This window comes from Rhopalosiphum maidis, chromosome 3 (genome assembly GCF_003676215.2).
Source record: "Rhopalosiphum maidis isolate BTI-1 chromosome 3, ASM367621v3, whole genome shotgun sequence".
Lineage (NCBI taxonomy): Eukaryota > Metazoa > Arthropoda > Insecta > Hemiptera > Aphididae > Rhopalosiphum > Rhopalosiphum maidis.
Genome location: NC_040879.1, coordinates 1,754,651 through 1,814,765, shown reverse-complemented (window position 1 = coordinate 1,814,765; position 60,115 = coordinate 1,754,651). Strand labels below are relative to the sequence as shown.

General features: G+C 26.8%; 2 protein-coding genes and 2 pseudogenes across 2 annotated transcripts; 3 read left to right on the top strand and 1 right to left on the bottom strand.

Annotated features, from left to right (window-relative positions):
- The first annotated feature begins 410 nt into the window (after positions 1–410).
- Positions 411–1,430, top strand: LOC113559995 (protein FAM200B-like). The gene is made up of 2 exons (XM_026965784.1): positions 411–965; positions 1,056–1,430. Exons 1-2 carry the CDS (start codon positions 411–413, stop codon positions 1,428–1,430), a joined length of 930 nt encoding a protein of 309 aa, XP_026821585.1.
- Positions 1,431–17,000: 15,570 nt separating this feature from the next.
- LOC113559994 lies at positions 17,001–20,884 on the top strand (annotated as a pseudogene).
- Positions 20,885–25,789: 4,905 nt separating this feature from the next.
- Positions 25,790–26,323, top strand: LOC113559993. Its single transcript, XM_026965783.1, has 2 exons — positions 25,790–26,219; positions 26,298–26,323. The coding sequence occupies exons 1-2, from the start codon at positions 25,820–25,822 to the stop codon at positions 26,321–26,323; spliced, it is 426 nt and encodes a 141-aa protein (XP_026821584.1). The 5' UTR covers positions 25,790–25,819.
- Positions 26,324–28,520: 2,197 nt separating this feature from the next.
- LOC113559992 lies at positions 28,521–29,591 on the bottom strand (annotated as a pseudogene).
- Between the last annotated feature and the right edge of the window lie 30,524 nt (positions 29,592–60,115).

Here is a 60,115-nt window from a genome sequence, read left to right as displayed (position 1 = left end):
GTTTAAGTCTGGCTGTGAAAGTTCGATATTGCATTAGTAGTTAATACAGTAGTCATGACTTTTATTGACTTATGGCGGTAAAAACTACAATTCTATTGTCTTGACTCTTGGCCGCATAGTGCGTGGGACGCGGGGCTCCGGGGTAACAACCAGAGTACCAGACTTCAGCCAGAAATTCTCACAAAAGAAACGCTGGTAAGTTGGATCCAACTTACCATGGACCTATTAATAGATCTATGGGTCAAACGATAATGCAGGTGTACCTATATTTAAAAAATCATTTGGAAAATATTTCCTCTTGAGACACTTACATAGGAAAGAATATTCAGAATGATCTCTTGGACTGCATCGGAAGTATTATTAAATCTCAAATTCTTAAAAACGTTCAGAATGCTGGTGTCGATTCAATCATGTTTGATGAAACAACAGATGTATCTTGTATTGAACAACTTAGCTTGACTTTGAGATATGTCATTAATAATGAAGTATATGAAGATTTTGTGTGTTTTGTAGATGCTTATAGATCCATAAGGTCAACAGATATATCAGGTTTTGGAGAAATCAAACTTACTGGACAGGCTCTTGGTCACATTGTTTTAGATATTTTAACTAAAGATTTGGCACTTGATTTAAAATGTTGTGTTGGAGTGGCCACGGATGGTTGTGCTGTAATGATGTCTGAAGATTATGGAGCAGTTACTACAGTAAAAAAAGAGTGTTCTATTGCAGTTTACTGTCCTTGCTTTAACCATGCATTGAATAATTCATTGGCACAGACCTCTAAAATTGTACCTATAAGAAATACAATAGGAACTCTAAAAGAAATAATTGCATTTTTTAATGCATCGGCAAAAAGGCATTTGGTATTAGAGAATATTTCTGCAAAACAACTGACTGGACTGTGTCAAACAAGATGGATAGAGATACAGGATGGTGTTCTACAGTTTAAATCTGCTCTTCCAAAGGTAAATATTTTCTTATGAAGTTTAGTTTTATATAATATATAGCATTTAGCATATTTTAATAATTATATTTAAAATTTTAATTTTTTATAGGTTATTGAAGCGCTTACAGTAATTTCCAAGTGGGCTGATCGAAACTCATCTTCAAAAGCATCTATATTATTAGCAGCTTTAAGCGACAGTGATTTTATAATTTCTCTTTTATCAACTACTGATATTTTAAAATTAATGCTACCTGTATCTAGACTTCTAAAATCAACATCTTTAGATTTAGTTAGTGCTTCTTCTGCAATAGAAGGAATAAAGGAAATATTTCAAGAAAAACGAACAATGTGTGCTAGTGAATTTCACACAATTTTCTTGAACGCTAGTAGTTTAGCAGAAGAAATTGGATGTGATATCAAAATGCCAAGAATAGCAAAAACTCAAATACATCGTGATAATTACCCTGCAACGGATGCTGAATAATTTTACTTGCGTAGCATTTATGTTCCATTATTGGATGCTATAAAATCAGATATAACCAATAGGTTATCAACAGAGACATTGGAAGCATTTGATTTGCGTTTGTTTATACCAAGTATTATTGTTGAATTAAATGACACTGATGGTTGGGACCGACAAAAAATATTTAAGAGAATCATTGCAGTAGCAAAAAAGTTTTCACCTCTTTTCACTGTTTCCGAACATGTAATGGTTGATATGTTAGAAGGTACCATTATTATTTTTTAATAATACAATTTAATTATAATTGTTAATAGTAAGTAGCATCGCCATGACAACTTCTATTATATATTTTAGGTGAAATTTGTCTGTGGCTTCACAAATGGAAACAACAACCGATTACAGAACGTCCATATATAGCTTTGGAATCGTACATGAACTGCGATGAAGATGTGTTTTTAACTATTAAAAAAATATTGCAAGTATTAGCAACTTTACCAATTAGTATTGCTTCTGCTGAAAGGAGTTTCTCCACACTTCGGAGACTGAAAACCTGGCTTCGCTCAAGGATGAGCGAAGATAGACTATCAGCATTATGCCTACTTAATGTTTATAATAAAATAAATATTCTAGATCAAATAGATGATATTATTGATATTTTCGCTAATTTAAAAAATAGACGTCTTAAATTTGTGTTGTAAAAATTGTTGTTTTCTTTTTGTTATAAGATTTTGTGAAATTATAACTTGTCCCCCCCCCTAACATAGGCTCTGGAGCCGCCCCTGCACACGATACGCACACACTTACGCCACGCGCCGATTAATCCGTCCCGTATAGACCAAATGTTTGGACGCTCAGTATTATAAAATAATTATTTTGTATGTGGTCTGTAATAAAACGTAATCTTTTATATTTAATATTTTTTTTTATTTATTCGGCACTCGCACGACAGTTGTTGGTTTTGTTACAACGACTAACTTTAATTAATAATCTAATCAAAATCAAAAACATTACAAATATATACAGAAAAAATCAGTGTTGCCACCATACTCATAAAACATATAGACAAATTGTGTCACCGACACCGAACATCATCATATAATCATATAATCTGCGTAATCTTGTACCTACGAAAATTGTGATTTGTATAAATAATGTAAGGAATCGTAATTATTGTTGGTAGGGAGTGGCGCAACTAGCACTAAATCTTAGAGAGGGCTACACCTTCACTTCAATATTAAATTAAAGGTAACCTGTATACACCACCATATATCATAAGATTTAAATACCACAAAAATATCAACATTTATTTTAATTTATAGTATACTTTAGTTGCTGGTATGTTATTTGAGATTCATTTTTTTTTATTTACGGTTGTAAATTGTTATAAAATTTGCTCAGAATCAATGTTTACATCTTTTTCAACACTTAGTAAGAATAATTACTGAAACGATCTCGATCTATTATAGATCTCAAGTAGTAATTATTCGCCTCATAGCAGACAATGCACGCTCAGATGTTGCAGAAAAAATACAGAGAAAACTTGAAACATCTTATATGAGTTTGGAAAAATTGTTGTTAATAAATGTTATTGTATGAGATTAAAATGTAGCTGAGCGGAGCGAATTGAGCGATGTCAAAAATATTTGTTATTAGCTTATTACGTTGATATAAACGAATTAATAATTATAGCATATTGAATTCAAGAATGCACAAAATTAGATCCAACTATTTAATGTAATATATTACTTGGAACTATAGTAATACCACTGGTTAATATGTGATATAATGTATGTAATATTTATTCGTGCATTATAATTTACTAAAATATGTACATGTCTTGTCAAGAGAGGGCCCAAATTAAGAAAAGGGCCCGAAAAATTGTTGGCACCCCCAAAATTCAGGTCTGAACACGCCTATAACCTAACCTAAGGAACTACGAGTTTGGTAACTGGTAAAATGCAGTGGCGGCTCGTGGCTTGGATGACGGGACGATTGCACCCCCTACTAAAATTAATTAAAAGAAGAAAATTAATTTATATTCTTAGTTTTATATTTTTAAAAAAATAGTTTTTATTAAAACTGCAATTTTCAAATTTCTAGTACCTATATTTTGTCGTATACGAAAATTAAATTTGTTTTCCTCAGGACTCAGATACTAGGTGCATATGGGTACGCATGCACACACGAGCAGTGTCTATGGTCTGGACAACCAGCAGCTTCGTCCATACAGTAAAATATCAGTATATTATTATAATGGGTAATTTATTTTTAAAATTAACTATATATATGTACGCTTGTCGTTGTCGGTTGCTAATCGCTATTGTTATTGTTAATTATTATTTTTAAACATTTTTATTATTTTGAAAATATTAATAACATAATGATATATTATTATCCATATTATAATAAACAATAAACGAAGATTTATAAATAATAATCGTGTCATTGTGCATACGTGTACATTTCAATTGTGGTCTTACATACGCGTTTTTGACGACTGGTAACGTCGTCCATGACATTATATATATTATTTCATTTTATTGTTTTCATTATAATTAATTTGAAAATTTGTTATATCTAGAACTAGGGGTATTAAATTTAAAGTCGCACCCCCACCACCAGCACTCACGAGCCGTCACTGGACTAAAATGTTATTATTTTAAAATAAAAATTAATGATTTTATATAATTTGTTATGTTATATTCAGCCCATAGTATACGCTGTATCTAAATAGGTAAATAATAAATATAACCTCGTTTAGTTTAGGTAAAATACAAATTAATTTTTATACATTCCTAATTACATTCTACTATTTTATTATTTTTGTTTTATAAATATAATACATTAGAATATCATACGATTTATGTATGGAGAATGGTGATTTTGACATAATATTATAATATTAATTATTTTAATAACAAAAACGCCAGGGGTGGATAATTGCCAGTAGGCCTATAGGGAAAAAAATATTTTTCGTGTGGGCCACCGTCTGTGTATGTTAGGGCCCCACTAGGGTATACATATGGTGACCAGACGTACTCTTTTTCGTAGGACAGTACTCTTTTTAGACGCGTGTTCTAGTGTCCTTAACAATAGTGTTAAGTACATGATATTGTACTCTTTTTTTAAAATTATTATGGGCCAACTTGCGTGTTAATGTGTTTTTTATAATTTGATTATTAGTTTATATTTTATGGTTCGACCTAAAGCATTATTATTGGTTGATAGCACGACTTAAGATATACTAAATCATATATATTTAAATTTTACACTCGGTATTTTTACCTTTAAAAAATAATTTATACTTTAGTTTAAGTTTACTTTAAATTCTTCAATATCAAAATATATTCATCATAAAGACACACACTAAATGAGTTGACATTATAATTTCAAATAATTGGTTTATATAATCGATAATAATAATAAAATAAATAGAGTAATCAGATGAAAAAAAAAAACAATTTTTATAGAAGGAGATGGAAATATGAGTAAAATGGGTAGAATAGTATACGCATTGGGCAATTACGACCGAGAAGAAGCTAAGTTTTAAAATGTACTTTTTTTAAAATTTTTATATCTGGTCACCATAGATATATACTATACACATTGGTTTTTTGCAGAATAAAATATTCACCAAATAGAAATAATTTAAATTTAAAACTATAAATTATTATTACTATTATTCTTAACAATATGATAATACCAAGACAAGTCGACAATTTACTTGAGGATCTTTAACATAATATTTTAAATTGTTATTGTTAATCGAAGACCTAAATATCCGTCTGCGAACACCACCCGTTCTATCACGATACTAAATATACATTTGTCGAAAATGATAAGGTATTTAATATTTCAATTAATAATAAAGAATCTAGTTAACAAGTAGTGAGCTAGACCTCCAACTTTGGGTGTAAAATTATTATAAAACATTAAAATATCTTATGTAGGAACTAAGTATATAGTATAATATGTGTAATTATTATATTATATTATAATTATAATTTATAATTGTTATTGTATAATATATCTGCTGGTGTGTTATTTTTTTTCCACGGACATGGTGTTGCATGTTTTATTTGGTGGTTTCCTGTAAAAAGTGAGGTTCAAATAAATCCATTTAATTATTGTTATGAAATATGAATAATAAAAACATTAGGCTAATTATAGCACATATTTTTCACAGTATACATTATAATATTATGCGTTTTACTCAGTACTACGAAAACAATGTTATTGGTGATATAATGTGGATACAATTGCAATGGGCAGACGAGTAGAGTGTACGGGACGTTGGACATATTATTATAAATAATTATTCATAAATTTACACTAAGTACAACATGTTTCATCGTCCCATGGTTATAGCTGACAATATTATTGTTCGACTATAATACTATACTATACTATAGCTGTACTTGTACACTTCGTTGCCCCTACAAAATGCATCCATCTTAAATTTGATTGCCTAATGCAAACATTAAGCCAGAGGATAAAAACTATTTTTGGTTTTCTGATTTATATTAATATATAAATTATATTTCCGACATATCAACTTTACGTTAATGCCCAGCGTTGCATTTTTTCAATTTATTAACCGATTATGTATCATTCGTTAAAAATAATCTGTTATTCAAATAATCGATTAAATAATCGCACAGCCCTAAAATACTCCAAAATAATAAAGAGGTAATATATTGAGGTCATTAATCTGGATAAAAACTATCATATGATATCTATCAAAATCGGTTGAATAGTTTCAGAATGCATCAAGAACATCAAGTCATCATACCCGTCGTATACTAAATTGTTCTAAATAAGATAATATATTAGTTAGGTTATCAAACACAATATAATTTGACGAACAAAACGTCAGGTTGCCGGTAGCTGGAAACATGCGAGTCATCGTGTCGCACAATATGTATATAGGTATACAATTTACACATTTTAATTATTAATTAGTAATTACTTTTATTGGATTAAATTTATGTCATAAACCCTCTCTGTGATGTCCTCTTTAATTTTAAAAAGAACTGCACGACGATTAAATGAGTAGTTTTGGAGTTTATCCCGAACAAAAAAAAAGCGACTTAATTTTACATAGCGAGGGGCTATATTTCAGCTGACTGTATTTTAACCGATAACTAAAATTAGGCTTGAAATTTGACAGTCAGTAACATTGATAATAAACAATGGTTGGTAAAACCTTCGATCATTCGAAATTTTTTGTTGATTATTGATTTGTACATTTAATTGCCTATATTAGCCTCCTTCAAAAATATTTAGAATTAAATATTAGAATATTATATTGAATATTGATGTAAAACTAATAACAATAACAATAAATAATATAATTTATGTGTGATATAAAGCAAAATCGATGTATATACAGTTTTTTAATTTTATTTATTTATTATAATTATAATAACCTATTAGTATACAAATAATAAGTATAAAATAATCTATATAAAATCAATCAAACAAAATTCCTAATACATAATATTACATAATATCTACAGTAGGTATAAAAATTAAAAAAATAACTCTTTTTATAATTAGATGGCAATATTATTAAAATAAAATGTAAAAATAATTATGTACTAATGTATTGACAAAAACCTCGATATGCAATTAGATATTTATATGCAACATTTTATTTCGGGCTTAAATCTGTTGGTTAAATTGGAGGGACGCAAGGGGACTATGTCTTAGTCTCTTAGTCTGTCTATGCTTGTTAAAATGCAACCCCCTTTATAACTGATTCTTCAAAAAGTAAGCTAGTAGGTACGGAAAATCATTGAAATATAGTATTTATTATAGTATATATTTTTTAGTTTGATTAACAAATCGATAAAAGAAAGTATAAGCAATTTAAGTTTTTGATTATATTTGTATCGTTAATATTAAATAAAGCAACTTATTATTCAAGCAAATCGAAAAAAAATATGCTGGTTTCTTAAAATAAATTTAATAACCTTTTCCTTGATGATTTGTTGTACGAATTTGACAAACGCTAGAATTAAAAAATTAGTACACCGACAGTAGGTACCCTTTTTCATTTTAAGCAACTTTAAACCTTGGTAATAGACAACCTATGTGTCAGGCCTTTCACCAGGGTATGTAGTACGTATATGGTATATATCATATTAGTTGTATATGTCTATGTTTGTTCATCAATAAACTGATAATAATGAAATAATAAACAATAAAAAATGGGGGAAATAACATAATTTAACATTGAATTCAAATTTAACACATCTATTACAATGACTACATGGAAGAACGTGTACCCCGAATTTTAAATAGTTTGACATTAATATTATGTTTACCTACTATTAATACTATATTTAAAGGGGTAAGTTCCTACATGAGTAGTGGGTAAAAATGTATATATTTAATTCCAACAAATGATTTATTTAATAAAAAATTATTATTGTAACTTTCTATGCAGCAAAAATGACATATGTTAATTTCCACACATAAGCATCTGTTTAACTATATTTTATGGGTACCCTAGACGCTTATGTAATGCTATACAATTTATAATAATACATATTATAAAATATCATTTTTACATCCTATTATTTTTCAGGACCCTCCCCTCCCACAAAAAAAATAAATTTTGAAAATTCACCGCTGCTTATATAAAATATAATATTATCTATAGGTACTTTATTATAAAAATAATAATTTTAATAATTTAATAAATAAAAATTAATAATTTCTATTTACCTATTACTTATTATAAAAATAATACTTATAAACACCTATACTAGGGTGGCCCTCCGTCAGATAGGTGATTTTTTTTTGTAATTTTTTTTCCAGTCTTACCGCCTAATTTAGTTCCAATATATATAAAAATTATGTGTACACAATTTCAAGTCAATTGGTTAAGTTTAATCCGTGCCCCCTATTCCTTAAAGTTCGATATCACGATTTTATTCAAATAACTACGTTTTTTTTAAATGTTTTATTGATATCTCGTTTCAACTCTTTCATATATAAATATTTATATGACATTATTTATAGTAAATTAAATTTTCTATAACTCTTGTTCTGTATAGTTTTTTGATTAACGTAATATTTTTATAAGTAAATAAATAATAATGAAGTATACAAGTTTATAAAATGTATAAAACGTTATTTAATAACGTAACAATATCACAAAATTACAAAATATCTAACATCATTATATTATTACATTTGTAACTGATTTGATTTATTATCTGAAATAAACAAACAGCACTCTATAATAATTAAATTATATGATTTGATTATCTATCTTTCAATGATTCGAGAAACAGTTAAAAATAGATTACTATATAAAACTGATAGTATAAATGTTGACATATTTGTATGTAATGTGATGGTCGATCGTCGATCGTCGATTAGTACACTGCGGACCGCGATAGATAGCAAAACAAAATATTGTACATTTTTTTTCATCATGGCTTCAACATCTACTTCAAATATTATTCTTCGTGAGCAAGATAAAATATTTTTAATCGGTAGTACTTGCAATCAAATTATTGGTAGTAAATTACCGTCAAAGAGACAGGCGTTACGTGTACTTTTTTTTAATATGCGTAAAGTAAAACTCAACCTACACGAAAGTGCAAAACTCGTTATCCAAGAAATAGTTGTATTTTGGCAAAAAGCTCGCATTCCAGTAAGACAAGAATACAATAACATTAAGAAGCTAGAATCATTATATGAAGAATGGAGAACTTTACAAAAACATGCGACGAGAAAAACCGAAATAAATAAGAAAAAACAAGAATGTTTTGTGAATGAGTTGGATGACCTTTTTGATATTGCACATATGAATGCATTGGATATTATTAAAATAGAAATAGATCGATAATTCTTAATATCTCAAAAACAAAAAGGCAGGATTGGTTGTATGCTTGGAAAAGATAAGAACTTACAAAAAACTGAAGAAAGAGTAATTACTCGGTTAGAAGCAGTTACAAAGCGGAAAAAGAGAGCTTATGGAGAAATTGAACAAGCAAGTAAGACTACAGTCTATAAAGTTCTATCAAACCGTATTAAATTATTCTATAAATTTAATTTATTTTAGGACGTACTGTTGACAGCGAAATAATTTGTTCTACAAGTTCTGATAATGATTCTGATGCTACTGAAAATATTTCTAACAAATCGTTAGATATTGATAACACGTCCGAATTCCCAGACCTTCATACATTTCAAAGTAGAGGTAAGAAAAATTTTATAACACCGAAACTTGCAATCGCATTGGACAAGTGTAAAATAAGTGATCGCGATGCAGTTCATATATTAACAGCTACTGTAGAAGCGTTTGGTATACACGTAAATGATTTAATTTTAAATCGGACATCTATTAACCGAATACGCCAGCGCTTACGTAAGGATAGAGCAGATCAACTTCGAAATGAATTCAATACATCAGAAGTAGGTCCAGTTGTTGTTCATTGGGATGGTAAGCTACTCCCAGATTTAACAGGTAAAGAGCTTGTCGATCGATTACCAGTAATTGTTTCATATAAAAATTCTGAAAAGCTTTTAAGTGTGCCTAAGCTCATATCTGGAACTGGTCAAAATCAAGCGGAAGCCGTGTTTCAAGCACTTGAAGAATGGGGCCTTATCGATCATGTACAAGCTCTATGTTGCGATTCAACAGCTTCGAACACGGGCCGTCTAAAAGGAGCATGTATAATCTTGGAACAACTATTAGAACGTGATATTTTATACTTTCCTTGCAGGCATCACATTTACGAAATTATACTTAGATCTGCATTTGAAGTAAACTTTGTGGTCACGTCTGGTCCAGATATTCAAATTTTTAAACGTTTTCAACAATTTTGGCCAAAAGTTAATATCAATAATTATAATACTGGATTAGAAGATATCATTGTCAGTGAAAAATTAAATGATGTAACTAATGTTATGTTACTTTTTTATATGGACCAATTACGCAAACCTCACAACAGAGATGACTACAAAGAATTGTTGGAATTAGCTGTAATATTTCTAGGTGGCACCCCTACTCGTGGAATATTTTTTCAGTATCCTGGTGCAATGCACCACGCTCGTTGGATGTCTAAGGCTATTTATTCTCTAAAAATATTTATATTTCGTAAACAATTTAAATTAAAAAAAAATGAAGAAGATTCAATTCGTTCAATTTGTATATTTCTTATTCGATTGTATATTAAGGCATGGTTTTGTGCACCTATTGCCTCATTAGCTCCATTCCAAGACTTACAATTTTTAAAAAGTCTCGTCAATTATGAAAATATACATAAAAACATTTCTCAATCAACTTTAAAAAAACTATGTGGACACTTGTGGTATTTAGCACCTGAAACAGCAGCATTGGCATTTTTTGATACTAATTTAACAATTCAAACAAAAATTAAAATGGTAGATTCTATAAAACTAAATAACTTAACTTCTGAAATCAATAAACGAATCATTATTTCGCCAAATGAAGTAACTCAAATCATGAAGAAAGAAATTTATGATTTTATTTACATTGAATCTACATCATTTTTTTCACGATTTGGAATACCAACATCATTCTTGGAGCAACATCTATCAATGTGGGATGAAAATGAAGACTATCAAAAAGGTCTTGAAATTGTAAATACATTTCGTGTTACAAATGATACAGCAGAAAGAGGGGTAAAGCTCATGGAGGAGTATAATAAGGTCTTAACAAAAAATGAAGATCAAAAACAATACGTGCTTCAAGTTGTCGAAGATTATCGCCATAAATACCCAAACAGTTTGAAAACTACGGTTTTAAAACCATTATAATTATATTTCTTTAGACTATAAATATAAATGTATAAAAAATAAAATAACTGGTTACCTTATTGTTCCATCAAACCAATTATGCTCTTTTTTAAATAACAATTAAATGTACCTACCTATATTGTATTATGTAATACCCTACGTTTTGTAATAATATTGTTTAATTGTTACGTTATTTATAAACTTGTATATTTCATAATTAATTATATATAAAAATATTACGTTAATCAAAAAACTGTATAGAACAAAAGCTATAGAAAATTTAATTTACAATAAATAATTTCATTTACGTATTTTTATATATAAGAGAGTTAAAATGATATATCAATAAAATATTTAAAAAACTGTGGTTATTTGAATAAAATAGACTTTCGAATTTTGAGGACTATGGGGCACGGGTTAAACTTAACCAATCGACATGAAATTTTATACACATCATTTTTATATACATTGGAACCAAATTAGGGGGTAAGACTAAAAAAAATTCAATATCGTAAAATAAGGGCCACCCTAATATATATATATATGTAATATGTATAGTTTTTTATTAACTCTAAACAGCGATTGAAAACAAAATATATTTTTCAATTAATTGTTTTCATACTGACTATTGATTTAAAAAAAACCTCATTTACTATACTATAGTGCGATATTGTCACTAATACTCATTGTACACTGATGGTATAGTCTTAACAACATACGTCATACAGTATAACAGAAAGATCTGACAAATGAAATAACTTTTGTTCTAATCAATATTTTTTTTTTTTTTTTTGTTTTTATATCACTTAGCATATGCTTATTGCGCACATATATACTATAATATTTTTTTGATATTGAATTTTTTTTAGTCTTACCCCCTAATTTGGTTCCAATGTATATAAAAATGATGTGTATAAAATTTCATGTCGATTGGTTAAGTTTAACCCGTGCCCCATAGTCCTCAAAATTCGAAAGTCTATTTTATTCAAATAACCACAGTTTTTTAAATATTTTATTGATATATCATTTTAACTCTCTTATATATAAAAATACGTAAATGAAATTATTTATTGTAAATTAAATTTTCTATAGCTTTTGTTCTATACAGTTTTTTGATTAACGTAATATTTTTATATATAATTAATTATGAAATATACAAGTTTATAAATAACGTAACAATTAAACAATATTATTACAAAACGTAGGGTATTACATAATACAATATAGGTAGGTACATTTAATTGTTATTTAAAAAAGAGCATAATTGGTTTGATGGAACAATAAGGTAACCAGTTATTTTATTTTTTATACATTTATATTTATAGTCTAAAGAAATATAATTATAATGGTTTTAAAACCGTAGTTTTCAAACTGTTTGGGTATTTATGGCGATAATCTTCGACAACTTGAAGCACGTATTGTTTTTGATCTTCATTTTTTGTTAAGACCTTATTATACTCCTCCATGAGCTTTACCCCTCTTTCTGCTGTATCATTTGTAACACGAAATGTATTTACAATTTCAAGACCTTTTTGATAGTCTTCATTTTCATCCCACATTGATAGATGTTGCTCCAAGAATGATGTTGGTATTCCAAATCGTGAAAAAAATGATGTAGATTCAATGTAAATAAAATCATAAATTTCTTTCTTCATGATTTGAGTTACTTCATTTGGCGAAATAATGATTCGTTTATTGATTTCAGAAGTTAAGTTATTTAGTTTTATAGAATCTACCATTTTAATTTTTGTTTGAATTGTTAAATTAGTATCAAAAAATGCCAATGCTGCTGTTTCAGGTGCTAAATACCACAAGTGTCCACATAGTTTTTTTAAAGTTGATTGAGAAATGTTTTTATGTATATTTTCATAATTGACGAGACTTTTTAAAAATTGTAAGTCTTGGAATGGAGCTAATGAGGCAATAGGTGCACAAAACCATGCCTTAATATACAATCGAATAAGAAATATACAAATTGAACGAATTGAATCTTCTTCATTTTTTTTTAATTTAAATTGTTTACGAAATATAAATATTTTTAGAGAATAAATAGCCTTAGACATCCAACGAGCGTGGTGCATTGCACCAGGATACTGAAAAAATATTCCACGAGTAGGGGTGCCACCTAGAAATATTACAGCTAATTCCAACAATTCTTTGTAGTCATCTCTGTTGTGAGGTTTGCGTAATTGGTCCATATAAAAAAGTAACATAACATTAGTTACATCATTTAATTTTTCACTGACAATGATATCTTCTAATCCAGTATTATAATTATTGATATTAACTTTTGGCCAAAATTGTTGAAAACGTTTAAAAATTTGAATATCTGGACCAGACGTGACCACAAAGTTTACTTCAAATGCAGATCTAAGTATAATTTCGTAAATGTGATGCCTGCAAGGAAAGTATAAAATATCACGTTCTAATAGTTGTTCCAAGATTATACATGCTCCTTTTAGACGGCCCGTGTTCGAAGCTGTTGAATCGCAACATAGAGCTTGTACATGATCGATAAGGCCCCATTCTTCAAGTGCTTGAAACACGGCTTCCGCTTGATTTTGACCAGTTCCAGATATGAGCTTAGGCACACTTAAAAGCTTTTCAGAATTTTTATATGAAACAATTACTGGTAATCGATCGACAAGCTCTTTACCTGTTAAATCTGGGAGTAGCTTACCATCCCAATGAACAACAACTGGACCTACTTCTGATGTATTGAATTCATTTCGAAGTTGATCTGCTCTATCCTTACGTAAGCGCTGGCGTATTCGGTTAATAGATGTCCGATTTAAAATTAAATCATTTACGTGTATACCAAACGCTTCTACAGTAGCTGTTAATATATGAACTGCATCGCGATCACTTATTTTACACTTGTCCAATGCGATTGCAAGTTTCGGTGTTATAAAATTTTTCTTACCTCTACTTTGAAATGTATGAAGGTCTGGGAATTCGGACGTGTTATCAATATCTAACGATTTGTTAGAAATATTTTCAGTAGCATCAGAATCATTATCAGAACTTGTAGAACAAATTATTTCGCTGTCAACAGTACGTCCTAAAATAAATTAAATTTATAGAATAATTTAATACGGTTTGATAGAACTTTATAGACTGTAGTCTTACTTGCTTGTTCAATTTCTCCATAAGCTCTCTTTTTCCGCTTTGTAACTGCTTCTAACCGAGTAATTACTCTTTCTTCAGTTTTTTGTAAGTTCTTATCTTTTCCAAGCATACAACCAATCCTGCCTTTTTGTTTTTGAGATATTAAGAATTATCGATCTATTTCTATTTTAATAATATCCAATGCATTCATATGTGCAATATCAAAAAGGTCATCCAACTCATTCACAAAACATTCTTGTTTTTTCTTATTTATTTCGGTTTTTCTCGTCGCATGTTTTTGTAAAGTTCTCCATTCTTCATATAATGATTCTAGCTTCTTAATGTTATTGTATTCTTGTCTTACTGGAATGCGAGCTTTTTGCCAAAATACAACTATTTCTTGGATAACGAGTTTTGCACTTTCGTGTAGGTTGAGTTTTACTTTACGCATATTAAAAAAAAGTACACGTAACGCCTGTCTCTTTGACGGTAATTTACTACCAATAATTTGATTGCAAGTACTACCGATTAAAAATATTTTATCTTGCTCACGAAGAATAATATTTGAAGTAGATGTTGAAGCCATGATGAAAAAAAATGTACAATATTTTGTTTTGCTATCTATCGCGGTCCGCAGTGTACTAATCGACGATCGACGATCGACCATCACATTACATACAAATATGTCAACATTTATACTATCAGTTTTATATAGTAATCTATTTTTAACTGTTTCTCGAATCATTGAAAGATAGATAATCAAATCATATAATTTAATTATTATAGAGTGCTGTTTGTTTATTTCAGATAATAAATCAAATCAGTTACAAATGTAATAATATAATGATGTTAGATATTTTGTAATTTTGTGATATTGTTACGTTATTAAATAACGTTTTATACATTTTATAAACTTGTATACTTCATTATTATTTATTTACTTATAAAAATATTACGTTAATCAAAAAACTATACAGAACAAGAGTTATAGAAAATTTAATTTACTATAAATAATGTCATATAAATATTTATATATGAAAGAGTTGAAACGAGATATCAATAAAACATTTAAAAAAAACGTAGTTATTTGAATAAAATCGTGATATCGAACTTTAAGGAATAGGGGGCACGGATTAAACTTAACCAATTGACTTGAAATTGTGTACACATAATTTTTATATATATTGGAACTAAATTAGGCGGTAAGACTGGAAAAAAAATTACAAAAAAAAATCACCTATCTGACGGAGGGCCACCCTAGTATAGGTGTTTATAAGTATTATTTTTATAATAAGTAATAGGTAAATAGAAATTATTAATTTTTATTTATTAAATTATTAAAATTATTATTTTTATAATAAAGTACCTATAGATAATATTATATTTTATATAAGCAGCGGTGAATTTTCAAAATTTATTTTTTTTGTGGGAGGGGAGGGTCCTGAAAAATAATAGGATGTAAAAATGATATTTTATAATATGTATTATTATAAATTGTATAGCATTACATAAGCGTCTAGGGTACCCATAAAATATAGTTAAACAGATGCTTATGTGTGGAAATTAACATATGTCATTTTTGCTGCATAGAAAGTTACAATAATAATTTTTTATTAAATAAATCATTTGTTGGAATTAAATATATACATTTTTACCCACTACTCATGTAGGAACTTACCCCTTTAAATATAGTATTAATAGTAGGTAAACATAATATTAATGTCAAACTATTTAAAATTCGGGGTACACGTTCTTCCATGTAGTCATTGTAATAGATGTGTTAAATTTGAATTCAATGTTAAATTATGTTATTTCCCCCATTTTTTATTGTTTATTATTTCATTATTATCAGTTTATTGATGAACAAACATAGACATATACAACTAATATGATATATACCATATACGTACTACATACCCTGGTGAAAGGCCTGACACATAGGTTGTCTATTACCAAGGTTTAAAGTTGCTTAAAATGAAAAAGGGTACCTACTGTCGGTGTACTAATTTTTTAATTCTAGCGTTTGTCAAATTCGTACAACAAATCATCAAGGAAAAGGTTATTAAATTTATTTTAAGAAACCAGCATATTTTTTTTCGATTTGCTTGAATAATAAGTTGCTTTATTTAATATTAACGATACAAATATAATCAAAAACTTAAATTGCTTATACTTTCTTTTATCGATTTGTTAATCAAACTAAAAAATATATACTATAATAAATACTATATTTCAATGAAAAAAAATTACAAAAAAAAATCACCTATCTGACGAAGGGCCACCCTAATATATATATATATATATATATATGTTGTTATAAATATATTGATATGCTGACTTTCGACTGACAATTCAATGCACAAAGTATATCAAATCACGAGTTATTTGTATAGTAATAATTAATATTAATATTATAAGCTTAAAGCATCCCCAACATGCATATATACAATGTGCCAATATATAACAAAATATTAGGTACTTTTATAAAATGGTATACCATTCAAGTTGTACGACTGTGTCTAAAATCAGTGCCAGTTTAAGAGTTGATATATGTAGTACACGTATTCTAGTCTTTGGGGCGTCGAAGTTATTTGGTCATTAAAACGCAGTCCTATTTAATTTGATCAGTTTTTGTTAAATATTTTTATTCCGTAAAAAATATTTTACCATTACTTGCTCGGTTCAGTTATTTTTTTTAAAAAAATGGAACATGAAGGATTTTATTATAAAATTAACAAAACTCGTTGTGGTAAACGGTAAGTCACACTCAATTTTTTATTATTATAAAATTATAGAAATACATATAAAATGGTTGAAATTAACATAATTATTACTGTTACTATGTCTGTGCAACACCTAATATATATTGTAAAGGCACAGTAATCCAGCTAGAAAATGGCACCATAATAAAAAATAAAGATCATACACTTAGCTTATGATCCAATATTTAACATGCAACAATTAGTAAAACGTTTTAGGAAAACTTTAATTGAAAGGGCAAAAACAGAGACTACAGCTCTTAAAATTATATATGACGAGGAATCTGTTAGGTAAGGGTAACTAATAATGCACTTTAAAATTGTTAAATATAAACAATATTTTTATGAAATGCAAATTTGATAGAAATCAGGAAGCCACTTTAAATTATAGATGGCTTACAGCAGTCTTCTATACGGTAGTCACGACGTAGTGTTTGTCAAGCATTACCATCCACATTACGGAAATTGAGTGAATATTTAAATTTAAATGCTAACAGGTAAGATTATAAACCCAGTTAATAAAATTTCAAACTATTGATTGTTGTAATTATCTTATTTATAGGTATCAATGTAATAATTCTACATTCTACCAAGAAATTATTAGTTCTGTAGTTCATCAGGGTGCCACAGAACTACACACTGATGCTACTTTCAAAGTAGTAGACCACTGTAAACAATTATTTATGTTGCATTTGATCCTGCAAAATCACGTAAAATATAACTATGAACCAATCATTTCAATTAATTATACGAATAAAACTATATACGAGGCGTGTCCAGAAAGTAAGTGTACTCAATTTTTGTAGGTTTCAAAAAAATTTATTAAAAAAAAAAAAAATAACGTGGTTACATTAATATATTTGTGTGCTATTTTTCTACATAGTCACCATTTCTTTCAATGCAGGTTGTGAGACAGCAGATTAATTTTTTTATGCCTGCCTCGTAGAACTCTGCCGCCATCTCCTTTGTCCACTTGTCGACCGCCCCTTCACTTCCTCGTCAGCTGAAAATTTTTTTCCACCCATGTGCTTCTTCAGGGAAGTGAACAAATGGTAATCTGAAGGCGCCAGGTCGGGGGAATACGGAGGGGTGGTTCAAAACATCCCATCCAAATGAGTCCAACAATTGTTTCGTGACATTGGCCGTGTGGGGTCTGGCGTTGTCGTGCAGCAGGCAGACTCCGCTCGTTAACAGACCCCTTTTATTTTGAATAGCTCTCCTCAATTTTTTTAGGGTCTCACAATAACTTGCTGCGTTGATGGTCTCTCCCTGAGGTAAATATTCAATCAAAATGATGCCATTGTGGTCCCAAAACACTGATGCCATGATTTTTTTGGCTGAAATGGTGGTTTTGAACTTTTTGGTTGAGGGTGAAGTGGTGTGACGCCACTGTTCGGACTGTCTCTTAGTTTCAGGTGTATAGTGTGCAACCCAAGTTTCATCTCCAGTAACAATAGACTTGAGAAAATTATCACCGTCCAGTTCATAGCGTTCCAAAAACTCTCTAGAGGCTTGCACTCGATTCAACATGTGTTGTTCAGTAAGCTGTTTTGGGACCCATCTTGCGCACAGTTTATGAAATCCAAGTGTTTCTGTGATTGTTTCGTGGAGCAGAGACCCTAACAGTTGCGGAAACATTGCAGAAAGTTCATCCAGAGTCAATCTGCGATCGTCACGAACCGCATTCTCGACTTTTTTCACAATGTCGTCAGTCAAAATCGACGGTCTCCCACTCCTCAGATCGTCATGTACATTCGTACGGCCGTTTTTAAACTCCCTACACCACTTGTATACACTGGTACAATTCATATGGCCTTCACCATAAACGGTTCGTATCTCATTAAAAATCTCATGTGGAGATTTTTCCTTCGCAACAAGGTAACGGTTTAAAGGTTAGGAGTAAAGCTATACGGCAGTGTAGCCAACATAGTAGAAAAATATTCCCTATGGCCGTGAGAGCCTCAGTGCACTTAGTTTCTGGACACGCCTCGTACATGCATTTGTTTAGTCTATACCTGTATGCTTCGTTTTAATGGAAGTGAAGACTGAAGCTTCATACAGGAAAGTGTTGGAAAGATTCCGCACACAATTTCCCGAAGTAAGACCATTGTCAATTATGATTGACTTCGAAACTCCACTCCACAATGTCTTCTCTGATATATATCCCGAAGCAATGATATATTCTTGTTGGTTCCATTTTGTACAGGTTTGAAATTATTTTTGTATAATTTATTATACTTAAGTCTTTAAATTTTAAATATTATTAAAGTAAATTATTTTAGAGTTTGCAGAAAAATATTAAAAAGATGGGCTATTCAAATTTTGTACAGCAAGAAAGAGAGGCTAAAATGTGCTTGAGGATGTGCGCAGTATTAGCTCTATTGCCTCATTATCAAATTGAGCAGGGATTCCAAGAAATCAAAATTCATGCCCAAAATAATGGTGTTTTGATGCCAAGATTTTTCACATACTTTACCAGGTAAATTTTAAATAAGTTAATTGTTATATTGTCGATGGAAAAAAATATTTTCAAAACAATAATTTCTATAGTTTTTTGCTCACTTGAAAAGGTCTAGAGTGCTTTTCAGTGTATAATCAACCACGGCGCACTAATTACAACATTGAAAGTTTTCATTCCAGTCTCAAACAGACTTTTCAGGTGACGCACCAAAATTTGTGGAGAATGTTGGGTAAGTTTTTTTTTTTTTTACTAATTTTTCAAATGAAAAAAATAGTGTTTAATGTGTATATATAGAAGCTAAAAATAAATAAAATAATTTTAATAATAAACAATAATTATTTTTTGTTAATAATAATTAATTCTTAGAATTATATGTATTTCAATATAGTGACAGATAATAATGTATAATTAGGTATTAGACATTTTAGTTATAAATCTGAAGAAAGAACTACCTAAATCATAGAATTTGATTTATTTTTTACTCTTTTAAATTTCTTTGTATACATACTATTTTTGTCTTTTTTTTATTTTAAATTGAGATAGTGTAATATATAAACCTTTAATGCATATTATTAATATTTTATTTTATTGATATTTAGCATAGGTATGTTATTTTTTGTTTAAACAAACTAAGACTTTTTTAATACAAGTATGAAGAATTCGTAATTAATCAAATTAACAATATAACATTTAATGTATAACTAATTAAATTAACATTGATAAAAAATAATTATTTTTCATTATATCAATAGTAGGTAGTCACTTATTGTATAGAATTTGTATTAAAATAAATGTTGCTTTAATTAATAATTTAGTAATTATATTTTTGCGCATAATATATAAAAGGATTACCTATAGAACATATAAATAGGTATTTATAAAGGTATTTATCTTACCATAATTTATGTATAACATATTACTTGATATTCCAATAATTAATCCTGAACAAGAAATTCCAGTAGAGATTGAAAATCAAGATGTCAATAATATACAGCGTAATTATCTTCCTAGTTATTATTATTTTCATATTTAATTTAATATAACGTCTCATAATTACATGGTTATTAGATCCAGAAGAATAGAACGAAGCAGATTTTTTTGTACCTGAAGATTTGGCCTTAGAAATTTGGCAGGAGCAATATGTTGATGATGAAGAACAAGAAATACTATATGCTCCTGTTCCTCAAAATATTGCAATTATATTTCCTCAAAGAAATGAAGAGGATATATGTGTTGTATGTAGAGATGGTATAGGAACACATGCGCTAATACCACGTGGGCATAAAGTTCTGTGTGCCGATTGTGTGCAAAGGTTAAATTGTCCACTATGCAATTCAAACTTTACAGGTACCATAAGAATATGGTAAAATTTAAATTATAAGTCATATAATTTTATAAACTTTATTGAAATATAATTTAATTAAGAAAATAAATTGTTATAAATTATTTATTGGTTTTGTTTAATTAGATACATGAATAATAGTTAATTTATTGTTATTAACTGTTTCTTACCTCAACTTAAATGTCTTCAAGTAAATTTATCTTCTCTTCATAAAAAAAAAAAGTGTTTTGACCAATAACCAAAACGGACTAAATAAATCATACTGATATTACGGTTATAATATATTTAAGTAAAGTAAATGCTAAACACTAAATAGCAATATTGGTCATTACCAATTTTTTATTATACAATAATAATATTATTATTAATCTAATAATATCTTCTTGAATAATAAAAACGGTTGTTTACCCTAACCTGTTTCATGGATATGCTTTAATTTTTGGATGTTGGCAATGCCTATTTTCACTGTTTATTTTATTATCGACTGTTATCAGCACGATTAAAGATATAAAAGATATAATATCTTTAATTGTAGTTATCACTTATCATTTATCAATATATATTTTTCCCTGTTTTTAACATAGACCTTATAGTATAAGGTCTATGGTTTTTGAGTATTTTGACCATCATTAAACAAATAAACAATTTTATTCAACTTTTGACACGATTTAAGATTTTTTACTGTAGATATACTATATACTTAGTATACCTTAAATCGTGCTTTTGAGTAAATAGTTAATAGTAAATATATTTATATAATATAAAAAGTATTATAGTATAATTTATTGTACGATATACCTATACGAATATATGATTAACTGAGCTACTAAGTGTTACATGTCCATAAAAGTCATGCATTGAGACTTATTGATTGTGGGTAGTAAAACTTTTTTTGCTATCGATAATACATGCAACTTTGTCTACTGTTTTATGATTATAAATATTTATTATTTCTATGTACATAATTTGGTATTTCATACTTTAAGCAAAGGACAAAAGTAAAAACATAATAATATTAAATAACAAATTACAAGAGTTAATTTTTACAGTAATAATATCGCGGAATTTACTAAAATTAAAAGTATAAGAATACAAAAATTCCATTTGTTAAATGGTAACATCTAATAAGCTTTTACAATAACTGCTAAATATCTTAATGGTTTTTATTATAGGTTTTGTAATTTGTAAATATGATGATCCCATATTTGTAAATTATAATATATTAATTATTTATTATTATTACAGTGCAATAAAATGTTCATTTGAGTATCTGACCAGGCTGACTGAATAATGCATACCATAAAATACATTACTATTTACATGTTTATACTTTATTACTTTATAATATATCTATTTGGTTATTTGCCACCAGTGAACTCAATAAAAAAACAGTGACCAAATATTACTATATATACCTACACAAAAGAGTGCATTATAAATTATAATATAAATTTATATTATATTATAGATTGTTAGAAACAATTATTAAATAAGATTTGTATTATAATTTAGAATATTATTTTTTCTGATATAATACAAATAATGCAATGCATGTTTCATATTTTTTAATTAAGGATAATGTGGTAAGTTTTATAACTATTTAAACTATTAATATTAAAATTGTTAACAATATTAATATATAACAGGTAGGTAGGTACCGAGTACAAGGTGTACCTATATTAGTAATTTAATACTTTTTTATAGATTATGGTATTAATTAATCATTCATAATGTAATATGTAATACGTATATATGTATTAATATCAGACTAATATGTATGTTAAATATTCAAAATTATATTTATGTTACCTATACATGCAAAACTCAAATCAAAATTAGTAACACACTACCTAATTTTGTACCTTTATTGGAGTATAGTCTAATAAGTTTACTATGTCTTTCAAAACATGTGATTTAAGGTTTTCTTATAAATTAATAAACAGGTTAACAAAAGTACTTATTTATTATATTTTGTGGTATTTATTTTTATGGTTTTATGTCATGCTTTGAGTAAGTAGCTACACTTATTTTTATTTAAATTATAGTTTTGGGTGGCATTTTTTATTCAATTGCAGTTTTATTTAAAATTCAAATTAAAAGATGTTAGGGACATCCATTTGCATATAAATGCTCACGTTGACAAGAAACAAAAATTAAATTGCTGTTTCTTACCACCTTATATTTGTTTTTTTTTTAAGAAATACAATTTTATTTTTATTTTATCATCAATAAAAATTAACATAATACCTACATTATTTAATATTTATACAAATGTTATGACTTATGAATATATCTCTTTTAATCAAGCCTGTGATAGAGATAGAGAGTAATACAATATTGATTATTTTAAATCAAATGAATAAGAAAAACTACAGATAGGTACATTCAAATAAAATACAAGCACAAATATTATTGATTAAAAATTGAAAACAATATTTTTCTGCCAAGAACATCTTCTAAGACCATGGTTTTCTGTGTGGTCATTGTAACTGTACTGTTATATCCATCAGGTATTATTATTGATTAATCAATGGTATTATTAAATATTAATTGCACTACTACAGCATTTTTATTTTCAATAAGGTGGAAGTGTTGAACATTATATGTAATTTTATGCAATAAAATATTATATACCTACTAATTAATATGTATGTAAAATATATATTGTGTACTATCACTAGGTATGTAATAAATTAAAAAAGTTGATTATGATAATATTTATCGGTGTAAATTCGGCTTTAATACGTTTCGGATAAAATACTGTCGAAGCAAATATTTGTCGGCTAAAATACTGTCTGTTGAAATATATGTCGGCTAAAATACGGTTCTGCTAAAATACTTGTCAAATCAATTATTTTTCGACTGAAATATTTTTCGGCTAGAAAACGGATCGGCTGATATATTTTCAGCTATTATACGCGTTCCCTTACATAGCACTAAGTATAAGTATACATATAAAAGGCAATCGATGCTTGTCTTAAAGAAACCAATATTTTATCATTGTTGCTTCCAATTAAATAAAGCTGTTCTATAATAAACTCTAAAGTATTTCAAAAAATTATATTTATTAAAAATGTTCTTTTTGAATATAAGCTTTGAAAATGTAATACAAGATTCCCCTAAGTTTTACTACATTTCATATAAAAAAAAGACCTTACATGGATGTAAAATTAAGTTTTCACGAGCGTTTGAAATTATCAATAGAAAAAAAAACATTGGGAACTGAAAATGTCCGTAAGCAGCTCAAAACAAGTAAAAATATATTGAACATTTTATGGGGTATAAGAAACGCTAATACAAACATTTAGTGCAAGTTTCATGCATCTACAGTCATTTATTTTAGAATTACACTAAAATCAAAATCAGTTTTATTGAAATCAGATTTTGCGTAAAAATTCCTGTTTTTCTTTGATTCTTTGAACACTATATTGAGAATTTTAAAAAATTCTTCCCGAATGCACCAACTAGATTCACTTTCCTATCGAACAAGATGCTGTTGAAGAAAATTCTATTTCGATTTTACTGCTCCAAGAATTACAGACAAAAATAAAACACACATTGTAAAATCAATACATTCATCGACCCACTAAGAATCTAAACTAAATATATGTATAGGTTGTATTATTTAAAACAAAAATGTCAGATGAGAACAAATCTATAAAACTTCAAAACTAGCTTTGTGAAAACAGATAAATGTATTTGTTTCGTACTCTGCTATTTTTGATTGTACAAAACAAATATACAATTGCTCTAGACCTAGCCATGATATAATGTATCAATACTATTATGACTATTGGGAATTATAAATTTTGAGCTCTTCAATAAATTTAAAAAAAAAACAAACATCATTGTAAAATCAATACATTCATCGCTCCGCTCAGAATCTAAAATGTAGAATAAAGGTTTCTATACCCTACACCGATGGCAGTAAAATGAGTTCTGGCACAATTTAACGCCATCTCTGCAGTAGTGTGTGCACTTTGAAGGGCCTGATTTAGGCATTTTGTGGCCTTAGGCAAAATAAAAAATGTGGCCTCTTATTATCAACAGTAGCATATATAGCCATAGCCCATAGTCCCCCTTCACAAATAAAATAATAATTTATTACAATTTAGTATTTACACATATATTTTTACAAACATAATTATAATATACATTTTTTTTTTATCTCTACAGGGTACAGATTTCTTGTACCTATTATTTTCATTAACATTTTACGCTGATAAGGATTAATTATTTTAGTTTTGTTGAAATATTAAGTATTTCTTGTATTTATTTTATATGATGAAAGAAGTACTCTAAAAAAAAAAAATAAGGTTTATAAAAATCCGAGGCCCTCTAATAACGAGGCCATAGGCACTGTATGTTATGATAATAGATTATTAATTATTATCAATATTAAATATTATTATTATTATTATTATTATTACGTTTATATAACTTTTGTAGGTTATGTTCAAACCGTTGATATATATTAATGTGTTTTCGTGCTTATTATAAAATCGGCTGGTGCTTGATATTATTATGTTGTTGTTACATTGTATATGTGTTAAATAGTAATAAATGTTTTCATTCTAATTAATACTTGTCTATCAAATTAAATATACTACATAAATACAACATGGCACAGTCACAAGGATGAACTAAACTGGATTGAACGGATAATCAAAGATAAAAAAAAAAAAAAACAATGGCATTGGAATTTAATAGACCCAATTGTCTGTGCCTCGAAGGTAATTTATCAGAAAATTTTAAAACATTCAAACAAGAAATAGAAATATATTTTAAGGCAACGGAATCAAATAAAAAAGATGAAGATGTACAAGTAGCTCGTTTATTAAATTTAATGGGTCATGACGGATTAAAGCTGTACAATACAATTAAAAAATCTGAAGATGAAACAGCTGAATCAATATTAGAAACGCTAGAAAGATATTGTATTCCAAAAACAAATGAAGTTATGGAACACTTTAATTTCTTCAATCGTAAACAACATGAAGGAGAACAATTTGATATATGGTATACTGATTTTAAAAAATTAATTAAAGGTTGTAATTTTGGTGAAGCTGAAAACAAAATATTAAAAACACAGATAGTGTTAGGAATATTGGACAAAGAAACCCAAACTAGATTGTTACGAGATGATGTGGAGTTGGCAAAAGTAGTGTCGTGCCGCCAATCAATTGAACGTGCAGAATCAAATAGACGAACATTAATCACAGCCAATGATGCAGACAAGGCTGTACATGAAGTTATGAGAAAATCGTCAATTGGAGCCAAAAATATAAGCAAGCCGAAGAAAATTAACGAGTCAAGCCCAAGACAGTGGAATAGCAGTCAGTCCAATGATCATAGGATGGGTAAGTATAATAAAATGCCTGATAATATGATAAATTGTAATAGATGTGGTTTAAAACATGTATATAAAAATTGTCCAGCATATGGAAAGAGCTGTAATAACTAAAGTGGTTATCATCATTTTGCCAAAGTGTGTCAAAAAAAAAAAAAAAAACAATATGACAATAAGTATGAATTAAAAAATGCACAGGAGGTAAAAATTGAAAATAGAGAAGAAGATAACACATTTTCATTAGAGTCTGTACATAAGTTATAGTCCATAAAAAATAAATGGTGTAAAGTTTTTGAAATAAACAATAAAAAAATTGAATTCAAATTAGATAGTGGAGCTGAAATAAATACATTATTTGAACACGATTGTAAATATCTGGGCGTGCACAATTTAATCAAAAACACAAAGGTTACGTTAGAAGTGCTTGGTGGGTTTAAAGTGAAACCTATGGGTCAAATTAAAAATATATTAACATTAGGTGATAAAAGTATAGAAACAGAATTTATTGTAATAGAGGAGGCTTGTAAAAGTAGATCAATATTAGGACTACCAATACTCAAAGAATTTAAATTATTAAAAAATGTAGATGTAATATCAACAAAAAATAACAACGAAGTAGATAAAGATATGTTCATAAAGAAAAATAATGATGTGTTTGAAGGTGTAGGTTGTTTTCCGGATGTGTGTAGTCTTAAATTAAAAGAGGAAGTAATGCCAAAAGCGAGTATAGCTAGAAGGGTACCAATAAAAATTAAAGACAAATTAAAATAAAGTTAGAGGAGTTAGTAAAAAAAGAAATAATAACGCAAATGGATGAACCAAACGAATGGGTAAATAATTTAGTAGTAGTACAAAAACCAGATTTGTCTTTAAGAATATGTTTAGATACAAAAGAGTTGGACATAGGGTTAGTAAGAGAACAATTTCAAGTATCAACATTGGAAGAAATTACTCCAAAATTATTAAATAAAAAATATTATAGTGTAGTTGACTTAAAGGATGGATATTATCATATTAAATTAGACGAAAAATCAAGTAAATATTGCACATTTAGTACACCATTTGGGAACTATAGGTTTTTAAGATTACCGTTTGGTGTGAGTGTAGCACCAGAACTGTTTATGAAACAAAATGAGAAATATTTTAGAGATATAGAAGGTGTATTAATCTATTTTGATGACATATTAATTGCAGCAGAAACATTACATCAACATGAACAAATAATGAATAAGGTGATAGACAGAGCGAGAAAATATAATATCAAGTTAAATATCTCAAAATTTCAGTATAAGCAAAGAGATTTTTAGGGTTAAATTTCAATGAAAAAGGTATGAGTCCTGACAGTGAAAAAATAGAAGTAATTAAAAAATTAAAAAATCCTAGTAATAAGAAAGAACTCCAACAAATTTTAGGAGCTATAAATTTCTTATGATAATTCATACCAAATATATCAGAAATAAGTGGACCCATGAGAGAATTACTGAAAAAAGAGCCAGTGTGGAATTGAACAGAAACACATAGTCAGACATTAGAAACAGTGAAAAGCTTAATAAGTGAAAAATCGTTACTATATAGTGGGTTTTGATGCCAAACAACCAATTCCTATACAGTGTGACGCTTCTAAAAATGTTATTGCATTTTGTTTGTTACAATCTAATAAGCCAGAGTGGTACGCATCAAGGTCGTTAACAGAAACTGAGCAACTTTATGCAATTATAGAGAAGAAATTGTTAGCAATCACATTTGGAGTAAAGAAATTTCACTATTATATACAGTTGTTCACGCTAAGAGGTACCACGAAATATTTTAGTTGGATGACCTTGTATTGAAATGGGGTTTTCGGGGAAAGAAAAGGACTACCAAAATACATAATTTCAGAAAAATTTCAAATTTTTTACCCTGTCGGTACGCGCATGCGCAATACAACTTACTTTTTTTTAAATGACAATACTATTTTTTTCCTACCGATTCAATTAGAGTATTTTTTTTTTAAACAGTTTTTGTATAAAAAGTTTTTTTATAATTACAAAATTGGCAAAGTTATAGTATGTTGAATTTTAAATTTACGAATAATTTGTTTCTGACAAAATTTGAACTAAATTCAACTTTATGTTACTTTAAAATCGAAATAATATTTCCGATATTATTGTTAAATGCCTGTTTATAGACAGATAAGATAAAATGAACAATTTTTTTATCGTAATTTACTCTCATTTTTTCCCTTCATACCTACATCTGAAGATAATGAAAATTATAAAAGTTTGCACACTTTGAATTTGAAATTTAAATGTATTTATTTGCAATAACAGTTCTATCTAATAAATTGTTCAAAGTTTCCACCTTGATGTTCCAAACATGATTCCAAACGTTTTAAAAATTCCCTTGATGTGCTAGCGTTTATTTGTTCTTCTCCTAAATTATTACAAGCCAGTCTAATTTTGTTTTTTAAATCTTGTACATTAATAGGTGGGTCCGCATATACAACATTTTTTAAATGCCCCCATAAAAAAAAATCCAATGGGGTCAGATCTGGAGATCTTGCCGGCCATGGAATTACTCCATAGGTACCAATCAATCGGTTGGGAAAAATTTCATTTAAATATTGTCGAACAATGATGGCGTTGTGTGCTGGTGCACCATCTTGTTGAAAATACATATTACTCCGCGTGGCTAATGGAACATTTTCTAACAGTAATGGTAACTGATTAGCAAGAAAATCTAGATATCTTCTACCTGTAAGTGTTCCGTCATAAAAATAAGGACCTATAAGTTTTCCACCGATTAATCCACACCACACATTTATACCCCAAACTGTCTGAAAGTTAGTTTCTCGAGACCAGTGTGGATTTGTATCGTCCTAAAATCTATTGTTTTGTTTATTCATTATTCAGTTGTTTGTAAATTTAGATTCATCAATCCACAAAATACGATTATAAAATAAATTGTCGATTTCAAATTGAATACTAAACCATGCCAAAAATTGTAATCTACATTCAGGATCCCCGATTCGTAAATGTTGGATAAACTCAAGTTTATACGCATGCATTTTGTATTTTTTCAAAATATTATGTACTGCCCCCACTGATATACCAATTTGTCGAGATACATGTCTTATTGATGAACGTGGATAAGCTCGTATGTAAGCCATTACCTGCAATTCAGTGTCTTCATCAAAATTATTTGGTCTAGGCTGCCGTTGTCTATTTTGATTATTAGGAAATTGACCGTTTTCATTTAATCCACGTAGAAGTCTATGGACATAATTGTGATGTGGGTGAAACCTATCTGGATACCGATCTGCGTACACCCGAGCTGCTTGTCAAGAACTACGATTACATTCGCCAAAAATTATAATAAGTTCTACTTTTTCACTGTTATTCATTTTAATAAATGTTTAAAAACACGACGTTGTGTGAATAGCAATTGTCACAAGACTAGTTTTAATGTATTAATACAATTATTACTAGTCAGTGTCTCAGTGAAAATAATTTATCAACAATTATTTATAAAATAAATGTATAACGAACCGGATTTACTATCTTAATTACCAGCGAATGTCGCCAAGTTCTTTTTATTATCTTACCTGTCTAAAAATAGGCATTTAACAATATCGGAAATATTATTTCGATTTTAAAATAACATAAAGTTGAATTTAGTTCCAATTTCGTCAAAAACAAATTATTCGTAAATTTAAAATTCAACATACTATAACTTTGCCAATTTTGTAGCTATAAAAAAACTTTTTATACAAAAACTGTTTAAAAAAATATACTCTAATCGAATCTGTAGGAAAAAAATAGTATTGTCATTTAAAAAAAAGTAAGTTGTATTGCGCATGCGCGTACTGACAGGGTTAAAAATTTGAAATTTATCTGAAATTGTGTATTTTGGTAGTCCTTTTCTTTCCCCGAAAACTCCATTTCAATACAAGGTCATCCAACTGAAATATTTCGTGGTACCTCTTAGCGTGAACACTGTATATGGGCATAATGAAGTAAAAATATACACAGATCATCAACCGTTAGTATCAATAGTAAAGAAAAATATAGAAAAAGTTGAGAATAACAGATTAAAAAGATTAAAATTAAAACTATTAAATTACAATTTTACATTAGAATATTTACCTGGAAAATATATGTACATTACTGATTTACTAACAAGAAATATTATTTATAAAAAAGAGAAATATGATGAGTCATTGAGGGATTTAATACACACAGTAAAGATAGCTGAAATAAAATATAGTGTAGAAAAACTGAGTGAATGAAAAGCAGAGACTAATAAAGATTTAATTTTGAAACGAGTAAAAGAATATGTGAATGGAAAAAAAACAAACAAATTAAAGGAAGAAAATGAAATAAATCATTATTATAAAATAAAAGCAGAGTTAGTTGTTGAGGATGAATTGGTATATTATGAAAATAGAGTAGTGATACCTAAAACGTTAAGGAGGGAAATGTTAAAACGAATTCATGATACGCATCAAGGTGTAGAAAAAACAAAACAGTTAGCTAAACAGCATGTATATTGGCCTGGGATCATGTCAGATATAACTAATTTAGTATTAACATGTGTAATTTGTAACAAATATAATAGAAGATAATAGAAGTAATACAAAAACTGAGTTACCTAGTCATGAGATACCATTTGACAAGATAGGGGCAGATATAGCTCATGCAAGAGGAAAAGATTATTTAATAATAGTAGATTACTTTTCAAGATGGGTAGAAGTCACCAAACTTAAGTGGAAAACAGCAAAAGAATTAATTAAAAAGTGTAAAAAAATATTTGCAAGACTTGGTATACATAGTGTTTTAATAGCTGATAATATGCCATTTAATAGTTACTAATTTAAGTTATTTGCTAAAGAGTGGGGAATTGAAATTAATAACACAAGTTCAAACTATCCTGTTAGTAATGGTTTAGCAGAAAAATATGTAGGGATAATAAAAAAAAATAATAAAAAAATGTAGTGAAACAAATAGTGACATAGAAGATTATTTATTTAATTACAGAAACACACCATTAGTGAATATTGGCTTATCACCAGTAAACCTATAACAAAATGGAATTTTAAGAACAAAATTACCAATAAAAGATATACAGGTTAAAAAAATAAATATAAATATAAATGAAAAAATGAAAGAAAACCAAATAAATTAAAAAAAAATATTTTGATGATAAAGGGACTTTAAAAGAAGTAGTATTTGAGGAAAAAGAAAAGGTATGGTTAGAGGATAAATTTAAAAAAACATGGAGTGAAGCTACAATTATAAAAAAACTAAAATGGCCAAGATGTTACTTAGTAAAAAATTCGAGAGGAAGAGAGTTAAGAAGAAATATAATATTTATGAGGAAAAGGAAAACAGTAAGTTTAGAATTTGAGGAGGAAGAAGTAAAAGGAGATGAAGAATTAAATAGTAAAGAAGTAAGGAAATCAGAGAGGACTAAGAAAAAACCTGAGAGGTTAATGTATTAAAAGTAAATTATTATAATTATGTTATAAAGATTGTATTTCATTAATATTATACCTGATTCATAAAAATTGTATTTTATTAACATTGTCATTTGTTAAAAAAAAAAAAATGTTTATAACTTAAAATTGTGATTAACAAAGGGGAGGATGTTATGATAATAGATTATTAATTATTATCAATATTAAATATTATTCTTATTATTATTAATATTATCATTATTACGTTTATATAACTTTTGTAGGTTATGTTTAAACCGTTATTATATATTAATGTGTTTTCGTGCTCATTATAAAATCAGTTGGTGCTTGATATTATTTTATTCTACATTCATCTAATAATTAGTACTTCAATTAATAAATTGTAATTAATTAAAAATATTAGGTATATGATTTAATTTTTTGTAAATATGCACCTTATTGTATATATAGATTAATATAGTAATATTATTGTAATTCAATTATTTTAAATACCAATTATAATATGATAAAATACTAGATTAGGTACCTATTATGTATTATTATTTTAAATATTCATTGAACCATTAACTCGAATAAGGCCTAAGCTCCAATATTTATAATTTCTGACACCAGCGAGTAATTCTATTTCACTTACACCCGTTAGAAAAATGAATGAAAGTACTGAAAATACCGAAACAGTAGGTGCAAATCAAAATCCGGATTCTATAATAATAAATAAAACACCAGACCAATTAGATCCAGAAAACTGCCTCAGCGATATTCTCCAAGTGATTATGAGTTAATTAAACAGTTAAATCAGTTGAATATATATATATATATATATATAAATACTAACATAGCTAGTAAGTAGTATACAAAATGTCAAAATATTATATATGTATATTTTTTTTAAGGCGTGATGGACTTGATTCTCCCGATAATCGTTTTTCCAATCGAACCTGATATCACGTAATTATTCTATTTGTTAATTAAATTTAAATAAGATAAAATATAAATACCTCTTGTAACACTTGTTCTTTTTTTAAGAAGCGTATGAATTTCCATATTGAAACATGGTTTGCTCCAAGTGCTGCATTGAAAGCATGATGCCATCCTTCTACCGAATTATTCGTACGCGGAAGATTCTGTATTACTGATTCATAGCAATTCACATATTGATACTGTAGGAGCTTGTGTGGATGTCAGGAGTTGGAGTAATTAATTAATAGTTAGGCGGCACAAAACACGAGACTCAATTTACATGAATAATAAATCTTTAATAATTATACTTTGAAAATAATAATAACAACTTTAATAGAAAAAACACAAGTCAGTGCCCGTGAACGTGTGCAGTCCGGACACACTCCGGCAGACACACGCACGGCAACTCACACCAAAAAAGACTGAGACATATTAGACGTCGTTTCGGCGGCACGAGTAGGTGGACAGTGTTGTCACTTATCACTACAATACTAAATATTGGCGGGCGTCGACCATTTCAACGGTTAGGACGTCCGATCCACGTAACCTCAAAATAATTAATCATCATGGATAAACATCTTCGTTTTCAACAAAATAATTTGATTCAATTAAATCACTAAAATATTGTACACTTTTATTTATTGGACATAAGCAAGTGCACATAGATGTCAAATTTGTAATGCAAATTCTGCATCTTTAACGTACATATTTAGTAGTTCATTTTCTTGTAATTTACAGCACAAACATTGTCGAAAATGAAAAAGCACCCTTATATTTCTGAATTGGGAAATGAACATAGTGGACATAGTGATGAACATAGTGGGGATGTTAAAGAATGTTTTCTGATGCACCGATGTGCTAATTACCTTAAATATTATATTGAAAAGCTCTAACAATGTAAAATAAACAATAGAAAACAGTATTTATGTCAAAATTAAAATTTTTTTTTTTAAAGTGAATAAAGGTGTACATAACCCCGACTTCATATAATAACGTTTTGTGGAACATCGATGTACAACTAACCTTAAATTTTATTTTTCAAAATTCTAAAAATATAATATAAACAATAAGAAAAAGTAAGGAAGTCAAAATTTGAATTTTATATTTTTAGTGGGAATGGGGTGAGTCAACCCCCACTACGTTTAAGAACGTTTTCTGGTGAACCGTGGTATTATCACCTTAAATATTATTTTTAAAAACACTTAGAATGTATAATAAATAATACCTAATTGTTTAAATGTCAAAATTGAAATTTTTTATTTTTAGTGTGAATGGGGTGATAAAACTCCCCGATTCATTTAATAACGAATTATGGTGCACTGATGTGCTAATAACCTTAAATATTATTTTTAAAAACTCTTACAATGTAAAATAAATAAAACTTAATAGTTTAAATGTCAAAATTGTAATATTTTATTTTTAGTGTGAATGGGGTGATTCAACACCCAATTCGTTTTTTACAGACTTCGGATCCACCGATGTGCTAAAACCCTTAAATATTATTTTTACAAACTCTTACAATGTAAAATAAATATAACCTTATAGTTCTTATGTCAATATTTGATTTTTTTTTTTTAGTTGGTATAGGGTGATTCAACCCCCAATGGATTTTTTAAAGATTTCGGATGCACCGATGTACGAATAACCTTAAATATTATTTTTTAAAACATTTAGATATATAATAAATAATACCTAATTGTTTAAATGTCAAAATTTAAATTATTTATTTTTAGTGTAAATGGGGTGATTCAACCCCCAATTCGTATTTAACAGATTTCTGATCTACCGATGTGCTAATAACCTTAAATATTATCTTTTAAAACACTAAAAATGTAAAATAAATAAAACCTTATATTTTAAATGTCAAAATTGAAATTTTTTATTTTCAGTATGAATGGGGTGATAAAAATCCCCGATTCATTTAATAACGAATTATGGTGCACTGATGTGCTAATAACCTTAAATATTCTTTTTTAAAACTCTTACAATGTAATATAAATAAAACTTAATAGTTTAAATGTCAAAATTGAAATATTCTATTTTTAGTGTGAATGGGGTGAGTCAACCCCCACTAAGTTTAAGAACGTTTTCTGGTGAACCGTGGTATTATCACCTTAAATATTATTTTTAAAAACACTTAGAATGTATAATAAATAATACCTAATTGTTAAATGTCAAAATTGAAATTTTTTATTTTTAGTGTGAATGGGGTGATAAAACTCTCCGATTCATTTAATAACGATTTATGGTGCACTGATGTGCTAATAACCTTAAATATTATTTTTAAAAACTCTTACAATGTAAAATAAATAAAACTTAATAGTTTAGATGTCAAAATTGTAATATTTTAATTTTAGTGTGAATGGGGTGATTCAACACCCAATTCGTTTTTTACAGACTTCGGATTCACCGATGTACTAAAAACCTTAAATATTATATTTAAAAGCTCTAACAATGTAAAATAAACAATAAAAAATAGTGTTTATGTCAACATTAAATTTTTTTTTTTTTATAGTGAGTAAAGGTGTACACAACCCCATCATCATATAATAACGTTTTGTGGAACATCGATGTGCAACTAACCTTAAATTTTATTTTTCAAAATTCTTAAAATGTAATATAAACAATAAGAAAAAGTAAGGAAGTCAAAATTTGAATTTTATATTTTTAGTGGGAATGGGGTAAGTCAACCCCCACTACGTTTAAGAACGTTTTCTAGTGAACCGTCGTATTATCACCTTAAATATTATTTTTAAAAACACTTAGAATGTATAATAAATAATACCTAATTGTTTAAATGTCAAAATTAAAATTTTTTATTTCAGTGTGAATGGGGTGATTCAACCCCCAATTCGTATTTTACAGATTTCGGATCCACCGATGTGCTAAAAACCTTAATTATTATTTTTAAAAACTCTTACAATGTAAAATAAATATAACCTTATAGTTTTTATGTCAATATTTGATTTTTTTTTTTTAGTTGGTATAGGGTAATTTAACCCCCAATTTATTTTTTAAAGATTTCGGATGCACCGATGTAAGAATAACCTTAAATATCATTTTTAAAAACAATTAGATTGTATAATAAATAATACCTAATTGTTTCAATGTCAAAATTTAAATTTTTTATTTTTAGTGTGAATGGGGTGAAAAAAATCCCCGATTCATTTAATAACGAATTATGGTGCACTGATGTGCTAATAACCTTAAATATTCTTTTTTAAAACTCTTACAATGTAAAATAAATAAAACTTAATAGTTTAAATGTCAAAATTGAAATATTCTATTTTTAGTGTGAATAGGGTGAGTCAACCCCCACTAAGTTTAAGAACGTTTTCTGGTGAACCGTGGTATTATCACCTTAAATATTATTTTTAAAAACACTTAGAATGTATAATAAATAATACCTAATTGTTTAAATGTCAAAATTGAAATTTTTTATTTTTAGTGTGAATGGGGTGATAAAACTCCCCGATTCATTTAATAACGAATTATGGTGCAATGATGTGCTAATAACCTTAAATATTTTTTTTTAAAACTCTTACAATGTAAAATAAATAAAACTTAATAGTTTAAATGTCAAAATTGAAATATTCTATTATTAGTGTGAATGGGGTGAGACAACCCCCACTACTTTTAAAAAAGATTTCTGGGGCTTCAATGTGCTTATAACCTAAAATATTATTTTTAAAAACACTTAGAATGTATAATAAATAATACCTAATTGTTTAAATGTCAAAATTAAAATTTTTTATTTCAGTGTGAATGGGATGAGTCAACCCCCACTATGTTAAAGAACGTTTTCTGGTGAACCGATGTGCTAATTACCTTAAATATTATATTTAAAAGCTCTAACAATGTAAAATAAACAATAAAAAACAGTATTTATGTCAAAATTAAAATTTTTTTTTTTATAGTGAGTAAAGGTGTACACAACCCCATCATCATATAATAACGTTTTGTGGAACATCGATGTGCAACTAACCTTAAATTTTATTTTTCAAAATTCTTAAAATGTAATATAAACAATAAGAAAAAGTAAGGAAGTCAAAATTTGAATTTTATATTTTTAGTGGGAATGGGGTAAGTCAACCCCCACTACGTTTAAGAACGTTTTCTAGTGAACCGTGGTATTATCACCTTAAATATTATTTTTAAAAACTCTTACAATGTAAAATAAATAAAACTTAATAGTTTAAATGTCAAAATTGTAATATTTTATTTTTAGTGTGAATGGGGTGATTCAACACCCAATTCGTTTTTTACAGACTTCGGATCCACCGATGTGCTAAAAACCTTAATTATTATTTTTAAAAACTCTTACAATGTAAAATAAATATAACCTTATAGTTTTTATGTCAATATTTGATTTTTTTTTTTTAGTTGGTATAGGGTAATTTAACCCCCAATTGATTTTTTAAAGATTTCGGATGCACCGATGTAAGAATAACCTTAAATATCATTTTTAAAAACAATTAGAATGTATAATAAATAATACCTAATTGTTTAAATGTCAAAATTTAAATTTTTTATTTTTAGTGTGAATGGAGTGATAAAAATCCCCGATTCATTTAATAACGAATTATGGTGCACTGATGTGCTAATAACCTTAAATATTCTTTTTTAAAATTCTTACAATGTAAAATAAATAAAACTTAATAGCTTAAATGTCAAAATTGAAATATTCTATTATTAGTGTGAATGGGGTGAGACAACCCCCACTACTTTTAAAAACGATTTCTGGGGCTTCAATGTGCTTATAACCTTAAATATTATTTTTAAAAACACTTAGAATGTATAATAAATAAAACCTAATAGTTTCAATGTCAAAATTAAAATTTTTTATTTTTATAGTGACTAAAGGTGTACACAACCCCATCATCATATAATAACGTATTGTGGAACATCGATGTGCAACTAACCTTAAATTTTATTTATCTAAATTCTAAAAATGTAATATAAACAATAAGAAAAAGTATGGAAGTCAAAATTTGAATTTTATATTTTTAGTGGGAATGGGGTGAGTCAACCCCCAATTCGTCTTTTACAGATTTCGGATCTACAGATGTGCTAATACTCTTAAATATTATTTTTAAAAACTCTTACACTGTAAAATAAATATAACCTAATAGTTTAAATGTCAAAATTGAAATATTCTATTTTTAGTGTGAATGGGGTGATACAACCCCCAGTTTGTATTTTACAGATTTCGGATCTAAAGATGTGCTAATACTCTTAAATATTATTTTTAAAAACTCTTACACTGTAAAATAAATATAACCTAAAAGTTTAAATGTCAAAATTGAAATATTCTATTTTTAGTGTAAATGGAGTGATTCAACCGCCGATTCATTTAATAACGAAAGATGGTGCACTGATGTGCTAAAAACCTTAAATATTATTATTAAAAACTTTTACAATGTAAAATAAATAAAACCTAATTGTTAAATGTCAAAATTTAAATTATTTATTTTTAGAGTAAATGGGGTGATTCAACCCCCAATTCGTATTTAACAGATTTCTGATCCACCGATGTGCTAATAACCTTAAATATTATCTTTTAAAACACTATAAATGTAAAATAAATAAAACCTTATATTTTAAATGTCAAAATTCAAATTTTTTATTTTTAGTGTGAATGCGGAGATAAAACTCCCCGATTCATTTAATAACGAATTATGGTGCACTGATGTGCTAATAACCTTAAATATTATTTTTAAAAACTCTTACAATGTAAAATAAATAAAACTTAATAGTTTAAATGTCAAAATTGTAATATTTTATTTTTAGTGTGAATGGGGTGATTCAACACCCAATTCGTTTTTTACAGACTTCGGATCCACCGATGTGCTAAAACACTTAAATATTATTTTTACAAACTCTTACAATGTAAAATAAATAAAACCTAATAGTTTCAATGTCAAAATTAAAATTTTTTATTTTTAGTGTGAATGGGATGAGTCAACCCCCACTATGTTAAAGAACGTTTTCTGGTGAACCGATGTGCTAATTACCTTAAATATTATATTTAAAAGCTCTAACAATGTAAAATAAACAATAAAAAACAGTATTTATGTCAAAATTAAAATTTTTTTTTTTATAGTGAGTAAAGGTGTACACAACCCCATCATCATATAATAACGTTTTGTGGAACATCGATGTGCAACTAACCTTAAATTTTATTTTTCAAAATTCTTAAAATGTAATATAAACAATAAGAAAAAGTAAGGAAGTCAAAATTTGAATTTTATATTTTTAGTGGGAATGGGGTAAGTCAACCCCCACTACGTTTAAGAACGTTTTCTAGTGAACCGTGGTATTATCACCTTAAATATTATTTTTAAAAACTCTTACAATGTAAAATAAATAAAACTTAATAGTTTAAATGTCAAAATTGTAATATTTTATTTTTAGTGTGAATGGGGTGATTCAACACCCAATTCGTTTTTTACAGACTTCGGATCCACCGATGTGCTAAAAACCTTAATTATTATTTTTAAAAACTCTTACAATGTAAAATAAATATAACCTTATAGTTTTTATGTCAATATTTGATTTTTTTTTTTAGTTGGTATAGGGTAATTTAACCCCCAATTGATTTTTTAAAGATTTCGGATGCACCGATGTAAGAATAACCTTAAATATCATTTTTAAAAACAATTAGAATGTATAATAAATAATACCTAATTGTTTAAATGTCAAAATTGAAATTTTTTATTTTTAGTGTGAATGGGGTGATAAAACTCCCCGATTCATTTAATAACGAATTATGGTGCAATGATGTGCTAATAACCTTAAATATTATTTTTTAAAACTCTTACAATGTAAAATAAATAAAACTTAATAGTTTAAATGTCAAAATTGAAATATTCTATTATTAGTGTGAATGGGGTGAGACAACCCCCACTACTTTTAAAAACGATTTCTGGGGCTTCAATGTGCTTATAACCTTAAATATTATTTTTAAAAACACTTAGAATGTATAATAAATAATACCTAATTGTTTAAATGTCAAAATTAAAATTTTTTATTTCAGTGTGAATGGGGTGATTCAACCCCCAATTCGTATTTTACAGATTTCGGAAGAACCAATGTGCGAATAATCTTAAAAATTATTTTTTAAAAGTCCTACAATGCAAAATAAATATAACATAACAGGTTCTATGTCAAAATTTGAAATTATTTGTTTTTAGTAGTTATAGGTTGATTCAACGACTAATTTGTTATTTAAAGATTTCGGATCCACCGATGTGCTAAAACCCTTAAATATTATTTTTACAAACTCTTACAATGTAAAATAAATAAAACCTAATAGTTTCAATGTCAAAATTAAAATTTTTTATTTTATAGTGAATAAAGGTGTACACAACCCCATCATCATATAATAACGTTTTGTGGAACATCGATGTGCAACTAACCTTAAATTTTATTTTTCAAAATTCTTAAAATGTAATATAAACAATAAGAAAAAGTAAGGAAGTCAAAATTTGAATTTTATATTTTTAGTGGGAATGGGGTAAGTCAACCCCCACTACGTTTAAGAACGTTTTCTAGTGAACCGTGGTATTATCACCTTAAATATTATTTTTAAAAACTCTTACAATGTAAAATAAATAAAACTTAATAGTTTAAATGTCAAAATTGTAATATTTTATTTTTAGTGTGAATGGAGTGATAAAAATCCCCGATTCATTTAATAACGAATTATGGTGCACTGATGTGCTAATAACCTTAAATATTCTTTTTTAAAATTCTTACAATGTAAAATAAATAAAACCTAATTGTTTAAATGTCAAAATTAAAATTTTTTATTTCAGTGTGAATGGGGTGATTCAACCCCCAATTCGTATTTTACAGATTTCGGAAGAACCAATGTGCGAATAATCTTAAAAATTATTTTTTAAAAGTCTTACAATGTAAAATAAATATAACATAACAGGTTCTATGTCAAAATTTGAAATTATTTGTTTTTAGTAGTTATAGGTTGATTCAACGACTAATTTGTTATTTAAAGATTTCGGATCCACCGATGTGCTAAAACCCTTAAATATTATTTTTACAAACTCTTACAATGTAAAATAAATAAAACCTAATAGTTTCAATGTCAAAATTAAAATTTTTTATTTTTATAGTGACTAAAGGTGTACACAACCCCATCATCATATAATAACGTATTGTGGAACATCGATGTGCAACTAACCTTAAATTTTATTTATCTAAATTCTAAAAATGTAATATAAACAATAAGAAAAAGTATGGAAGTCAAAATTTGAATTTTATATTTTTAGTGGGAATGGGGTGAGTCAACCCCCAATTCGTTTTTTACAGATTTCGGATCTACAGATGTGCTAATACTCTTAAATATTATTTTTAAAAACTCTTACACTGTAAAATAAATATAACCTAATAGTTTAAATGTCAAAATTGAAATATTCTATTTTTAGTGTGAATGGGGTGATACAACCCCCAGTTTGTATTTTACAGATTTCGGATCTAAAGATGTGCTAATACTCTTAAATATTATTTTTAAAAACTCTTACACTGTAAAATAAATATAACCTAAAAGATTAAATGTCAAAATTGAAATATTCTATTTTTAGTGTAAATGGAGTGATTCAACCGCCGATTCATTTAATAACGAAAGATGGTGCACTGATGTGCTAAAAACCTTAAATATTATTATTAAAAACTTTTACAATGTAAAATAAATAAAACCTAATTGTTAAATGTCAAAATTTAAATTATTTATTTTTAGAGTAAATGGGGTGATTCAACCCCCAATTCGTATTTAACAGATTTCTGATCCACCGATGTGCTAATAACCTTAAATATTATCTTTTAAAACACTATAAATGTAAAATAAATAAAACCTTATATTTTAAATGTCAAAATTCAAATTTTTTATTTTTAGTGTGAATGCGGAGATAAAACTCCCCGATTCATTTAATAACGAATTATGGTGCACTGATGTGCTAATAACCTTAAATATTATTTTTAAAAACTCTTACAATGTAAAATAAATAAAACCTAATAGTTTCAATGTCAAAATTAAAATTTTTTATTTTTAGTGTGAATGGGATGAGTCAACCCCCACTATGTTAAAGAACGTTTTCTGGTGAACCGATGTGCTAATTACCTTAAATATTATATTTAAAAGCTCTAACAATGTAAAATAAACAATAAAAAACAGTATTTATGTCAAAATTAAAATTTTTTTTTTTATAGTGAGTAAAGGTGTACACAACCCCATCATCATATAATAACGTTTTGTGGAACATCGATGTGCAACTAACCTTAAATTTTATTTTTCAAAATTCTTAAAATGTAATATAAACAATAAGAAAAAGTAAGGAAGTCAAAATTTGAATTTTATATTTTTAGTGGGAATGGGGTAAGTCAACCCCCACTACGTTTAAGAACGTTTTCTAGTGAACCGTCGTATTATCACCTTAAATATTATTTTTAAAAACACTTAGAATGTATAATAAATAATACCTAATTGTTTAAATGTCAAAATTAAAATTTTTTATTTCAGTGTGAATGGGGTGATTCAACCCCCAATTCGTATTTTACAGATTTCGGAAGAACCAATGTGCGAATAATCTTAAAAATTATTTTTTAAAACTCTTACAATGTAAAATAAATATAACCTTATAGCTTTTATGTCAATATTTGATTTTTTTTTTTTTAGTTGGTAGAGGGTAATTTAACCCCCAATTGATTTTTTAAAGATTTCGGATAAATCGATGTAAGAATAACCTTAAATATCATTTTTAAAAACAATTAGAATGTATAATAAATAATACCTAATTGTTTAAATGTCAAAATTTAAATTTTTTATTTTTAGTGTGAATGGGGTGATAAAAATCCCCGATTCATTTAATAACGAATTATGGTGCGCTGATGTGCTAATAACCTTAAATATTCTTTTTTAAAACTCTTACAATGTAAAATAAATAAAACTTAATAGTTTAAATGTCAAAATTGAAATATTCTATTTTTAGTGTGAATGGGGTGAGTCAACCCCCACTAAGTTTAAGAACGTTTTCTGGTGAACCGTGGTATTATCACCTAAAATATTATTTTTAAAAACACTTAGAATGTATAATAAATAATACCTAATAGTTTTAATGTAAAAATTTAAATTGTTAATTTTTTGTGTGAATGGGGTGATTCAACCCCCGATTCATTTAATAATGAAATATGGTGCACTGATGTGCTAATAACCTTAAATATTATTTTTAAAAACTCTTACAATGTAAAATAAATAAATCTTAATAGTTTAAATGACAAAATTGAAAAATTCTATTTTTAGTGTGAATGGGGTGATTCAACCCCCGATTCATTTGATAACGAAATATGGTGCACTGATGTGCTCATAACCTTAAATTTTACTTTTAAGAACACTTACATTGTATAATATATAAAACTTAATAGTTTAAATGTCAAAATTGTAATATTTTAATTTATAGTGACTAAAGGTGTACACAACCCCATCATCATATAATAACGTATTGTGGAACATCGATGTGCAACTAACCTTAAATTTTATTTATCTAAATTCTAAAAATGTAATATAAACAATAAGAAAAAGTATGGAAGTCAAAATTTGAATTTTATATTTTTAGTGGGAATGGGGTGAGTCAACCCCCAATTCGTTTTTTACAGATTTCGGATCTACAGATGTGCTAATACTCTTAAATATTATTTTTAAAAACTCTTACACTGTAAAATAAATATAACCTAATAGTTTAAATGTCAAAATTGAAATATTCTATTTTTAGTGTGAATGGGGTGATACAACCCCCAGTTTGTATTTTACAGATTTCGGATCTAAAGATGTGCTAATACTCTTAAATATTATTTTTAAAAACTCTTACACTGTAAAATAAATATAACCTAAAAGATTAAATGTCAAAATTGAAATATTCTATTTTTAGTGTAAATGGAGTGATTCAACCGCCGATTCATTTAATAACGAAAGATGGTGCACTGATGTGCTAAAAACCTTAAATATTATTATTAAAAACTTTTACAATGTAAAATAAATAAAACCTAATTGTTAAATGTCAAAATTTAAATTATTTATTTTTAGAGTAAATGGGGTGATTCAACCCCCAATTCGTATTTAACAGATTTCTGATCCACCGATGTGCTAATAACCTTAAATATTATCTTTTAAAACACTATAAATGTAAAATAAATAAAACCTTATATTTTAAATGTCAAAATTCAAATTTTTTATTTTTAGTGTGAATGCGGAAATAAAACTCCCCGATTCATTTAATAACGAATTATGGTGCACTGATGTGCTAATAACCTTAAATATTATTTTTAAAAACTCTTACAATGTAAAATAAATAAAACCTAATAGTTTCAATGTCAAAATTAAAATTTTTTATTTTTAGTGTGAATGGGATGAGTCAACCCCCACTATGTTAAAGAACGTTTTCTGGTGAACCGATGTGCTAATTACCTTAAATATTATATTTAAAAGCTCTAACAATGTAAAATAAACAATAAAAAACAGTATTTATGTCAAAATTAAAATTTTTTTTTTTATAGTGAGTAAAGGTGTACACAACCCCATCATCATATAATAACGTTTTGTGGAACATCGATGTGCAACTAACCTTAAATTTTATTTTTCAAAATTCTTAAAATGTAATATAAACAATAAGAAAAAGTAAGGAAGTCAAAATTTGAATTTTATATTTTTAGTGGGAATGGGGTAAGTCAACCCCCACTACGTTTAAGAACGTTTTCTAGTGAACCGTGGTATTATCACCTTAAATATTATTTTTAAAAACTCTTACAATGTAAAATAAATAAAACTTAATAGTTTAAATGTCAAAATTGTAATATTTTATTTTTAGTGTGAATGGGGTGATTCAACACCCAATTCGTTTTTTACAGACTTCGGATCCACCGATGTGCTAAAAACCTTAATTATTATTTTTAAAAACTCTTACAATGTAAAATAAATATAACCTTATAGTTTTTATGTCAATATTTGATTTTTTTTTTTTAGTTGGTATAGGGTAATTTAACCCCCAATTGATTTTTTAAAGATTTCGGATGCACCGATGTAAGAATAACCTTAAATATCATTTTTAAAAACAATTAGAATGTATAATAAATAATACCTAATTGTTTAAATGTCAAAATTTAAATTTTTTATTTTTAGTGTGAATGGGGTGATAAAAATCCCCGATTCATTTAATAACGAATTATAGTGCACTGATGTGCTAATAACCTTAAATATTCTTTTTTAAAACTCTTACAATGTAATATAAATAAAACTTAATAGTTTAAATGTCAAAATTGAAATATTCTATTTTTAGTGTGAATGGGGTGAGTCAACACCCACTAAGTTTAAGAACGTTTTCTGGTGAACCGTGGTATTATCACCTTAAATATTATTTTTAAAAACACTTAGAATGTATAATAAATAAAACTTAATAGTTTAGATGTCAAAATTGTAATATTTTATTTTTAGCGTGAATGGGGTGATAAAACTCCCCGATTCATTTAATAACGAATTATGGTGTAATGATGTGCTAATAACCTTAAATATTATTTTTTAAAACTCTTACAATGTAAAATAAATAAAACTTAATAGTTTAAATGTCAAAATTGAAATATTATATTATTAGTGTGAATGGGGTGAGTCAACCCCCACTACTTTTAAAAACGATTTCTGGGGCTTCAATGTGCTTATAACCTTAAATATTATTTTTAAAAACACTTAGAATGTATAATAAATAATACCTAATTGTTTAAATGTCAAAATTAAAATTTTTTATTTCAGTGTGAATGGGGTGATTCAACCCCCAATTCGTATTTTACAGATTTCGGAAGAACCAATGTGCGAATAATCTTAAAAATTATTTTTTAAAACTCTTACAATGTAAAATAAATATAACCTTATAGTTTTTATGTCAATATTTGATTTTTTTTTTTTTAGTTGGTAGAGGGTAATTTAACCCCCAATTGATTTTTTAAAGATTTCGGATAAATCGATGTAAGAATAACCTTAAATATCATTTTTAAAAACAATTAGAATGTATAATAAATAATACCTAATTGTTTAAATGTCAAAATTTAAATTTTTTATTTTTAGTGTGAATGGGGTGATAAAAATCCCCGATTCATTTAATAACGAATTATGGTGCGCTGATGTGCTAATAACCTTAAATATTCTTTTTTAAAACTCTTACAATGTAAAATAAATAAAACTTAATAGTTTAAATGTCAAAATTGAAATATTCTATTTTTAGTGTGAATGGGGTGAGTCAACCCCCACTAAGTTTAAGAACGTTTTCTGGTGAACCGTGGTATTATCACCTAAAATATTATTTTTAAAAACACTTAGAATGTATAATAAATAATACCTAATTGTTTAAATGTCAAAATTGAAATTTTTTATTATTAGTTTGAATGGGGTGATAAAACTCTCCGATTCATTTAATAACGATTTATGGTGCACTGATGTGCTAATAACCTTAAATATTATTTTTAAAAACTCTTACAATGTAAAATAAATAAATCTTAATAGTTTAAATGACAAAATTGAAAAATTCTATTTTTAGTGTGAATGGGGTGATTCAACCCCCGATTCATTTGATAACGAAATATGGTGCACTGATGTGCTCATAACCTTAAATTTTACTTTTAAGAACACTTACATTGTATAATATATAAAACTTAATAGTTTAAATGTCAAAATTGTAATATTTTAATTTTATAGTGACTAAAGGTGTACACAACCCCATCATCATATAATAACGTATTGTGGAACATCGATGTGCAACTAACCTTAAATTTTATTTATCTAAATTCTAAAAATGTAATATAAACAATAAGAAAAAGTATGGAAGTCAAAATTTGAATTTTATATTTTTAGTGGGAATGGGGTGAGTCAACCCCCAATTCGTTTTTTACAGATTTCGGATCTACAGATGTGCTAATACTCTTAAATATTATTTTTAAAAACTCTTACACTGTAAAATAAATATAACCTAATAGTTTAAATGACAAAATTGAAATATTCTATTTTTAGTGTGAATGGGGTGATACAACCCCCAGTTTGTATTTTACAGATTTCGGATCTAAAGATGTGCTAATACTCTTAAATATTATTTTTAAAAACTCTTACACTGTAAAATAAATATAACCTAAAAGTTTAAATGTCAAAATTGAAATATTCTATTTTTAGTGTAAATGGAGTGATTCAACCGCCGATTCATTTAATAACGAAAGATGGTGCACTGATGTGCTAAAAACCTTAAATATTATTATTAAAAACTCTTACAATGTAAAATAAATAAAACCTAATTGTTAAATGTCAAAATTTAAATTATTTATTTTTAGAGTAAATGGGGTGATTCAACCCCCAATTCGTATTTAACAGATTTCTGATCCACCGATGTGCTAATAACCTTAAATATTATCTTTTAAAACACTATAAATGTAAAATAAATAAAACCTTATATTTTAAATGTCAAAATTCAAATTTTTTATTTTTAGTGTGAATGCGGAGATAAAACTCCCCGATTCATTTAATAACGAATTATGGTGCACTGATGTGCTAATAACCTTAAATATTATTTTTAAAAACTTTACAATGTAAAATAAATAAAACTTAATAGTTTAAATGTCAAAATTGTAATATTTTATTTTTAGTGTGAATGGGGTGATTCAACACCCAATTCGTTTTTTACAGACTTCGGATCCACCGATGTGCTAAAAACCTTAATTATTATTTTTAAAAACTCTTACAATGTAAAATAAATATAACCTTATAGTTTTTTTGTCAATATTTGATTTTTTTTTTTAGTTGGTATAGGGTAATTTAACCCCCAATTGATTTTTTAAAGATTTCGGATGTACCGATGTAAGAATAACCTTAAATATCATTTTTAAAAACAATTAGAATGTATAATAAATAATACCTAATTGTTTAAATGTCAAAATTTAAATTTTTTATTTTTAGTGTGAATGGGGTGATAAAAATCCCCGATTCATTTAATAACGAATTATGGTGCACTGATGTGCTAATAACCTTAAATATTCTTTTTTAAAACTCTTACAATGTAAAATAAATAAAACTTAATTGTTTAAATGTAAAAATTGAAATATTCTATTTTTAGTGTGAATGGGGTGAGTCAACCCCCACTAAGTTTAAGAACGTTTTCTGGTGAACCGTGGTATTATCACCTTAAATATTATTTTTAAAAACACTTAGAATGTATAATAAATAAAACTTAATAGTTTAGATGTCAAAATTGTAATATTTTATTTTTAGCGTGAATGGGGTGATAAAACTCCCCGATTCATTTAATAACGAATTATGGTGCAATGATGTGCTAATAACCTTAAATATTATTTTTTAAAACTCTTACAATGTAAAATAAATAAAACTTAATAGTTTAAATGTCAAAATTGAAATATTATATTATTAGTGTGAATGGGGTGAGTCAACCCCCACTACTTTTAAAAACGATTTCTGGGGCTTCAATGTGCTTATAACCTTAAATATTATTTTTAAAAACACTTAGAATGTATAATAAATAATACCTAATTGTTTAAATGTCAAAATTAAAATTTTTTATTTCAGTGTGAATGGGGTGATTCAACCCCCAATTCGTATTTTACAGATTTCGGAAGAACCAATGTGCGAATAATCTTAAAAATTATTTTTTAAAAGTCTTACAATGTAAAATAAATATAACATAACAGGTTCTATGTCAAAATTTGAAATTATTTGTTTTTAGTAGTTATAGGGTGATTCAACGACTAATTTGTTATTTAAAGATTTCGGATCCACCGATGTGCTAAAACCCTTAAATATTATTTTTACAAACTCTTACAATGTAAAATAAATAAAACCTAATAGTTTAAATGTCAAAATTAAAATTTTTTATTTTTAGTGTGAATGGGATGAGTCAACCCCCACTATGTTAAAGAACGTTTTCTGGTGAACCGATGTGCTAATTACCTTAAATATTATATTTAAAAACTCTAACAATGTAAAATAAACAATAAAAAACAGTATTTATGTCAAAATTAAAATTTTTTTTTTTATAGTGAGTAAAGGTGTACACAACCCCATCATCATATAATAACGTTTTGTGGAACATCGATGTGCAACTAACCTTAAATATAATTTTTAAAAACTCTTACAATGTAAAATAAATAAAACTTAATAGTTTAAATGTCAAAATTGAAATATTCTATTATTAGTGTGAATGGGGTGAGACAACCCCCACTACTTTTAAAAACGATTTCTGGGGCTTCAATGTTCTTATAACATTAAATATTATTTTTAAAAACACTTAGAATGTATAATAAATAATACCTAATTGTTTAAATGTCAAAATTAAAATTTATTATTTCAGTGTGAATGGGGTGATTCAACCCCCAATTCGTATTTTACAGATTTCGGAAGAACCAATGTGCGAATAATCTTAAAAATTATTTTTTAAAACTCTTACAATGTAAAATAAATATAACCTTATAGTTTTTATGTCAATATTTGATTTTTTTTTTTTAGTTGGTAGAGGGTAATTTAACCCCCAATTGATTTTTTAAAGATTTCGGATAAATCGATGTAAGAATAACCTTAAATATCATTTTTAAAAACAATTAGAATGTATAATAAATAATACCTAATTGTTTAAATGTCAAAATTTAAATTTTTTATTTTTAGTGTGAATGGGGTGATAAAAATCCCCGATTCATTTAATAACGAATTATGGTGCGCTGATGTGCTAATAACCTTAAATATTCTTTTTTAAAACTCTTACAATGTAAAATAAATAAAACTTAATAGTTTAAATGTCAAAATTGAAATATTCTATTTTTAGTGTGAATGGGGTGAGTCAACCCCCACTAAGTTTAAGAACGTTTTCTGGTGAACCGTGGTATTATCACCTAAAATATTATTTTTAAAAACACTTAGAATGTATAATAAATAATACCTAATAGTTTTAATGTAAAAATTTAAATTGTTAATTTTTTGTGTGAATGGGGTGATTCAACCCCCGATTCATTTAATAATGAAATATGGTGCACTGATGTGCTAATAACCTTAAATATTATTTTTAAAAACTCTTACAATGTAAAATAAATAAATCTTAATAGTTTAAATGACAAAATTGAAAAATTCTATTTTTAGTGTGAATGGGGTGATTCAACCCCCGATTCATTTGATAACGAAATATGGTGCACTGATGTGCTCATAACCTTAAATTTTACTTTTAAGAACACTTACATTGTATAATATATAAAACTTAATAGTTTAAATGTCAAAATTGTAATATTTTAATTTTATAGTGACTAAAGGTGTACACAACCCCATCATCATATAATAACGTATTGTGGAACATCGATGTGCAACTAACCTTAAATTTTATTTATCTAAATTCTAAAAATGTAATATAAACAATAAGAAAAAGTATGGAAGTCAAAATTTGAATTTTATATTTTTAGTGGGAATGGGGTGAGTCAACCCCCAATTCGTTTTTTACAGATTTCGGATCTACAGATGTGCTAATACTCTTAAATATTATTTTTAAAAACTCTTACACTGTAAAATAAATATAACCTAATAGTTTAAATGTCAAAATTGAAATATTCTATTTTTAGTGTGAATGGGGTGATACAACCCCCAGTTTGTATTTTACAGATTTCGGATCTAAAGATGTGCTAATACTCTTAAATATTATTTTTAAAAACTCTTACACTGTAAAATAAATATAACCTAAAAGATTAAATGTCAAAATTGAAATATTCTATTTTTAGTGTAAATGGAGTGATTCAACCGCCGATTCATTTAATAACGAAAGATGGTGCACTGATGTGCTAAAAACCTTAAATATTATTATTAAAAACTTTTACAATGTAAAATAAATAAAACCTAATTGTTAAATGTCAAAATTTAAATTATTTATTTTTAGAGTAAATGGGGTGATTCAACCCCCAATTCGTATTTAACAGATTTCTGATCCACCGATGTGCTAATAACCTTAAATATTATCTTTTAAAACACTATAAATGTAAAATAAATAAAACCTTATATTTTAAATGTCAAAATTCAAATTTTTTATTTTTAGTGTGAATGCGGAAATAAAACTCCCCGATTCATTTAATAACGAATTATGGTGCACTGATGTGCTAATAACCTTAAATATTATTTTTAAAAACTCTTACAATGTAAAATAAATAAAACCTAATAGTTTCAATGTCAAAATTAAAATTTTTTATTTTTAGTGTGAATGGGATGAGTCAACCCCCACTATGTTAAAGAACGTTTTCTGGTGAACCGATGTGCTAATTACCTTAAATATTATATTTAAAAGCTCTAACAATGTAAAATAAACAATAAAAAACAGTATTTATGTCAAAATTAAAATTTTTTTTTTTATAGTGAGTAAAGGTGTACACAACCCCATCATCATATAATAACGTTTTGTGGAACATCGATGTGCAACTAACCTTAAATTTTATTTTTCAAAATTCTTAAAATGTAATATAAACAATAAGAAAAAGTAAGGAAGTCAAAATTTGAATTTTATATTTTTAGTGGGAATGGGGTAAGTCAACCCCCACTACGTTTAAGAACGTTTTCTAGTGAACCGTGGTATTATCACCTTAAATATTATTTTTAAAAACTCTTACAATGTAAAATAAATAAAACTTAATAGTTTAAATGTCAAAATTGTAATATTTTATTTTTAGTGTGAATGGGGTGATTCAACACCCAATTCGTTTTTTACAGACTTCGGATCCACCGATGTGCTAAAAACCTTAATTATTATTTTTAAAAACTCTTACAATGTAAAATAAATATAACCTTATAGTTTTTATGTCAATATTTGATTTTTTTTTTTTAGTTGGTATAGGGTAATTTAACCCCCAATTGATTTTTTAAAGATTTCGGATGCACCGATGTAAGAATAACCTTAAATATCATTTTTAAAAACAATTAGAATGTATAATAAATAATACCTAATTGTTTAAATGTCAAAATTTAAATTTTTTATTTTTAGTGTGAATGGGGTGATAAAAATCCCCGATTCATTTAATAACGAATTATAGTGCACTGATGTGCTAATAACCTTAAATATTCTTTTTTAAAACTCTTACAATGTAATATAAATAAAACTTAATAGTTTAAATGTCAAAATTGAAATATTCTATTTTTAGTGTGAATGGGGTGAGTCAACACCCACTAAGTTTAAGAACGTTTTCTGGTGAACCGTGGTATTATCACCTTAAATATTATTTTTAAAAACACTTAGAATGTATAATAAATAAAACTTAATAGTTTAGATGTCAAAATTGTAATATTTTATTTTTAGCGTGAATGGGGTGATAAAACTCCCCGATTCATTTAATAACGAATTATGGTGTAATGATGTGCTAATAACCTTAAATATTATTTTTTAAAACTCTTACAATGTAAAATAAATAAAACTTAATAGTTTAAATGTCAAAATTGAAATATTATATTATTAGTGTGAATGGGGTGAGTCAACCCCCACTACTTTTAAAAACGATTTCTGGGGCTTCAATGTGCTTATAACCTTAAATATTATTTTTAAAAACACTTAGAATGTATAATAAATAATACCTAATTGTTTAAATGTCAAAATTAAAATTTTTTATTTCAGTGTGAATGGGGTGATTCAACCCCCAATTCGTATTTTACAGATTTCGGAAGAACCAATGTGCGAATAATCTTAAAAATTATTTTTAAAACTCTTACAATGTAAAATAAATATAACCTTATAGTTTTTATGTCAATATTTGATTTTTTTTTTTTTAGTTGGTAGAGGGTAATTTAACCCCCAATTGATTTTTTAAAGATTTCGGATAAATCGATGTAAGAATAACCTTAAATATCATTTTTAAAAACAATTAGAATGTATAATAAATAATACCTAATTGTTTAAATGTCAAAATTTAAATTTTTTATTTTTAGTGTGAATGGGGTGATAAAAATCCCCGATTCATTTAATAACGAATTATGGTGCGCTGATGTGCTAATAACCTTAAATATTCTTTTTTAAAACTCTTACAATGTAAAATAAATAAAACTTAATAGTTTAAATGTCAAAATTGAAATATTCTATTTTTAGTGTGAATGGGGTGAGTCAACCCCCACTAAGTTTAAGAACGTTTTCTGGTGAACCGTGGTATTATCACCTAAAATATTATTTTTAAAAACACTTAGAATGTATAATAAATAATACCTAATTGTTTAAATGTCAAAATTGAAATTTTTTATTATTAGTTTGAATGGGGTGATAAAACTCTCCGATTCATTTAATAACGATTTATGGTGCACTGATGTGCTAATAACCTTAAATATTATTTTTAAAAACTCTTACAATGTAAAATAAATAAATCTTAATAGTTTAAATGACAAAATTGAAAAATTCTATTTTAGTGTGAATGGGGTGATTCAACCCCCGATTCATTTGATAACGAAATATGGTGCACTGATGTGCTCATAACCTTAAATTTTACTTTTAAGAACACTTACATTGTATAATATATAAAACTTAATAGTTTAAATGTCAAAATTGTAATATTTTAATTTTATAGTGACTAAAGGTGTACACAACCCCATCATCATATAATAACGTATTGTGGAACATCGATGTGCAACTAACCTTAAATTTTATTTATCTAAATTCTAAAATGTAATATAAACAATAAGAAAAAGTATGGAAGTCAAAATTTGAATTTTATATTTTTAGTGGGAATGGGGTGAGTCAACCCCCAATTCGTTTTTTACAGATTTCGGATCTACAGATGTGCTAATACTCTTAAATATTATTTTTAAAAACTCTTACACTGTAAAATAAATATAACCTAATAGTTTAAATGACAAAATTGAAATATTCTATTTTTAGTGTGAATGGGGTGATACAACCCCCAGTTTGTATTTTACAGATTTCGGATCTAAAGATGTGCTAATACTCTTAAATATTATTTTTAAAAACTCTTACACTGTAAAATAAATATAACCTAAAAGTTTAAATGTCAAAATTGAAATATTCTATTTTTAGTGTAAATGGAGTGATTCAACCGCCGATTCATTTAATAACGAAAGATGGTGCACTGATGTGCTAAAAACCTTAAATATTATTATTAAAAACTCTTACAATGTAAAATAAATAAAACCTAATTGTTAAATGTCAAAATTTAAATTATTTATTTTAGAGTAAATGGGGTGATTCAACCCCCAATTCGTATTTAACAGATTTCTGATCCACCGATGTGCTAATAACCTTAAATATTATCTTTTAAAACACTATAAATGTAAAATAAATAAAACCTTATATTTTAAATGTCAAAATTCAAATTTTTTATTTTTAGTGTGAATGCGGAGATAAAACTCCCCGATTCATTTAATAACGAATTATGGTGCACTGATGTGCTAATAACCTTAAATATTATTTTTAAAAACTTTACAATGTAAAATAAATAAAACTTAATAGTTTAAATGTCAAAATTGTAATATTTTATTTTTAGTGTGAATGGGGTGATTCAACACCCAATTCGTTTTTTACAGACTTCGGATCCACCGATGTGCTAAAAACCTTAATTATTATTTTTAAAAACTCTTACAATGTAAAATAAATATAACCTTATAGTTTTTTGTCAATATTTGATTTTTTTTTTTTAGTTGGTATAGGGTAATTTAACCCCCAATTGATTTTTTAAAGATTTCGGATGTACCGATGTAAGAATAACCTTAAATATCATTTTTAAAAACAATTAGAATGTATAATAAATAATACCTAATTGTTTAAATGTCAAAATTTAAATTTTTTATTTTTAGTGTGAATGGGGTGATAAAAATCCCCGATTCATTTAATAACGAATTATGGTGCACTGATGTGCTAATAACCTTAAATATTCTTTTTTAAAACTCTTACAATGTAAAATAAATAAAACTTAATTGTTTAAATGTAAAAATTGAAATATTCTATTTTTAGTGTGAATGGGGTGAGTCAACCCCCACTAAGTTTAAGAACGTTTTCTGGTGAACCGTGGTATTATCACCTTAAATATTATTTTTAAAAACACTTAGAATGTATAATAAATAAAACTTAATAGTTTAGATGTCAAAATTGTAATATTTTATTTTTAGCGTGAATGGGGTGATAAACTCCCCGATTCATTTAATAACGAATTATGGTGCAATGATGTGCTAATAACCTTAAATATTATTTTTAAAACTCTTACAATGTAAAATAAATAAAACTTAATAGTTTAAATGTCAAAATTGAAATATTATATTATTAGTGTGAATGGGGTGAGTCAACCCCCACTACTTTTAAAAACGATTTCTGGGGCTTCAATGTGCTTATAACCTTAAATATTATTTTTAAAAACACTTAGAATGTATAATAAATAATACCTAATTGTTTAAATGTCAAAATTAAAATTTTTTATTTCAGTGTGAATGGGGTGATTCAACCCCCAATTCGTATTTTACAGATTTCGGAAGAACCAATGTGCGAATAATCTTAAAAATTATTTTTTAAAAGTCTTACAATGTAAAATAAATATAACATAACAGGTTCTATGTCAAAATTTGAAATTATTTGTTTTTAGTAGTTATAGGGTGATTCAACGACTAATTTGTTATTTAAAGATTTCGGATCCACCGATGTGCTAAAACCCTTAAATATTATTTTTACAAACTCTTACAATGTAAAATAAATAAAACCTAATAGTTTAAATGTCAAAATTAAAATTTTTTATTTTTAGTGTGAATGGGATGAGTCAACCCCCACTATGTTAAAGAACGTTTTCTGGTGAACCGATGTGCTAATTACCTTAAATATTATATTTAAAAACTCTAACAATGTAAAATAAACAATAAAAAACAGTATTTATGTCAAAATTAAAATTTTTTTTTTATAGTGAGTAAAGGTGTACACAACCCCATCATCATATAATAACGTTTTGTGGAACATCGATGTGCAACTAACCTTAAATATAATTTTTAAAAACTCTTACAATGTAAAATAAATAAAACTTAATAGTTTAAATGTCAAAATTGAAATATTCTATTATTAGTGTGAATGGGGTGAGACAACCCCCACTACTTTTAAAAACGATTTCTGGGGCTTCAATGTTCTTATAACATTAAATATTATTTTTAAAAACACTTAGAATGTATAATAAATAATACCTAATTGTTTAAATGTCAAAATTAAAATTTATTATTTCAGTGTGAATGGGGTGATTCAACCCCCAATTCGTATTTTACAGATTTCGGAAGAACCAATGTGCGAATAATCTTAAAAATTATTTTTTAAAACTCTTACAATGTAAAATAAATATAACCTTATAGTTTTTATGTCAATATTTGATTTTTTTTTTTTAGTTGGTAGAGGGTAATTTAACCCCCAATTGATTTTTTAAAGATTTCGGATAAATCGATGTAAGAATAACCTTAAATATCATTTTTAAAAACAATTAGAATGTATAATAAATAATACCTAATTGTTTAAATGTCAAAATTTAAATTTTTTATTTTTAGTGTGAATGGGGTAATAAAAAATCCCCGATTCATTTAATAACGAATTATGGTGCACTGATGTGCTAATAACCTTAAATATTCTTTTTTAAAACTCTTACAATGTAAAATAAATAAAACTTAATAGTTTAAATGTCAAAATTGAAATATTCTATTTTTAGTGTGAATGGGGTGAGTCAACCCCCACTAAGTTTAAGAACGTTTTCTGGTGAACCGTGGTATTATCACCTAAAATATTATTTTTAAAAACACTTAGAATGTATAATAAATAATACCTAATTGTTTAAATGTCAAAATTGAAATTTTTTATTATTAGTTTGAATGGGGTGATAAAACTCTCCGATTCATTTAATAACGATTTATGGTGCACTGATGTGCTAATAACCTTAAATATTATTTTTAAAAACTCTTACAATGTAAAATAAATAAATCTTAATAGTTTAAATGACAAAATTGAAAAATTCTATTTTTAGTGTGAATGGGGTGATTCAACCCCCGATTCATTTGATAACGAAATATGGTGCACTGATGTGCTCATAACCTTAAATTTTACTTTTAAGAACACTTACATTGTATAATAAATAAAACTTAATAGTTTAAATGTCAAAATTGAAATTTTTTATTTTTAGTGTGAATAAGGTGATTCAACCCCCGATTTGTATTTTACAGATTTCGGATCCACCGATGTGCTAATAATCCTAAAAATTATTTTTAAAAACTGTTACAATGTAAAATAAACAAAACTTAATAGTTTATATGTCAAAATTGTAATATTTTAATTTTAGTGTGAATGGGGTGATTCAACACCCAATTCGTTTTTTACAGACTTCGGATTCACCGATGTACTAAAAACCTTAAATATTATATTTAAAAGCTCTAACAATGTAAAATAAACAATAAAAAACAGTATTTATGTCAAAATTAAAATTTTTTTTTTTTATAGTGACTAAAGGTGTACACAACCCCATCATCATATAATAACGTATTGTGGAACATCGATGTGCAACTAACCTTAAATTTTATTTATCTAAATTCTAAAAATGTAATATAAACAATAAGAAAAAGTATGGAAGTCAAAATTTGAATTTTATATTTTTAGTGGGAATGGGGTGAGTCAACCCCCAATTCGTTTTTTACAGATTTCGGATCTACAGATGTGCTAATACTCTTAAATATTATTTTTAAAAACTCTTACACTGTAAAATAAATATAACCTAATAGTTTAAATGTCAAAATTGAAATATTCTATTTTTAGTGTGAATGGGGTGATACAACCCCCAGTTTGTATTTTACAGATTTCGGATCTAAAGATGTGCTAATACTCTTAAATATTATTTTTAAAAGCTCTTACACTGTAAAATAAATATAACCTAAAAGTTTAAATGTCAAAATTGAAATATTCTGTTTTTAGTGTAAATGGAGTGATTCAACCGCCGATTCATTTAATAACGAAAGATGGTGCACTGAATTGCTAAAAACCTTAAATATTATTATTAAAAACTCTTACAATGTAAAATAAATAAAACCTAATTGTTAAATGTCAAAATTTAAATTATTTATTTTTAGAGTAGATGGGGTGATTCAACCCCCAATTCGTATTTAACAGATTTCTGATCCACCGATGTGCTAATAACCTTAAATATTATCTTTTAAAACACTATAAATGTAAAATAAATAAAACCTTATATTTTAAATGTCAAAATTCAAATTTTTTATTTTTAGTGTGAATGGGGTGATAAAACTCCCCGATTCATTTAATAACGAATTATGGTGCACTGATGTGCTAATAACCTTAAATATTCTTTTTTAAAACTCTTACAATGTAATATAAATAAAACTTAATAGTTTAAATGTCAAAATTGAAATATTCTATTTTTAGTGTGAATGGGGTGAGTCAACCCCCACTAAGTTTAAGAACGTTTTCTGGTGAACCGTGGTATTATCACCTTAAATATTATTATTAAAAACACTTAGAATGTATAATAAATAATACCTAATTGTTAAATGTCAAAATTGAAATTTTTTATTTTTATTGTGAATGGGGTGATAAAACTCTCCGATTCATTTAATAACGATTTATGGTGCACTGATGTGCTAATAACCTTAAATATTTTTTTTAAAAACTCTTACAATGTAAAATAAATAAAACTTAATAGTTTAGATGTCAAAATTGTAATATTTTAATTTTAGTGTGAATGGGGTGATTCAACACCCAATTCGTTTTTTACAGACTTCGGATCCACCGATGTGCTAATAACCTTAAATATTATTTTTAAAAACTATTACAATGTAATATAAATAAAACTTAATAGTTTAAAAGTCAAATTTAAAATATTTTATTTTTATTATGAATGGGGTGATTCAACCCCCAATTCGTTTTTTACAGATTTCGGATCCACCGAGATGCTAATAACCTTAAATTTTACTTTTAAGAACACTTACATTGTATAATAAATAAAACTTAATAGTTAAAATGTCAAAATTGAAATATTCTATTTTTAGTGAAAATGGAATGAGTCAATCCACACTACGTTTAAAAACGTGTTCTGGTGAACCGAAGTGCTAATAATCTTAAATATTATTTTTAAAAACTCTTACAATGTAAAATAAATAAAGCTTAATAGTTTAAATGACAAAATTGAAAAATTCTATTTTTAGTGTGAATGGGGTGATTCAACCCCCGATTCATTTAATAACGAAATATGGTGCACTGATGTGCTCATAACCTTAAATTTTACTTTTAAGAACACTTACATTGTATAATAAATAAAACTTAATTGTTTATATGTCAAAATTGAAATATTCAATTTTTAGTGTAAATGGGGTGATTCAACCCCCGATTCATTTAATAACGAAATATGGTGCACTGATGTGCTCATAACCTTAAATTTTACTTTTAAGAACACTTACATTGTATAATAAATAAAACTTAATAGTTAAAATGTCAAAATTGAAATATTCTATTTTTAGTATGAATGGGGTGATTCAACCCCCAATTCGTTTTTTACAGATTTCGGATCCACCGAGATGCTAATAACCTTAAATTTTACTTTTAAGAACACTTACATTGTATAATAAATAAAATTAATAGTTTAAATGTCAAAATTGAAATATTCTATTTTTAGTGTGAATGGAGTGATTCAACCCCCGATTCATTTAATAACGAAATATGGTGCACTGATGTGCTCATAACCTTAAATTTTACTTTTAAGAACACATAGAATGTAAAATTAATATTACCTAATAGTTTTAATGTCAAAATTTAAATTGTTTATTTTTTGTGTGAATGGGGTGATTCAGCCCCGATTCATTTAATAACGAAATATGGTGCACTGATGTGCTCATAACCTTAAATTTTACTTCTAAGAACACTTACATTGTATAATAAATAAAACTTAATAGTTTAAATGTCAAATTGAAATATACTATTTTTAGTGAAAATGGGATGAGTCAACCCCCACTACGTTTAAAAACGTGTTCTGGTGAACCGAAGTGCTAATAATCTTAATTATTATTTTTAAAAACTCTTACAATGTAAATAAATAAAGCTTAATAGTTTAAATGACAAAATTGAAAAATTCTATTTTTAGTGTGAATGGGGTGATTCAACCCCGATTCATTTAATAACGAAATATGGTACACTGATGTGCTCATAACCTTAAATTTTACTTTTAAGAACATTTACATTGTATAATAAATAAAACCTAATACTATAAATGTCAAAATTGAAATATTCTATTTTTAGTGTGAATAAGGTGATTCAACCCCCAATTCGTTTTTTACAGATTTCAGATCCACCGATGTGCTAATAACCTTAAATATTATTTTTAAAAACTCTTACAATGTAAAATAAATAAAACTTAATAGTTTAAATGTCAAAATTGAAATATTCTATTTTTAGTGTGAATGGGTGAGTCAACCCCCA

Excerpts from the sequence above, each read along its gene's own strand:
- LOC113559993 (XM_026965783.1), top strand. The coding sequence starts at position 25,820 with ATGGAACACTTTAATTTCTTCAATCGTAAACAACATGAAGGAGAACAA. Across the intron at positions 26,220-26,297 it reads GTCCAATGATCATAGGATGG|CATATGGAAAGAGCTGTAAT; the intron begins GTAAGTATAATA and ends AAAATTGTCCAG.
- LOC113559995 (XM_026965784.1), top strand. The coding sequence starts at position 411 with ATGTTTGATGAAACAACAGATGTATCTTGTATTGAACAACTTAGCTTG. Across the intron at positions 966-1,055 it reads TTAAATCTGCTCTTCCAAAG|GTTATTGAAGCGCTTACAGT; the intron begins GTAAATATTTTC and ends AATTTTTTATAG.